Here is a 72089-nt window from a genome sequence, read left to right as displayed (position 1 = left end):
AAATCCATTTTTTATAACTGGTCGGGATTTTCAAATCCAGTTTTTATAACTGGTCGGGATTTTCAAATCCAGTTTTTATAACTGGTCGAGATTTTCAAATCCAGTTTCTATAACTGGTCAGGATTTTCAAATCCAGTTTCTATAACTGGTCGGGATTTTCAAATCCAGTTTTTATAACTGGTCGGGATTTTCAAATCCAGTTTTTATAACTGGTCAGGATTTTCAAATCCAGTTTTTATAACTGGTCAGGATTTTCAAATTCAGTTTTTATAACTGGTCGGGATTTTCAAATCCAGTTTTTATAACTGGTCGGGATTTTCAAATCCAGTTTCTATAACTGGTCGGGATTTTCAAATCCAGTTTTATAACTGGTCGGGATTTTTCAAATCCAGTTTTATAACTGGTCAGGATTTTCAAATCCAGTTTTCATAACTGGTCGGGATTAGCAAAATCCAGTTTCTCATAACTGGTCAGGATTTCCAAAACCTAATGTATTTCATCGGTCTAGTTCTCTAAAGTCTGATTCTTACACCATTTCTTTAAATTACAGCTAAATGTCTCATCAAAATCTATATTGAGTGATAATTTCACAAGAAATTCGTGAAAACTTTGCCAATTTGCTAAAAGCATTAGTTGATTCTAAAAGTCTGACTACACAAAAAGAATTTTCTCAGATTACCTCTAATATTTCTTTCCAAAAGGGTGAAACTTTTTGCAAAAAAAGAGGTAAAATTCAAATCTTTTCATGTTGATCAACCAAAAGGATGTAAGAAATGTCCTCGATATGATCAGTGAAAGAAATATTCAATGATGTTGAAAAGCCAAAAGTGATTTGTTATTGATCATGGCTATGACGCATGTTTTAAAGACGACTTTCTGGCAATCAGGCAGTGGAAATATCTTGAGCTATAAAAAGAATCCACTCAACCCATATCTTTTCATTCATTTTAAAGTTACAATCAAATATCCACAAAAGGGATCTCTCAACTGTCGTCAAGATGAAGACGAATATGCGAGCTAGACCCCCGGGGCCAAAGAAGATTTGGATCACCTCTGAGATAAAGAAGTTTGTGAAGAATCCTTCCAGGAAAAGTTCAGATCAGCGTCGAGATGAAGGCAAGTGTGATGAACCTACCGACAAACCCTAAAAGATATTTGATTTTTGCTATCATCTACAGACCTTTTTAGCCAATATCATATATAATCCCTGAGATAAAGAAGGATCAAAACATCTCCAAGATGAAGGAGTTTGTAACGTACCCTTCCCTGAAAAAGAGAGAAAAGTCAGGAACATCCAAATGAAGGATGATGAGAAAAGGCTTGAGAAAGTGCAATGACTCAAAAAGAGTGCAAGAGGATCATCATGGGAAAACACCCAGATATCAAACTGCCAAAATTGCCAGAAGTCATATCTTCTCATGCAAAATTCCTTTATCAATATCTTTTCACTACTTGTTTTTATGAAATTGAGAATATTTCTTCTCTTCTCATATTAGGGAAATGGATAGCTTCCTTGAAGAAAATCATCAGCGCTAAAATTTTGAATTTGACTCTTAAAACCGAGGAGTTCACCTCATTTGGAGGAAATACTCTAGGTAAAAGAGGGAATATCTTCGCATATACATGCACATTTCCAAGCATTTGAATCAGCTACAATTTTTATCTCATTGACAAAATTTTCTAGCTATTTCAAGAATGAAATAAACATTCAATATCCATTTTCGATGCAACCTAGCGTTGTTTATATCTTTTAGAAGAATTGCCTCATTCAGTTGAAGTATCTCTTCCTGTCCCATCGCGGTTTCTTCAGTCAAGGATTTTGTATGGTGTTCCCACTCAGGTTAAGGGTCAAAAACCTGAATTTTCTGCGAGAGGTCATTGATTTTAAAAAGCTATTTCAGTCTCAGCAAATGAGACACCCAAAATCATTCCTTTTTTCAAGCTTTAGGAAACCCTATCTTCTTCCTTTCGCAAACCCCTTTCGGATTTGTTCATCCAAATTCCAAAGGTCCCATTATGGTTTCTCCATTTGAGAAATCCGTATGGAAGATTTCTTATCCAGGTTAAGAGTTAACCCGGAACCTCGCTTCGTGAGGTATCTTCCTTGCAGGTTTGGGTTAAACCTGAGTCTCGTTCCAATGAGATTCCTTGTTTTGACGAGATGTTTTCTTCTAGTCCCATCATAGTTCTTCCCATCAAAGAATTCATGCTTCATATATCTATCCAGGATAGGATCCTATTTGAGCTTCATTTCACGAGACATCTTCCAAAATGTCCCATCAAGGTCCTCATGTATTCTTTTCCTCATTTCAAATTCATCTTGATATATTTTTTGTCCCATCCAGGTTAAGGGCTAAAACCTGAATCATTCCAGAAAGAGTATCTTGTCTCACCCATGAGACCTGATCGAAAATTCTGATTTTCCACCATTTCGGGATTTTCATTTAAAAGTCCCATCATGATTTCCTCATTTCTATTATTTGATTACATTATCTTCGAGGATTTCGTCTCCCCAAAACCATTCAGGATAAGGTTTTAAGCCTGAGAAGCCATGTTTTTAAAATAATTCTTCCACACCCAGTTCAGATCTGCTCACTGGGGCATTTTCAAAATTTGGAGTGTTATCTTTGCCACTAAGCTCGACTTTCAACCGGCTTAGTAGCAAAGAGGGGCATCTGTGAACACCCCAAATTTTTCAAAGTTTTGTAAAAATGTCCTTTTTACCCCTAGTTCCATCTTCTGAGAAAATCAAAGCGATTTCAAAGCTAAATTTCAGTCTTTTTTTAGATTTTTGGATTGAATTCCACATTGATATATTAAAATTCAACTCTGGGTCGGAACCCAGCATTTCAAACCCAAATCTGAGTCCCGTTGTCCGATTTCCAAATTAAAATTATAAAAATACCAAAAATGGTCCTAAGTGGCTCGGGCAATTCATCTGGCACTCTGTTGGATCCCCAACCCTATGTTTCTTAGTTCAAGGTTGTAAAACCTTGAATATTTCCTAAAAATCCAGACATGAATCCATTTTCTGAAGAAATTTCCTCAAAATTCGCCTTGAGTTCTCAGAAAAAATACTTTTTGTAAATATTTTATAAAAACACAAAAAAATAGTTTTAACCTTTGATTTCTCGTAAAACTTTAGGACTTTATTCTAAAATACAAAAAAATGAAAAATAACATAAAAACAAAAAAAATTGGAAAAAACTACAAGGAAAATGAATAATTTTCAAGCTTTTGAAGCCATTTTTACCAAAAACCTCATCTTAAACAACTTTTCAAAAATCTTTCTAAAAGAGGACCACCTTTTTGAAATAGGGAAAATGCTAACGGATTCTCTCTCGTGCCTCTCTCCTTCTCTCACCATCGTCCATCCTCAAACAACCTTCTTCATTCTCCACCCTCAATCCTCAACGAATTTTCTTCTCGAACTCTCCATTTTCCCTTTAAGAAGGAGCCTCCATCACTTCTGTGGAGGGGAGAGAAAAAAAACCCATCATTATCGGAGCTTCTCGGCAAATCCATAGTCGACAACCATTCTCTCCATTGATCATTGTGAAGCACTCGACCTCTTTCCCCAAGCTCCTTCTCCCATGTTTCTTTTTCATCAATTTGCCGGAAGAGATTGATTCTGGACTTCTTCAGGGTTCTCACGAAATCAGAGATCTATCCGCATCCGCGGCAAGAGGCCTCCAGGATAGAACCAGAGCCTCATTTCCCTCTTTCGCAAATCTCTGCTAAAAAAAAAAGGAAGTAAGTTTCTTCAAATATCCTCTCTATCATTTTCATTTTCATTTCTTCTTAGTCACTTGCCCCGTTTGACGCACCATGGTAGTGTCTGAGTTGCCTCTAGCAACCTTGACATATACCCGTGCAACAGAGAAGGGATAGGATTAATCCCACATCCGTTTACATTTCTGCATTTTTTTTTATGCTTTAGGTTGATTTTGTTGTTCTAACCCTAAGATGCATTGCTTTCCTTTTCCTGATCCATCGATGATCGGTCGGATACTGGTCCACCATCGGATAAAAAAAAAATCAATTTAGATCAGGCAATATTTTGAAAGAATCGGTGGTTCAGATTTGATCAAAAATTTGAATCAGATCCCCCCCATAATCTGTTAATCGGTGTCCATTCTTGTCTGCATTTTTTTTTACTTTATTATCTCCATCAGGTTGATTCGTCACCTAGGTGTTTCATTTTAATATTTTGCAGGTTCGATTATTCAGATCATTGCGTTCACCTTTATTGATTTGTTTAGATTACTGTCGCATTGAATCTCTCATATTACCTGTGTGCAACATCTAGGCAACATATTTTTCCTTCCATTGTTATAATCTGCATTTACATAGTTGTTCACGATTGCAGTGATTCTGAATCTACTACTTTTGTTAAAAGGAACTGGAGATCTGATTCACTGAAGAGTACTTATTTATAAGCATTTCCTCTACATGGTCCTGTTTTGAAATAAACTGCGCACCACTTTATTCATCATGTACAACGCTCAATCTCATCTACAATAACATGTCATATGTTTCATTTTGTTAACCCTTTGATCATTTAGTTTGTAGGTCTCACTTACATTGAGTTAGCTTTACTGTAAATAAATCACGTTTTGTTTGTTTACTTTAAAAGATCACAGCTTGTTTTTCTTTTGCTGCCAATTTACTATGCATCAGCAATACTAACCCATTAATTGCATCTTGGTATCTCATTCTGAGTTGCCATTTTATATTCCCCATTAATTCTACGTCATTGATTCCTTTCCTTGAATTTTTTTTTATTTGGCTGGAGAAATCTCAGATCAGCATCACCAACTACCTGTATATTGTTAGTGGTATTAGCATAGGATTTTGTTACCATTGGTCTTGTGCTTCGATATTGCATTTTCCTCGTCTTGTGTTTATCTTCTCTTTATTTCCCAATAGGTTCATTATATCTTACCATGAAATATATCATTCAACTTACAACATTAGTTCCCATTTCACAATGCTCTGCTTTCCCACAGTTCACCATGTTTTCTGTTATTCTGATGCTTGTGCATAATTTTCTTTTTACACTGCCTAAACCTGGAAAGCCAAGAGTTCATGGCAGTATGGGAAGTCATTTTACTGTTTCCATGAAGGTAATTTTCAGTGATCACTCTTCCTCTGTAACTATATCTAAATTATTCAATGTCTGATAATTCTATGAATATGTCAAATTTTGATAGCAAAAGAAAAGAGGAAACATTCGTGCAAAACCCATTTAGATCATCCCTAATCAGAAGCCCACTGAACCTGTCACGGTTCACCTGAGTTGGATCAATCCCATTACTGGCTCTTATGCCAAGGGGCTTGGTTCCATCACAGAGGAATCTCCACCTTCATCAGAGCATCTCTATAAATCATATCTCTGATTTGAATTCCAAGCCAGGGATGCATCAGTCCAAGTGTGCACTATTTACACTTGCCACAAGAACTTTGTTTTGGATTCTTCCTCTCTTCTCAACTTGTAATGGTTTGGTGGGTTTGTCCCATCGGTTTGCACAAATCTGCTTTTATATGCAAAAAGTCCTGAAAGTCTTCATTGTGTCAGGTAACCACAGTGGTTGTTCGAAAACTAACAAAAAAAAATATTGGTATTTTAACAGGGATAAAAACCTGTAGGGAACTATCAGGCTTCCATGTATCACTATCAAACCAATTTTTTTTTCTCAAATGGGTCATCTTTTCATTGTATTTTATAGCACTCACAACATTTGGTTGATTTTTGACATGCTTTACTGTAGGATTGTCTAAAAGTCTGTAGCGCCAACATTGTCATTGGTGTTATCGTCGCGAAATTTTTCCCATCTTCCCCTTCCTTGCGGAAGAGAAAAAGGGAAACGCTTTCGCGCTTCAAACTTGATCGGATTTTGGAAAATGTTTTGAAATACTCGCCTCTGTTTTGAAAATTGCGGGAAAATCCATGGGATGGGGCTCGACCTGTCGGTACGAGGTTCGACCGTTCCTACCGCCTTTAACAGGGGTAATCGAACCAAGGACCAAAATTGTGCTTGACTTAGTTAAATCATCAAAATCATGTTCTATCCTAAATGCACAGAGAATTCAGGCATGTGCTATGAGACTTGGTAAAATATAAGTTGGAAAACTATGATGTATGCTTGGAAAACTTTGGAGTTGAAAACATTTCTCAGGAAAAAGGTCAATTTCTCAGGAAACTCAGATGAAAAGAATTGAAGTCTTGAGAATATAAAGACTTGGGAAAATCATGGATAGTTGAAAATCCTGGGAAAATATAAGTGATTCTTGAGAAAAGGTGAACATTTGAAAAGGGAAACACTTCTCAGGAAAACTTGGATTTTGAGAATTTTTCTTGGGAAAATGATGGAAAATTGATAGGGAAACTCTTGTGGAAAAGGAAAATTGAAACTTGGGAAGTTGAAAACCTGAGAATCTTAACCTTGAAATACTTGGAAATCGATTTTGATCTTGGATAAAGATTGGAAAACTCTTTTGAAGCTCTTAAGAAAATATCATTTTCCAGGGAAAACTGTGGAAAAACTTATCTTTGGAAAACCGATTTTGGAAAATTCTTAGAGTTTCTTGAGAAATTGATTTCTTTGAGAATGAAATTTTCTTAAGAAAGTCATGAGAAAACCAATGATTTCATGATGCAAATGATATGAGTGAATGAATGCATTTTGAAAGATTTTCTAAGAAATTTGTTGGAAAAATGTGTATTAAGTCAAAATAAATCCTTCACATATTCTGACTGTGGCAATGAATATGGTCAGAGTTTATTTGATTTAATGCACAATGCTTTGAAAACATTGGAAATATGATGTGCATTTTAAGATAGCCTAAGAGTGTAGGCTCAATGTGACTAGTAGGAAGATGATGGATCTGGGTCTCGTCCATATTCCGACTAGGGCCGTAAATATGGATTCCACCGAGTTCATCAACTCCCTAAGAGTTGGTGCACGTGCCATTCGTGAACATCCATAGTGCTTTTGAAATAAAATGCATGAATCATATAAGCAGGATATTGCATAAATTTAAACTATATGATATGCATCCTAGTCTAAGCAGGAAATTAACTCTCTTATTCCAAAATTTACATTATTACATCACTAAATAAAGGAAATAAAAGAAATTTGCAAACTTCAGCTCCTTCTTTTGATTGTTCCTGTCAAACTTGAAATAGGGTTAGCTCGAATATGTGGGTTTTTCCAAGATTTTCCAATAATATTATGAAATTATTGGATTTAAATGGATATAAACCCTATTCTCATGCTTCCTTGATATTTGAAATGATGTAAATGCAGAGAATTCAGTGGAAAACAGTTTGAAATTCGGAATTGGGGTCAAAATGACCAAATATCCTTAAAATTAAAGTTACACCTTTAAAATCAGGGTTTTTTAAGGAAAACTTGGTAAAATTGAGATTTCGAAATTCAAATTGAATCCAATGATGATGAAATGCAGTATGAGGCATGATGACATGCTGCTAAACACATTAGGACTGTAAAATCAGAATTTGATATTTTGCAATTTATCAAAAATAACGAATTTCGCTTGTTTTTCGCTTGGATCTGGGTCCTGCGGGACCCTGTTTTGGTATTATGGCTAATCTGAACCTCAAATGGATTCCAAATTGCACCAAATTCGGTATGAAGCATCTACTAACTCTGATAAACAGCCTAGAATGCTAAAAATCATGACATGATATGATTTAAATGCTAAAATTTAAAGAAAGTTCTAAAATGGTGGATTTTGCCTATGGATCCGAACCAAATGCAATGCTTAATATGATAATGCAATATTTACACCATGAAAACTTCTAATATTTTGCAGACTGTTAAAGGACCCAAAATGGAGCATTTTTGGTTTTTACAGCCTCGGGATTTGATCCATGGTGAATTCAATAACAGAGATTTAGTTCTGACAGAGGTAAAAATCACCCTAATCTGTTGTAAAATGCTAAACAAATATAAAACAGCCATGGAAATTTATGAAATTAATCAAAGCTACTCACGACACCTACCTGGACAACTTTCATGTTCGTGACTTCGGCATTGGATCAACAGAAACGCAGATAAAAATATAACTGTTTCTGCCTAAATCAACAGGACAGACAAATGTGACAAAACAGAGGACTGACAAGAAAAATCCGAAGCAGGTATCAACACTATTCTAAAAATCACAGGCTTTCATATGAAAACATAGGACACCTCCGACATAACTTTCACTTTTTACAGTTTTGGATTTGGAGCGACAGACAAAGAGAACCCATAGACCTAAGTCGATCCAAAATCTTAGAGGCCCGAATCAGGCTCTGACACGTGTCCCAAACTATCGGATTTTTGTCAGACATAAAAAAAAATCATAAAAAATTGGGAAAATCATATTAAAAACGATACATTTTCCCGAGTTCACAAAATTTTTCGGATCGAAAATCGGATCTTCCATGAGGGAGATCTCGATTTTACAAATCGGTAAATGATTTTCAAAACGCATCCCGGGTAACAAAACCCGTCTTGTCATTTTGAATGTTTACCATAGTAAACAAATTCAAATGCTTCCGCATTTTTGGCATGATTTTTAGGACACCTAGGGGCGCATTCCGTGATTTTTTTGGGATTTTTAACAAAAAATAAATACATAAAATGACGTGTAGACTGACTGACAAAAACAGAGAACTACTGAAAATGTGCAGAATTGAAATAAATGCTAAATTAATTCTAATTAATTCATGAAACGTGCTAAATGAATGAAATAAAATACAAATTAAACCTAGCTAAATGCATGAAGGTTAAAAATCATCAAGGAAGCATAATTTAATATTTTTATATATGTCATTTTATGAGAATAGCTTAATCCATCTCTCGGATGAGCTCTTTCTTCAAACGACTCCCGAATCGAATTATGGAATCAAATCAAGGGGAAAAGAAGTGCACCTTGCTTCGTTATGCAGCGTTGAAGCTCTTGATAGGGACGGCTACCACGAGCTTCCTTCGTCCTTCGCTTCGGGCTTCGGATGGTTCACCAAAATCGTCCCACCGTCTTCTTCACTAAGCCACAGGGGGCGTGAATTCCAAAATGCAAATTCGGACCCTCAAGAGGATAGGTCGAATTTTCAAGTTCACAAAATGGTCTTCTCTCCAAAATGAATCCTCCTCTGCTGGGCGTGGAGCCTTGTTTTTATAGATTTTTCTGAAAATTTTGAATTTCAAACAGGCTCAATCTGAGCCCTCCATGTGGCGCCATCTCAGAGGGTGCTATCTGGGGGTTTTAAAATTTGAATTTGGCTTTTGCAGGGAGCCCTCAGGTGGCGCCACCTCATGTGGCTACTTTTATTAAAAATAAAATAAAAATAAAATTTTGAAGCCAAGTGTGACTCTGGATTGGTGCCACCTCAAAAGGAGATTTGAGGTGTAAAGCTGAAAACAATAGGAGCATGCCATGTGGCGCCACCTCTGGAGGCTCTTGACATGTGTCAGAAGGACAGGAGTGGAGGAAGCAGGCTGTGCCACCTCAGAGGAATTCAAATTCTACTTTTCTGCAGGAAAGGAGAGGCTGACATGTGGCATTTCCTTAGAGTGGCTCCTACGATGCCATGTGGCAGGAGAACATGAAGGGAGGAAGCAAAATGCGCCACCTCATAGGGGGGTTTTTCTACTTTTTCTGATGCAGGGAGGTCTGGACATGTGGCGGACAAGTGTCAGCTATCTGGAAAGGCCTTCTCAAATGGCGCCACCTCAGAGGAGAATTTGAATTTCAAATGGAGGTTGGCCCTGGAGGAATGGAGGATGGACATGTGGCGCCACCTCAGGGTGGCTCCTACAATGCCATGTGGCAAGAGGGAGGGAAAGGAACACGTGGCACCATCTCACACAAAATAGAAAAGGTGAAGTTCAAGATTTGCGCCACCTCAGCCTGGAGTTTGAACATTTGAATTCTAGCTTTCTCTGAAGGAGGCAGAAAATGACATGTGTCCTCTACTTTTTCTAAGAAGAGCAGAGAATGACATGTGTCATTTGTTTTTCCTGAGGAAAGGAGAGAGTGACATGTGTCACTTGCAGGAGACATAATTCAAATGGTGCCACCTCAGAGAAGACAAGTTATACTTTTTCTGAACAAGACAACACATGACACGTGGCATCTCATGGTGACCTTGGAATGACACATGGCACAGGATGAAGATGGTAGACATTGACATGTGGCATAAAATGAAGAGGATGACTAATGACATGTGGCGGCATCTTAAGGTGGCCCCACACTGACACGTGTCAAAGGATGGCAGAAGAGAGAAGGTGACATGTGGCGCCAACTCTAGGTGAACCCTATGCTGACACATGGCAGGTAAATGGGAGGAGAGAGAAAGGACAAGTGGCGCCAATCCAAAGGACAAGGCTTCTATTTTTTTGGGTTTTTCAAAATTCAAATTTTCAAAAGAAAAGCCTATGTGACACCACCTCAATGTGGGTCCCACATTGCTTCTTTATTGAAATAAGGACAAAACAACAACCTCTTTTTGGAATTTTCATAAAAATTTGGACTAATTGGCAAAACAGAAATTTTGAAAAGAGTTGGCCCCTGTAGGGCGATTTTGTAAAAGGAAGATATTTGAAATTGTTTGACAAAAGGGCAAAGTCTGAGATGAAATTTATTGAAAATTATCCAGATTGTTTTCCTGAGGAAATATTTTGAAATTCAGAGCCCTGGGGGTAAAATGGGAAGAATTGATAATTTTGAAGACCCAGGGTTTTGAAATCAATTTTAAAAATAGTTGAAATTCTAATCTGGATTGAAAATTTTGAAATCAAGAGTTCTGGACCTCGAAATGACATGTTGTGCAGTGCAGTGATATGAAATGCTCATGCAATGATATGCAATGTCATGTCTTATGCAATAGAATCTTGAACCAAGACTTGGAGATGCCTGTCTCTTGTCAGGAATAAAATTTTGAACATTTGAGCTAAAATAGAGAAATTTTGAGAGTTGCAGATGAAATTTGGACTTTTGCAAGTTCTGAGCTCAGAAAATGACCATTTTGCCCTCCGGCGATTCAAAAGCTGGATGATGATGTTTGGTAAAAATGTCGGGGAGGTGAGTGAAAATTTGGGGTGTTTACAGATGCCCCTCTTTGCTAAGCCGGCTCATGGCCGAGCTTAGTGGCAAAGAAAAACACACCAAATTTGGGCTATACATAAAAAAATGCCCCAGTTAGAAGGATCTGACTGGGTGTGAAGAAATTAGCTTGGGGAAGATGGTAGATATGGAACGAAGAATAAAGAGGAAAGATTTGCTCTATGAGAGCGAAGTTCAGGTTTTTGCCCTTAACCTGGATGGGACAGAAATACCTCGCATGGAACGAAGCTCAGGTTTTGACCCTTGACCTGATTGGGGAATGGAATATCTCATCGAAATGAGACTCAGGTTTGTACCCTTAACCTGATTGGGCAGAAGATGAAATACCTCTTTGATTGAGGCTCAGGTTTATACCCTTATCCTGATCGGGCGGAAAATGAAATACCTCTTTGATTGAGGCTCAGGTTTGTACCCTTATCCTGATCGGGCGGAAAATGAAATACCTCTTTGATTGAGGCTCAGGTTTGTACCCTTATCCTGATCGGGTGGAAAATGGAATACCTCATCAAAGGAGGCTCAGGTTTATACCCTTATCCTCATTGGGCGGAAAATGAAATACCTCTTTGATTGAGGCTCAGGTTTGTACCCTTATCCTGATCGGGCGGAAAATGAAATACCTCTTTGATTGAGGCTCAGGTTTGTACCCTTATCCTGATCGGGCGGAAAATGAAATACCTCTTTGATTGAGGCTCAGGTTTGTACCCTTATCCTGATCGGGTGGAAAATGAAATACCTCTTTGATTGAGGCTCAGGTTTGTACCCTTATCCTGATCGGGTGGAAAATAGAATGGAATCCTCGAAAGAAGAGACCATGATGGAACCTTCAGATTTTGCACAGTAAATCCGACAGGGGTTTTGCAAGAAGAAGGAAAATGGGGTCCCTAAAGCTTAAAAAGGGATTGATTTTGGGCGTCTCATTGCTGAGACTAAAATCAGCTTTTGAAATTGCCTTTTGCGGGAAATGATTGGTGGTTCGACCTCGAACCGAAATGGGACTGTCTATGGTGGGACAGTGGGGACACAGGGAAGTGTGCAATCTGAGAGTTCATGCTCTCAAAGAAGGGAAGGAATCAAGTCCTTAGGAGGGATTTAAAATTGGTGTCAGGATGCATCGAAGACGGATATCGAGCTCTCACTTCACGTCAGGATAGCTAGAAAATATTATCAAAATATTGAGAATTTTGTTGTTGATTCCAAGTTTTTGAAAATGTTGCACATGGCTGCAAAGATATTCTTTCTTTTCTACCCAAAGCATTACCTCCAAACAAGGTTCACTTCGTAGAATCGAAATTGGAAACTCAAATTGTTTGCAATTGGCCTTCTTCAAGGAAGCTATCAATTTCCTTGATATGAACAAGAAAGAGAATTTGATATTATGAAAGCAATTGATGAAAGAATATTGATAATAGAATTTCACAAAGTTAAAGAGGATTCTTGATAAATTTGGCAGTTTGATATCCTGGGAGCTTCTCTCATGATAATCTTTCTGCACTCTTTTGACTCTCTTGAGTTTTTTGCTACATTCTCCTTCATTTTGGAGATGTTCTGACTTTTTCTCTCTTTCTTTTTCCTCTCTTGCTCTCTTTTGGGAAGGGTACGTCACAAGCTCCTTCAACTTGGAGATGTTTCGATCCTTCTTGGACGATGGGTTCATGTTGATGATATTGGCTAATTGGCTGGGGATTCTTTGGATGATAGCTGAAATTAAATACCTTTTAGGGATTGTCGAGAGGTTCATCGCATCTGCCTTCATCTCGACAGTGCTTTAGACTTTCTCTGGAAGGATCCGTCACAAACTCCGTCATCTTGGAAATGTTTTGAATCTTCTTTGGCCCCGGGGGTCTACTCGCCTAATTCGCCTTCATCTTGACGACAGGTGAGAGATCCCTTTTGCGGATACTTAATTGCAGCTTAGGTGATTTTAAGGAGACAGGGCTTGGATGAATTCTCTCTTTTTCCAACGCTCAGGATATTTTCACTGCCTCATTTTACAAGAATAGTCTTTAAAGATGCGCCATTGACTGCGATCAATATCGATCATCTACGAATTTTCAATAACATTGAATCTTCTTTTTTTTTTTTTTGCCATATCGAGGATTTATCCTTCATCCTTTTGGTTAGCCAATAGAAAGAATTTAAAGTTTGAATCTCTTTTTGCAGAAGCTTCACTCTTTTGGAAGTAATGCTGAAGGTAAACTGAAATAAAGATTTGTGCAATAAAGATTCTGAAATCAACAATTGATTGACAAATTGACAAAATTTTCTTGAAATCCTTGATGAAAGAGAGCACATGAGGTCCAGCTTAACGCATCCGTGACGAAAATTCTCCTCTCTTTTCTTCAAAGGAGGTGACTATCAGTTCACTGGGAACAATATCAGTTCAATTAAGAACGACCATCGGTTCACTGGAAACAATATCAGTTCAATTAAGAACGCCCATTGGTTTGTTGGGAACAATATCAGTTCAATTAAGAACAACCATCGGTGGGAATAATATCAGTTCAATTAAGAACGACTATCAGTTCGCTTGGAACACTATCAATTCAATGAAGAACGACTATCAGTTTGCTTGGAATACTATCAGTTCAATGAAGAACGACTATCAGTTCACTTGGAACACTGTCAGTTCGATGAAGAACGACTATCAGTTTACTTGGAACAATATCAGTTCAATGAAGAACGACTATCAGTTCACTTGGAACAATATCAGTTCAATGAAGAACGACTATCAGTTCACTTGGAACACTATCAGTTCAATGAAGAACGACTATCAGTTCACTTGAACACTATCAGTTCAATAAAGAACGACTATCAGTTCACTTGGAACACTATCAGTTTGGTTGGAACACTATCAGTTCGATGAGGAACAACTATAAGTTCACTTGGAACACTATCAGTTCGATGAAGAACGACTATCAGTTCACTTGGAACACTATCAGTTCAATGAAGAACGACTATCAGTTCGTTTGGAACACTATCAGTTCAATGAAGAACGACTATCAGTTTGTTTGGAACGACTATCAGTTCGCTTGGAACGACTATCAGTTCGCTTGGAACACTATCAGTTCAGTGAAGAACGACTATCAGTTCGTTTGGAACACTATCAGTTCGATGAAGAACGACTATCAGTTCACATAGGAACACTATCAGTTCAATGGAGAACAAGGACCATTATAGAGAGTTGGATTGCTTCTATGAATGGTTTCAGGATTATCCCCTTATCCTGAACGGGGAATGAAAATTGGATGACCTGGCGATCGAAATTGAGAATTTTGGTGATTTTAAAATTGGGAATTGGGTGACCCGGAGGTCGAAATTGAAGAATTGGATGATTCGAGGGTCGAAATTGAAGAATTATGGAAAATGATTAAGGTTTATCCCTTAACCTGAAGGGGAAATGGAATTGGGTGCATAGTCAATGCAAATGCAATGCACATGCACATGAAATGCAAATGAAGTGCAAATGAATGCAAATGAGTGCATATATATGCAAAATGAGAGAATGATTTATCCTGCCTGCATACAGGATGTTTTGAGGTAAAGATAAATTTTCCAAAAAAAATGCCCCAGTGTAACTAGGGAGAAAATTTTGAATAAAAGAAGGATAATTGATGAATAAGGCGACAAGCTTCTTGACTGATAGATGTCCTCAAGATATTCTTCACAAGAGAGACATTATGAAAAGGAAGAGGAAGTAAATAAGATGACACCAAGCTATTGAAAAAAATTTGATGACTTTATTGATGCTTTAAAATCAAGGAAAGAGAATGGGATTACATTATTCTTTTGAAAAAGCAAGATGGGAAATGGGAAATTGTTGGCATTGTCATCTTCTTGAATGATTGTAGAAAAAATCTTTGGCAGGATGACTAGTCCTCCTTTTCATCTTCAACGAGGAGCTTCTTGTCAATGCAGTCTTGAACAATGTTTTATGTATCGTGCCCTACTGCTTGATGAAACTTGCAAAATTGTTCTTTGAATCTGCCCATAATTGCTGGAGGATCAGCGGCTTTAGGCAACCGGACAAGGTCTTTCTCAAGCATATACTCGAGGATACTCTCGAGTGTCTGATCCAGAGGGGTGAATTCTCGATCAGTTCTCCAATCCTTGCGCTTTGATTTTTTCTGATCTTTCTTTTGATGCTGAGGGCTGGATTGGAGAGGTTTATCACTGTTGATGTCCTTCCCCTTTTGCTTTTTGATTCCCTCCAAACTGTTGCCATGATCATTCTTGTTGCCTTTGTTATTATTGAAAGATTTAGCCGCAAAAGTGAAGTGAGCCTTCTTCTTTTGTTCACCTTGAGGGTTGTTCTTGGAAAATGTGAAGCCTTCATAGACTCCATTCTCCACGCTCAGCTCGAGCCATTCTGCTCGCTCAATGAGTTCAACAAAAGATTTGGATGGTGAGGTAGAGATTAATCCTCTTAGAGGTTGCGAAAAATTATTGAGGATCAATGATAAAGCATGTCTTTCTGATATAGGATCCCTCATTTTGTTGCAGGTCTCTCTCCATCTGCGAATGAAGTCCCTTGCCTTTTCAATTTCATTCTGCCTTAGGTTGCAGAGATGGCTCAATGTTGGGAGCGCTTTAGTATTGAACAGAAATCGCTCGACAAACAAATTCACGACTTTGTCGAACTCTTTCAGTTCTATAGGATTGATATGTTCCGCGTACCATTTGGCCGCGACTCCTTCCAGGCTGCGGGGAAAGCATAAGAACAATGCTCTGTTGTCTCTCTTGAACCTAGAGCATTCAGCGAAGAACATGGCGAGATGGGCTTTTGGGTTGCCAGAACCATCGAACTTGATGAATTTTCGGGGAAGATTCTCCAGATCATCATCCCCTTCTAAACTGTCGTAGAAGTCCTCGCTGGTGAAGACTTTCTTGCCCTTGTCGCGGGCTTGCAGATCCTTGACCACTCTGGCCATTTCCCTGAATTGTGCTTGCAGGGGCTCTTCTGCGACCTAACTTTTTGATTTGTTACTCCTCCTTTGGCCACATTTCTGAAATGCCGGAGGCACCTCATATTCTTCATCGGTATCATCTTCGTCTGAAGTATCTTGAACATTCTCCTCAGAGGACTTGGTTGACCTCTTGGCCACACAATCTCTAATTCTCTGACTGAATGGATTTTTGTCTGAGCTGGTGCCAGCCTGCTCACTCATCATCCTCTTCATCATCTTCTGAAATATTGCGTACATCTGAGGGTCGATACCGTCATCTTCTGGCTGCTCTTGGTCTTTGTCTGGCCTTGGCGAATTCATCTCTCCTTCTGATGTTGATGAGTAGCTGATACGCTGAATTGGTGCGGTCTTCTTCCCTGACCTTGTCTGAACCATCAAATGTTGCGAAGGCTCTCTGCAGGATAAAGTCTTGATTAGACTCTGAGGAAATTTTTGGATTGGGAAGAAAATTATATGGTGGACAATTGGAAGAATATCCCATTACTAGGGATGGAGTCGTCGTTGGAGTCACGACAATTATGTTGTCATTCTTTGTAAGAGAAATGAACAACGGAAAATGTGCCTTGTTACCTAGGCGAGGTCGTCAACCACGAGAAAAATACCATTTTGAAGGAAAGAGATACCTCTTGGAAAAACAATCCGAAAATAGATTTAAAGTAAGAAGAAGGCAAGTGGGTAGACAATTTCCACCACAATAATCAAGGTATGCATGAGGAAAATAAGATGAAGAATTTTGCAAATAGATAAAAGGATTGAAATCCAATGAGAGAAAACATATGATTTTGGAAAATCGCAGGCAGGATAAAAATGCAGCTGGAAATTCAAGATCCAGTAGAACGAGAGAATGAAAAATCACCTGGAGTTTTGAAAAAAATTGAATATTTGGGAAAAACCATCCAGGGTTTTAGAAAATAAAGGCAAAGATGAGAATATGGATATTTGGAAAGATATTTTTGAAAAAAATATGAGAGAAATAAAAGTAGCATACAAACTCACATCCTGCATAAACATTTATGCACATTCAGCACTCCCTAAGAAGCTGACTCTAGATGCATCATTTTGAAAACAGCTGTAGGACCTTAATCCTAACTCTAAGTTCAGATCATCTTTGTCCAATCCAGTTATGCCGATATACCCGAATCGAAATCCGAGGTACGTGGCATAGAATTTCCACTCTGGTTCTAAGGTAAGGTTTTCCAAAATCCTTGAGCGCCTACCGATATACTTCGGACTGTGGCCCGCGGTACGTAGTAGAGGGGTGTTAACCCAAATAGTTGGCCCAGTTGTGAGGCTCTGTCCCGAACTAAGGTTCTGGAAGAGAGCCCAGCAACGTGAAGACCGGGTAAAGATAGGTAATGGAGGTTTTGAAAAAATGATCACATGCAAGAAATAGAGGGCTCTAAGTCCTAGAGAGATAGATTTTGAAAATCTTTAAAGAAGCATACATTGTTTGCATTCAGATCCTAAATTGAGGAGAGTTGTATTTAGACCAAAATCTATGTGAGCATGAAAATTTCTCCTCAATCTGGTCCTACCAAACCATGCTTAGTCTATATGCAGTCAATGTCAGCTAGGTCAGAATCTAGGCTCCTAGGCTTACATGATATTGAAAGTAAAAGAGCTGACATTTTGTGAACATAATTTTGATAATTGAACTAAGTCAAGCACTACTTTGATCAGACAAGGACAGGTCCCATCACGGTCGCCAAACCTGTTATCGTCGCGAAATTTTTCCCGTCTTCCCCTTCTTTGCTGAAAAGAAAGAGGGAAACGCTTTCGCGCTTCAAACTTGACCGGATTTTGGAAAATGTTTTGAAATACTCGCCTCCGTTTTGAAAATTGCGGGAAAATCCATGGGATGGGGCTCGACCTGTCGGTACGAGGTTCGACCGTTCCTGCCGCCTTTAACAGGGGTAATCGAACCAAGGACCAAAATTGTGCTTGACTTAGTTAAATCATCAAAATCATGTTCTATCCTAAATGCACAGAGAATTCAGGCATGTGCTATGAGACTTGGTAAAATATAAGTTGGAAAACTATGATGTATGCTTGGAAAACTTTGGAGTTGAAAACATTTCTCAGGAAAAAGGTCAATTTCTCAGGAAACTCAGATGAAAAGAATTGAAGTCTTGAGAATATAAAGACTTGGGAAAATCATGGATAGTTGAAAATCCTGGGAAAATATAAGTGATTCTTGAGAAAAGGTGAACATTTGAAAAGGGAAACACTTCTCAGGAAAACTTGGATTTTGAGAATTTTTCTTGGGAAAATGATGGAAAATTGATAGGGAAACTCTTGTGGAAAAGGAAAATTGAAACTTGGGAAGTTGAAAACCTGAGAATCTTAACCTTGAAATACTTGGAAATCGATTTTGATCTTGGATAAAGATTGGAAAACTCTTTTGAAGCTCTTAAGAAAATATCATTTTCCAGGGAAAACTGTGGAAAAACTTATCTTTGGAAAACCGATTTTGGAAAATTCTTAGAGTTTCTTGAGAAATTGATTTCTTTGAGAATGAAATTTTCTTAAGAAAGTCATGAGAAAACCAATGATTTCATGATGCAAATGATATGAGTGAATGAATGCATTTTGAAAGATTTTCTAAGAAATTTGTTGGAAAATTGTGTATTAAGTCAAAATAAATCCTTCACATATTCTGACTGTGGCAATGAATATGGTCAGAGTTTATTTGATTTAATGCACAATGCTTTGAAAACATTGGAAATATGATGTGCATTTTAAGATAGCCTAAGAGTGTAGGCTCAATGTGACTAGTAGGAAGATGATGGATTTGGGTCTCGTCCATATTCCAACTAGGGCCGTAAATATGGATTTCACCGAGTTCATCAACTCCCTAAGAGTTGGTGCACGTGCCATTCGTGAACATCCATAGTGCTTTTGAAATAAAATGCATGAATCATATAAGCAGTATATTGCATAAATTTAAACTATATGATATGCATCCTAGTCTAAGCAGGAAATTAACTCTCTTATTCCAAAATTTACATTATTACATCACTAAATAAAGGAAATAAAAGAAATTTGCAGACTTCAGCTCCTTCTTTTGATTGTTCCTGTCAAACTTGAAATAGGGTTAGCTCGAATATGTGGGTTTTTCCAAGATTTTCCAATAATATTATGAAATTATTGGATTTAAATGGATATAAACCCTATTCTCATGCTTCCTTGATATTTGAAATGATGTAAATGCAGAGAATTCAGTGGAAAACAGTTTGAAATTCGGAATTTGGGTCAAAATGACCAAATATCCTTAAAATTAAAGTTACACCTTTAAAATCAGGGTTTTTTGAAGGAAAACTTGGTAAAATTGAGATTTTGAAATTCAAATTGAATCCAATGATGATGAAATGCAGTATGAGGCATGATTACATGCTGCTAAACACATTAGGACTGTAAAATCAGAATTTGATATTTTGCAATTTATCAAAAATAACGAATTTCGCTTGTTTTTCGCTTGGATCTGGGTCCTGCGGGACCCTGTTTTGGTATTATGGCTAATCCGAACCTCAAATGGATTCCAAATTGCACCAAATTCGGTATGAAGCATCTACTAACTTTGATAAACAGCCTAGAATGCTAAAAATGATGACATGATATGATTTAAATGCTAAAATTTAAAGAAAGTTCTAAAATGGTGGATTTTGCCTATGGATCCGAACCAAATGCAATGCTTAATATGATAATGCAAGATTTACACCATGAAAACTTCTAATATTTTGCAGACTGTTAAAGGACCCAAAATGGAGCATTTTTGGTTTTTACAGCCTCGGGATTTGATCCATGGTGAATTCAATAATAGAGATTTAGTTCTGATAGAGGTAAAAATCACCCTAATCTGATGTAAAATGCTAAAAAAATATAAAACAGCCATGGAAATTTATGAAGTTAATCAGAGCTACTCACGACACCTACCTGGACAACTTTCATGTTCGTGACTTTGGCATTGGATCAACATAAACGCAGATAAAAATATAACGTTTTCTACCTAAATCAACAGGACAGACAAATGTGACAAAACAGAGGACTGACAAGAAAAATACGAAGCAGGTATCAACACTATTTTAAAAATCACAGGCTTTCATATGCAAACATAGGACACCTCGGACATAACTTTCACTTTTTACAGTTTTTGATTTGGAAAGACACACAAAGATAACCCATAGACTAATTCGATCCAAAATCTCAGAGGCCCGAATCAGGCTCTGACACGTGTCCCGAACTCTCGGATTTTTGTCAAACATAAAAAAAATCATAAAACATTGGAAAAATCATATTAAAAACGAGACATTTTCCCGAGCTCACAACATTTTTCGGATCAAAAATTGAATCTCCCATGATGGAGATCTCGATTTTACAAATCGGCAAATGATTTTCAAAACGCATCCCGGGTAACAAAACTCGTCTTGCCATTTTGAATGTTTACCATAGTAAAAAAATTCAAATGCTTCCTAATTTTTGGCATAATTCTAGGGACACCTAAGGGCGCATTCCATGATTTTTTTGGGATTTTTAACAAAACATAAATACATGAAATGACGTGTGGACTGACTGACAAAAACAGAGAACTACTGAAAATGAGCAGAATTGAAATAAATGCTAAATTAATTCTAATTAATTCATGAAACGTGCTAAATGAATTAAATAAAATGCAAATTAAACCTAGCTAAATGCATGAAAGTTAAAAATCATCAACGAAGCATAATTAAATATTTTTATATATGTCATTTTATGAGAATAGCTTAATCAATCTCTCGGATGAGCTCTTTCTTCAAACGACTCCCGAATCGAATTATGGAATCAAATCAAGGGGAAAAGAAGTGCACCTTGCTTCGTTACGCAGCGTTGAAGCTCTTGATAGGGACGGCTACCACAAGCTTCCTTCGTCCTTCACTCCGGGCTTCGGATGGTTCACCAAAATCGTCCCACCGTCTTCTTCACTGAGCCACAGGGGGCGTGAATTCCAAAATGCAAATTCGGACCCTCAAGAGGATAGGTCAAATTTTCAAGTTCACAAAATGGTCTTCTCTCCAAAAAGAATCCTCCTCTGCTGGGCGTGGAGCCTTGTTCTTATAGATTTTTCTGAAAATTTTGAATTTCAAACAGGCTCAATCTGAGCCCTCCATGTGGCGCCATCTCAGAGGGTGCTATCTGGGGGTTTTGAAATTCGAATTTGGCTTTTGCAGGGAGCCCTCAGGTGGCGCCACCTCATGTGGCTACTTTTATTAAAAATAAAATAAAAATAAAATTTTGAAGCCAAGTGTGACTCTGGATTGGTGCCACCTCAAAAGGAGATTTGAGGTGTAAAGCTGAAAACAATAGGAGCATGCCATGTGGCGCCACCTCTGGAGGCTCTTGACATGTGTCAGAAGGACAGGAGTGGAGGAAGCAGGCTGTGCCACCTCAGAGGAATTCAAATTCTACTTTTCTGCAGGAAAGGAGAGGCTGACATGTGGCATTTCCTTAGAGTGGCTCCTACGATGCCATGTGGCAGGAGAACATGAAGGGAGGAAGCAAAATGCGCCACCTCATAGGGGGGGTTTTTCTACTTTTTCTGATGCAGGGAGGTCTGGACATGTGGCGGACAAGTGTCAGCTATCTGGAGAGGCCTTCTCAAATGGCGCCACCTCAGGGGAGAATTTGAATTTCAAATGGAGGTTGGCCCTGGAGGAATGGAGGATGGACATGTGGCGCCACCTCAGGGTGGCTCCTACAATGCCATGTGGCAAGAGGGAGGGAAAGGAACACGTGCCACCATCTCACACAAAATAGAAAAGGTGAAGTTCAAGATTTGCGCCACCTCAGCCTGGAGTTTGAACATTTGAATTCTAGCTTTCTCTGAAGGAGGCAGAAAATGACATGTGTCCTCTACTTTTTCTAAGAAGAGCAGAGAATGACATGTGTCATTTGTTTTTCCTGAGGAAAGGAGAGAGTGACATGTGTCACTTGCAGGAGACATAATTCAAATGGTGCCACCTCAGGGGAGACAAGTTCTACTTTTTCTGAACAGGACAACACATGACACGTGGCATCTCATGGTGACCTTGGAATGACACATGGCACAGGATGAAGATGGTAGACATTGACATGTGGCATAAAATGAAGATGATGACTAATGACATGTGGCGGCATCTTAAGGTGGCCCCACACTGACACGTGTCAAAGGATGGCAGAAGAGAGAAGGTGACATGTGGCGCCAACTCTAGGTGAACCCTATGCTGACACATGGCAGGTAAATGGGAGGAGAGAGAAAGGACAAGTGGCGCCAATCCAAAGGACAAGGCTCCTATTTTTTTGGGTTTTTCAAAATTCAAATTTTCAAAAGAAAAGCCTATGTGACACCACCTCAATGTGGGTCCCACATTGCTTCTTTATTGAAATAAGGACAAAACAACAACCTCTTTTTGGAATTTTCATAAAAATTTGGACTAATTGGCAAAACAGAAATTTTGAAAAGAGTTGGCCCTTGTAGGGCGATTTTGTAAAAGGAAGATATTTGAAATTGTTTGACAAAAGGGCAAAGTCTGAGATGAAATTTATTGAAAATTATCCAGATTGTTTTCCTGAGGAAATATTTTGAAATTCAAAGCCCTGGGGGTAAAATGGGAAGAATTGATAATTTTGAAGATCTAGGGTTTTGAAATCAATTTTAAAAATAGTTGAAATTCTAATCTGAATTGAAAATTTTGAAATCAAGAGTTCTGGACCTCGAAATGACATGCTGTGCAGTGCAGTGATATGAAATGCTCATGCAATGATATGCAATGTCATGTCTTATGCAATAGAATCTTGAACCAAGACTTGGAGATGCCTGTCTCTTGTCAGGAATAAAATTTTGAACATTTGAGCTAAAATAGAGAAATTTTGAGAGTTGTAGATGAAATTTGGACTTTTGCAAGTTCTGAGCTCAGAAAATGACCATTTTGCCCTCCGGCGATTCAAAAGCTGGATGATGATGTTTGGTGAAAATGTCAGGGAGGTGAGTGAAAATTTGGGGTGTTTACAATTGGTGCATGTAATGTTGCTTTGTGGCCCTACAAATTTGTAGTAAATTCATCTGGGTTAGGTGCTTTTGTCCAAAATTACAACACATGAATCACAATATTTTCGGTTTGCTGTAATGTGTTTACTCTGTTCTTATGCTGCATGTTTATACCTGTGCCTAGTGTATTAGCGATGTAAGTTTGTGCAAACTTTCAATGCTGAATTCTTTTACTTGCTTTTCTGACTGCAAGTCACCACCACTGTCATCCAGCTCCACTACTTGCAAATCCACTAACTCGTCTCTTTTACCCTGTATATCCATATATATATATATAGATACATATATATGCATATATATATATATATATATATATATATATATATATAACATATACATGTATGTATATATATATGAATAAACATATATATCATTTCCTCTATCTTTTCATCATTCATATGAACATTTTGTAAACATCCACATGATATATGCCATTTTTTTTCTTTTCTTTTTTCTTCCATTTTCATACTTATCCAGTTGTTTTGCAGGAAATATGTGGATAAAATTATTATTTGAAGCTGTAAATTTGATTTTATGAGTTGTAATAGCTAGATCTAAATGAGAATTTACATTTCCTGTTTTAGGTAGAATGAACAAGCATTGTAAACATCATGAATTGCTCATTTTCATGCATTCTTTTCCTTTATTTCTCAAATTCTCACAAATGGCAACACGAATGGCACATGCACCATTTCGCAAGAGGTAAATTAAATCCTAAGTTGATGATTTACATCAACGACCATAGTCGGGATGTAAACAAGACTTAGTATTTTTATCTTTTATGAAATAACACTGGTTCCACACTGGATCTTTTTTCAAAATCATCATATTTTCTCTAAAAAAAATTCTCTTTTATCAGAATTTAATCTAAAATTAACTCAATATATATACCAATGGCCATAGTCAAGGTATATTGAGAGTTAATTTCATTTTAAATTCTATAAAAGCACAAAAAAATGTGTTTTATTCTTCACTTGAATTTAAATGTGGTTATTCTACAATATATTTAATGACCATAGTCAGGGATATATTATATCTTCAACCTCATTCTTAATTCATTTAAAGAATGGAATAGCTTTTCAAAATCCAAATTCAAAATTATTCAAATCCATTCATCATTTAGGGTAGAATTACATCATGTTTTCAAAATTCCTTTTTCAAAACTCCAAGTGAATGTTAATATCTTCTTCAATCAATCTTCAATTATTGTAAAATCCTATTCATCTCTTCATTTTTATTTTCAATCTCAAAGTCCAATTTGACTTTGAGACTTCAAAAATTCATTTTATATTTAAAAATTCCAATCAGATTTCAAAGTTCAATTTATACTTTGAAATTCCAAGTTCATTTTATATTCAAAAACTCTAATCAAATTCAAAATTCAATTTAACTTTGAAATTCTTGATTCATTTTCTAAAAATCAAAATTCAAGTTTTGAATTCAAAGTCTCATTTGACTTTGAAATTCATCCTCAAATCAATTTGGAAATTCCAAGATCCATAGTTAGATCCTAATCTCAACTTGGATCCAAATTTCCAAGTACGAATCCAACTTCACCTTGGATCTCAGACTTCAGATCCAAAATCCATTCTAGGATCCAGATCCCCATTCTACATTGGATCTCAGATTACAGATCCAAATTCCACTTAGGATCTAGATCCCAATTCTACATTGGGTCTCAGATTATAGATCCAAATTCCATTCTAGGATCCAGATCCCCATTCTACATTGGATCTCAGATTACAAATCCAAATTCCACTTAGGATCTAGATCCCAATTCTACATTGGATCTCAGATTACAGATCTAAATTCCATTCTAGGATCCAGATCCCCATTCTACATTGGATCTAAGATTATAGATCCAAATTCCACTTAGAATCTAGATCCCAATCCTACATTGGATCTCAGATTACAGATCCAAATTCCGTTCTAGGATCCAGAATCCAATTCTACTTTGGATCTCAGACTTCAGATCCAATTCCATTTCAGGATCCAGAATCCAATTCTACTTTGGATCTCAGACTTCAGCTCCAATTCCATTTTAGGATCCAGAACCCAATTCTATCTTGGATCTTAGACTTCAGATCCAATTCCATTCTAGGATCCAGAACCCAATTCCTCTTTGGATCTTAGATCTTAGATCCAATTCAATTTAAAAATCAGAATCCAATTTCATTTTGGATCTCAGAATTCAGATCCAATTCTCACCTCGGATTCTGAATCCAGAATTCGATTTTAAATCTCAACTCTATTTAGAATCCAAACTTTGGATTCAAATTCCATCTTAAAATTCCAGATATTAAAATCAACTTCTATTTCCAATTCCCAAATCCAATTCCATTTTCATCTCAGATTTCAAAATCCAATTCCTATTTCCGGGTTCTAAATCCAAAATTCAACTTTGAACTCTATTTAGAATCCAGATCTTGGATTCAGATTTCATCTTGAAATTCCAACTTTCAAATCTATCCTATTTCTCAAATCTATTTTTCCCACATTTCATTCTGATTTCAAACTTCAAAAGTTAGAATTCAATTCCATTTCATCTATATTCTGATTCAAAGTCCATTTACGACTTTGAAGTTTCCTTTTTCCTCCTTTTATCTCAATTTCAAGATCCTTCCTTTCAAAAGTCTAGATTATTTTCCCCAAAACTCTGATTATTCCAAAAACTTAGAACTTTAAAATCTTAAGTTATGAGTTAAAAACCATTTTCTTCACTCTATCATCAGATTCATCTCAGAAACACTTGGAAAATTTCAAAATCTTTTTCAAAAAGAGCATACATCCTTGCATTTGCACAAACATGATTCTTTGTGCATTTAGACTTAGAATAAATTCTTAGATAATTTCCTAGCAAAGCAAAAGGCATAAATTCGACCCTTGGTTTGATTACCCCTGGTAAAGGCGCCAAGAATGGTCGAACCTCGTACCGACGAGCGGATCCCGTCTCCCAGTTTTCCCGCAAATATTTCAAAACGGAGGTGAGTTATTTCAAATATTTTTCAAATTAAGGTCAAGTGAGACCCCACAAAAGAGTTCCTCTTCTCTCTATTCTCTTCTTTTCTCTTCTCTCTTCTTTTCTTTCTTCTATTTCCTCCCTTCAAAAAGGGGGAAATAGAGGTTGGAAAGGGAAAAGACAAGGAAGAGAGAGAATATTACGAGAGGGAAAATTTTGCGATAATCAACTCAGCAAGTGCAGATGATCAGGGAATGTCTGCGTACCGCGCAGAGTCGGCAGAAGTGTTACACCGATCGTCGACGTAGAGAGCTCACGTTCTCAATAGGAGATATGGTTTTTGTTAAGGTATCTCCTACAAAGAGCATTTTTTGTTTTGGGAAGAATGGAAAGCTGAGTCCCTGGTTCGTCGGACCTTTTGAGATCCTGGGTCGGATCAGTGAGGCGGATTACCGTGTTGCGCTGCCTCCTCAGTACGCTCAGATCTACGACGTCTTCCACGTATCTATGCTGAGAAGATACGTTCACGACCCATCACACATCATTCATTCTGATGATGTGGATATCCAAAAAGACTTGACGTTCGAGGAAAGACCAGTGACAATCGTTGATCGTTGAGACCAAGTGCTCAGATCGAAGACGATTTCTCTTGTAAAAGTATGTTGGCAACACCATGAGATAAATGAATGTGCATGGGAGCCTGAGTCTGATATCAGGGAAAACTACTCTGACTTGTATTTTGACCAATCTATGCAATAGAAATTTCGTGGACGAAATTATTTTTGTAGGAGGGTAGGATGTAAAACGCTGAAAAAAAATTTGTTTTGATTCGGGCCGGATCCGGACCCGACCCGAACCAATGCCTCTCGCTGTCATTAAAGACAGTGAGGCAGGTGGTAGGGGGGTTACGAAACCCCCCTCACCGCCTCTCACCCTCTCGTCTCTTCCTGACTCTCTCTCTCGCTCATCCACTGTCGCTGACGCAGGTGACCTGCGGCCATCGGCGGCACGCGTACTTCAACGGGTTTCTCTCTGGCAGCCTCCCCAGGTACGTTCTTCTTCTTCTTCTCCTCTTTATGTCTCTCTCTCTCATTCCTTCCCCCTCGTTTCTCTGTTACGCAGGGAGGGGAGGGCTGAGTCACCTCCCTGCGACCCCCTTTTTTTGCGAGGGAGGGGGGTGAGCCTCCTCCCTTCTTCTGTACGGCAGGAGAGGGGCGGAGCCCCCTCCCTGCTTCCGTATGGCAGAGGAGGGGCCGAGCCCCTCCTCCCTGTTCTCTGCTACGGCAGGGGAGGGGTCGAGCCCCTCCTCCCTGCCCCTTTTTGCCTGCCAGCAAGGGGCATCGGCCCCTGCCTTTTTTGGGGTGTTCTGGCAGGGGCCATCGACCCCTGCCCCTTTTAGTTGTGCCAGCAGGGGCCATCGGCCCCTGCCTTTTTGTTTGCCAGCAGGGGTCGAGTTTTTGTCTTGCTTTTGTCTGGGTTTGCATGTTAATATCGCATATTTGCAGCTACGATGGATCACACTCGCGCTCCGCGACCCGAGTCGTCAATCGTGTACGTTCGCAGACGCCAGCAAGCTCGTAACTCTCTAAGGTAGGGGAAGATTGCACGAAAGACTTGGATAATTGAATTAAGTTCAATTAAACTAAAAACGACCATTAAATGAATATATATATATATATATATATATATATATATATATATATATATATATATATATATATATATATATATATATATATATATATATATATATATATATATATATATATATATATACCTTCTATCAGTTTTTACTTGCCGTCACGCATCGCGTCGAGGTTTAGCGTTGCACTTCTGCTTACCGCCTTTACCTTATGTCGCGCTCTGCGCCTAGGCTCTTGCTTTTGAATATGTGTTGGTATTGCCTTGCTATTGCAGATGACGTGCAGGTTTTTGCTCTTTCCGTATCCCTTAAGGGCATCCTCGTGGAGGATGCAAGGGGCATTTACCAATTTCTCTCTTGCGATGAGAGTTGAGTTGGGAGCTAGCGTTACATCATCGTCTAAGGAGATGGATACCTTGCAAGGATCCTGACTCTTCGAGTATGCAGTCCTGCAGACGAGTTGGGGTTCGAGTGAGCTACTTAGCAGGGGTCCTGTTGAGAAACCTGTATCCCGTCTATTGAGATGGGTATCGAGTCATGCGAGGCATGTAGATACCCCGATAGCGGATGATGTTCTAGAAAATCGCATGCATAATGTTGGCACAAGGTACTGTTGTTTCAAAGGATAAAGTAAAGTTGATAAACTTTACATCTTTGTGAGACACTCCTGTTGAGGCTTCTATTGAGGAGCTATACCCCCCTTCATCCTAGAGTACTTGTAGTCGTGCACGACACGTCTAGTACTGCGATGATCGGATGAGACAGTCGTGCGACCTAGAATATTGCTAAATGCACAATGTTGTTCACTTAAATTATGACTGATTTGCCTCCACAGGCAAGATGCTCGAGTGGTTTAAAGACCACATCATAGAATGGGTAGTTAGTTAAGCAACCCTTAACGCACCCATTCACTTCTTGTTGTCTGTCAAGGGAGAGGACATAGTGGTACAAAACTCCAATGGACAGGTTGTTAACAACCACCTCACGAGCAATGATTCAGCCTCCCTAGTCATTGGAGTTAGGGGAATGGGGCTACATTAGTTAGCTCAACACTTCTGCAGAAGTTGGATGCATCTGTGGCACTGCTTTTCAGCCTTTGGGGAATCCTCTCTCGGCTAAAGTCGTCCCTTTAGGAGCGAACTCAACTAGCTATTCGGGTTATTCAAAATACATAGAATAACAGACGCCCGAACTAGTCTCAGTTGTTTCTACGTTTTGCCTGCGCATACCCGCAGGCCAGTAATATTGAAGCATAAAGTCTGTTCACACTGGTTGTTCAGTAGTGAGATTCGCTTGCTTGCACTACTGATTTGCTTGCACTACTTACTCGCTTGTACTACTTTCGCGCTTGCACTATTTTACCTCGTGCATTGCTTACCTGTTTGACTGCATATTTGCTTTAAATTGTGTAACCTACTGAATTAAATGTGCATAATTCTGTTTCCTGTAGTCTTTCTTGTGCACCTACTAGTTTTTCGCGAAACTAACCCATTCTATGGGTACAGGTGATGATTAGGTACACCACATGCGATGGCGCGATGACAAGATGGTTCCAAGACGTTCTTCTTCCTGCTCTTAGCTCGCGTCCTGTTGTTTGGGGTTTTGTAACGGATTTTCCTTGGGATATCCTCATTTTGTACTATTTGGAAAACTTTTTAAATGAAAGTGGCTTTTCCAAGTGTTTACAAGTAGCATGGGTTGTGCGTTTTGGTTCTTTTAGCTAACGTGCCCAAAGTTGTCAGCTTGCCTTTCTGAAATTAACAAAAGTATAGTCTTCCGCTGATTTCGTAAACCAACTCTGAGATGAAGAGATTTCTTGTTAGTCTCTTGTCTATTTTTCTGAAAGGTTTGCAAGTTTGAAATTTTGGGGCGTTACAAGATAACCAGGTTAAAATTAAAAGGAAAAGAAATATGGAAACAAAATATAATGTTTGAATCACATGATTCTTTGTTGTTGTAGCACTTGGTAGATCGGTACTGCGATAAACAGACCGATCCCACTGTAGGTGCATTAGAAACAGAAAGAAAGAAAAAGAAGTGAAGAGTAATAAAATCAAAATAGAATGACCATATAAGGAAATGCTTACAGGAGAGGGAAGAGAATTTCTTACCTGGTATGTCGATCTTCAATTCAGAATGGAGCTACGATGTCCTATATGCCATTATAGTATGATGCTTCTTTTGGGTTTTGCAAGAATTCAGATGGATTTATATTAATTGAAGCAGGAGAGACGCCTCCCGTATTCTTGCTTTCTTGGATTCACGGAAGTTGAAGCCGAAGGAGTGAATCTTCTATACGCGTTGTTGGAGAGTCGTTCCTTTAGCTACAAGGAGAGATCAATCTCCTTTGGATTGCTTGAAGCTTCAGAATGGAGTTTGCTTTCAGGAAAAGTGAAGAGGGTGAAGGCTCAGAAGAAGGAAAAAAATATGCGTAGAAGGATGGAGGGGTGAAGAGCAGTAAAGGAATGGAGTCCCCTGCGTGCCCTTTTAAGGAGGGGGGAAGAAGGTTCGGGAAGAGGGGGGTCGTTGGAGATGAACGGAGGAGAAAGGGGGAAGGCACCACGCCCTTCGCCTCTGCGGTTTCTCCTTCGCAATGGGAGGCCATTAGGCCTTTTGCAGATTGGGTCCAGAAATTTTATATAATTTCTGAAGAAGTGGCTCTTTTATAAAAAAATTCAAAAAGAGGGGAAAAGGCTATTTTTCTAAAAAGATATTTTTGAGGGAAAATGAAAGAGGAATGCAAGAGAAAATCCAAGGTTTTTAGAAGATGGGATCCAGACGAGGTCTTTTTGAAAATACTTAATTTGAAATCTTGATGTTTTTACAAAATGAGGCTTTTGGAATAACATAATTGTTTTAAAATGGATCTGGAAACAGAGTTTTTGATAAAGCTTTAGAATTCCGGATTTTGGATTGGGTTTGAACCCTGAATTTGGGAAAAGCCTCGAGAAAATAGGAAGAAATTGATTTTTTTTTATCTTTTTGAGAAAGAAGAGATTCAGGATCAGAATCAGATCTGATTTGGATCAGAAATTGGGTCAGAAGTGAAAATTTGAGTCTGGATTCCAGTGAATCTGAGAAATGAAAGAATTTTTTGATCAAAAGTTGACCCACTTTATTCAGAGAATGTGAGTTAGGGTCAAAAAGGGAATTTTTGGAAAATTTTGGGTGTTCACACTTAGGAATGTTAATTTCAATTTCAAATTCAATTTAAAGGTTATAATAGCTAGATATTAATGAGAACTTTACTTTTTAGTATTAGAATAAAATGTATGAGCATATAAATCTCATAAATTTCCTGTTTCATCTCATTTTACTTTTATTTCAAAAATTAATGAATGATGAAACACGAATGACACATGCACCATTCTAATAAAAGGTAATTAATCTTAAGCAAATGATTCACATTGATGGCCATAGTCAAAATGTGAACAATGCTTATGATTTTTATCTTTTATGGAATAACATTGGATCCACACTGAATCCTTTTAAAAAATCATCATATTTTCTGAATTTTCTTCCTTTATTAGAGTTTGACTTATAAATTAACTTAAAATATATATCAATGGCCATAGTCAGGATATATTGAAAGTTAATTTCATTTTCAAACTCTATAAAGGCACCAAAATGTATTTTATTCTTTATCTGAATTTAAATATAGATTAACTTTATAATACATCTATGACCATAGTCAGGAATGTATTATATCTTCAATCTTATTTTAATTCTCCTAAAGAATGAAATATGCATTTCAATATCCAATTTTCAAATTCTTTTAATTCATTCATCATTTAGGATAAAATTACATCATTTTTCAAACTATTTTCAAGTTATTTTAAAAAATCCAAATGATTCTGAGATAATTTTTCTCAAAATCAATCTTCAATTCTTATTCATAAATTCAAATTCATCTTCCTATTCTCAATTCTATTTTATTTCAAAATTCAAAATTCAATATTCTAATTCCAAAGTTCAATTTAACTTTGAAATTTCAAATTCATCTCTGAATTCAAAAATTCAATTTCCAACTCAAATCAAATTTCAGAGTTCAATTCAACTTTGAAATTCCAAATTCATTTTCAGGATCAAGATTCAATTTCAAATTCAATTCAATATTCAAAATCAAATTTCAAAGTTTAATTCAACTTTGAAATGTCCATATTCATCTCCTAATTTCAAAATTCAAGTTTAAAATCAAGTTTATTCTCTATTCTTCACTTCAAATTTCTAAAATCTCCAAGTTCTTTCTGAAATCTTCTGAGTTTCAATTTTCAAAATCCAAATTCACTTTGAAATTAAGAATTAAAGTTCTGATATTAGTTCTGAAGTCAATTTTCTCTAAATTCAAAGTTCAATCTCAAATTCATTTTTTAAGTCAAAATTAGGATTTCTAAATCCAACTCCAAAGTCCCATCTAGATTTCCGAAAACCAATTCTATTCGAATTTCTCAAATCAAATTCCATTTTCAAATCCAAATTCCACCTTGGATTCCATATTTTCAAATCCAATTCCATCTTGGATTCCAGATTTCAAATCCAATTTCATTTTCCAATTTGACTTCCAATTCCAAACTCAATTCTATCTCATATGAATTCCAAGATCCCAATTGTATCTCCAAAACCATTTTCAAGTCTATTTTTTCCAAAGTCTAAATTCAATTTCTAATTTAAAATTCATGTTTCGGGTTCTGAATTCAAAACTCAAGATCAAAAATCCATTTTTCAAAATCGATTTTTGAGAATAAAAAATTCAAATTCAAAGTTCATTTTAACTTTGAAATCTCATTTTTTCTTCAAATTCTATCTCAGTTTCAATTCTCTTTTTCTCTTCATTCTTTAATACAAGATCTATCTCAATCTTTGATTATTTCAAAACTCAAAGTCTCTTCTTCAAGATCTATTTCAAGTCTTAAGTTAGATTCAAAATCTAACTTTTTCAAGTCAATCTTCAACTTTTAAAAACCATTTCTTCACAATTTCAAAATCACTTGGATAAATCCCAAAAGTTCTAAAATTCTTATTCTTAAAAGCACACATCTCTGCATCTGCATTGCATAAGCATGATTCTTGGTGCATTCTAGACTTAGAATAAATTTTTAGACAATATTTAGGTAAAGCAAAAGTCATAAGTTTGATCCTTGGTTCGATTACCCCTGGTAAAGGCACCAGGAACGGTCAAACCTCGTACCGACGAGCGAATCCTATCTCTCCATTTTCCCACAAATATTTCAAAAATGGAGGCGAGTAATTTCAAAATATTTTTCAAAATTAAGGTCAAGTGAGACCTTTGCAAAAGAGCTCCTCTCTCTTCTTTCTTTTATTTTCTCTTTTCTTTTCTATCTTTTATTTTTCCTTCAAAAAAAGAATAGAGGCTAGAAAGGGAAAGAGAAGGAAAAGAGAGAACAAATAGGGAAAATTTTGCAATGATCACACATTCTAACAGTTTTGAGCTTAAGAATGAGTTTGACCGACTCTGACTGACAGGAGTCTAGGATGACTTAGGGGTAAAATGATAATTTTCCTACTGAAGGGGGGTAAAATGACACTTAAATTGAGACAAACTTGGGGTTGGACTCCTACACTGATCTACCAGGGTTGGCATCTGCATTTAGGGATGTCTGAGAATGGATGAGGAAAATTTGGGGTGTTTACAGATACCCCTCTTTACTACTAAGCCGGTTTAGGGCCGAGCTTAGTAGCAAAGAAAAATACACCAAATTTGGGCTATATATATATATATAATGCCTCAATTAGAAGGATTTGACTGGTTATAAAGAAATTAGCCGTGATGAAAATGGTAGGTATGAAATGAAGAATGACGAAGAAGGATTCACTTCATAGAAGTGAGGTTCAGGTTTTGCCCTTAACCTAGATGGGACGAAAAATACATCGTGTAGAAACAAGGGGTCACAAAGAAGACAATAAAAATGTTTTTTCCTAAAAGATTTAGAAAAATGAGTGATTTGGGCGTTCCATGATTGAGATTGAATAACTTTTGAAAAATGGCCTTTTGCGAAGAATGGTTCAGATTTAACCCTTATCTTGAAAGGGAGAAAATGAAATACCTCATCAGGCTGAGGTCTCAGGTTTAACCCTTAACCTGATCGGGAAGAAAATGATAAATATCATTTGTAGGAGGTAAATTGGAAGGTAAATAAGACAACTTTCTTGAAGAGGAATATGGCAATGAAAATGGGATTGTAAGAGGCAATCTTAGAAGATGGTTAAGGCAATTCTCTTTGGAGAAGTATCAGATGAATTTTCTATTAATGTGAAATATGAATAAGGTAATCTTTTTGGAAAAAGAGTAAAACAACTCCTTTCGACAACGCGAAAGACAAATGAGATAATCTTTTCAACAAAAAGTAAGGCAACTCTTTCGACAACACGAAAGATGAATGAGGTAATCTTTTTAACGAGAAGTAAGGCAACTCTTTCGACAATGCAAAAGATGAACGAGGTAATCTTTTCAAAGAGAAGTAAGGCAACTCTTTCGACAACGCGAAAGATGAACAAGGTAATCTTTTCAAAGAGAAGTAAGGCAAGTCTTTCGACAACGCAAAAGACGAACAAGGTAATCCTTTCAAAGTGAAGTAAGGCAATTCTTTCGACAACGCAAAATATGAACAAGGCAATCTTTTTGAAGCGAAGTAAGGCAATGCTTTCGACAACGCGAAAGATGAACAAGGCAAATCCTTTCAAGAAGAAGTAAGGCAACTCTTTTGACAATGCGAAAGACAAATAAGACGATCTTTTGACGAAGAATAAGGCAACTCTTTTGACAACGCAAAGGACGAACAAGGTAATCCTTTCAAAGTGAAGTAAGGCAACTCTTTCGACAATGCGAAAGATGATAAAGGTTATCCTTTCGGAGAGGAGTGATGCAATGCTTTTAACAACGCGAAAGATGACTAAGGCTATCATTTCGAAGAGGAGAGATGCAATTCTTTCGATAATGCAAAAGACGAATAAGGCTATCCTTTCAGAGAGGAGAGATGCAATTCTTTTGACAACACAAAAGACAAATAAGGCTATCCTTTCGAAGAAAAGTGAGGCGAATCTTTCAACAACGCAAAAGACAATGAAGGTTATTCTTTCAGAGAAAAGTGAGGCGAATCTTTCAACAATGTGAAAGACGATAAAGGCTATTCTTTCAGAGAAAAGTAAGGTGAATCTTTCAACAACGCGAAAAACAACAAAGACTATCCTTTCAGAGAAAAGTGAGGCAAATCTTTCAACGTAAAAGATGACAAAGACTATCCTTTCGGAGAAAAGTGAGGCAAATCTTTCAACAACGCGAAAGATGACAAAGACTACTCTCTCAAGGAGGCAAAAGGTGATACCAGAATGTGTCAAGATGGACATCGATCTCTTCACTTCATGTCGGGATAGTTAAAAAATATTGCCAAAATGATAAAAATTTATTGTTGATTCAAAATAATTGAAAATGATGCACATTGGTGCAAAAATATTCCCTTTTTTCTACCTGAAGTATTACCTACAATTGGGCTTAACTTTGTAGAATCAAGATTCAAATTCAAATTGCTTGTAATTGGCTTTCTTCGAGGAAGCTATCAATTTCCCTGATATGAACAGAAAAAAAAGTATTCTTGATATTGTGAAAGCAATTGGTGAAAGAATATTGATAATAGAATTTCACAAAATTAAATAAGATTCTTGGCAGATTTGGCAGTTTGACATCCTGAGGCTTTCTCATGATGATTTTTTTGCACTCTTTTTGAGACAAAATTTGAGCCCTTTTGGGGTTTGGCGAGAATTTTATCGCATCAACCTTCATCTTGGAGATGATTTGATTTTCCCTAGAAGGGCACATCACAAACTCCTTCAACTTGGAGATGATCTGAGTCTTCATTGGTCCCAAGGATTATATTGATAATATTGTCTCTTTGATTGAAATCTCTTTTTGATGATAGCCTTGATCAAACATCTTTTAGGGATTGGCAGGAGGTTCATCGCATCAGTCTTCAACTTGATGATGATCTGAACTTTCCCTGGAAGGATACGTCACATACTCCTCCAACTTGGAGATGTTCTGAATTTTCTTTGCCCTCGGGGATCTGACTCGTCCACCGTATTCAACTTGATGATATTTGAGAGATCCCGTTTATAGATGCATAGTAGCAGCTTGATATTTATTGAAGCGAGTTTTTCTTTATCACCCAGGATATTTCTACTGTCTTATTTTCACAAGAATGATCTTTAAAAATGTATCATTGACTGCGATCAATATCAATCACTTATGGCTTTGTGACAACATTGAATTTTCTTTGTTGGCCGTATCGAGGATTTATTCTTCATCCTTTTGGTTAGCCAAAGGAAAAGAATGTGTATTTTTTAATCTCTCTTCGCAAAAGCTTTGCTCTTTCGAAAAGAATGCTGAAGGTATTCTAAGGTAATTCTTTTGTGCAATAAAGGTTTTGAAATCAACAAATATTTAATGACAAATTGGCAAAATGTTCTTGAAATCCTGTGTGAAGGCGAGCACTTGAAGTATGGCTCAATGCATTCGTGGCTAAATTGAGTCCTGAAAAGACTCAGTAAAAGATCAACTCAAAAGTTGAATTTTGGAAAGATCAGCATAGGACTGGATTTAGTGAGAGGACCAACACAAAACTGGATATGGTAAAAGAATCAATGCGAGGTTGGATTTGATTGAAGGACTAGTGCTAAATTGGTTTAGTTAAGGACCAATGCTAAACTGGATTTGTAAGGACCAACTCGAAAATTGGATTTTATGGAAGGACCGATGCAAAACCGGATTTGAAAAGACCAATACTAAACTGAATTTTGGTAAAGGACCAGTACTAAGCTGGGTTTTGGAAGAACCACCTCAATGGATTTTGGTAAAGGACCAGTGCTAAACTGGGTTTTAGAAGGACCAACTCAATGGATTTTGGTAAAGGACCAATGCTAAACTGGGTTTGGAAGGACAACCTCAATAGATTGTGGTAAAGGACCAGTGCTAACTGGGTTTTGGAAGGACCAGTGCTAAACTGGGTTTTGAAAAGACCAACACAATAGATTTTGGTAAAGGACCAGTGCTAAACTGGGTTTTGGAAGGACCACCTCAATGGATTTTGGTAAAAGACCAATGCTAAACTGGGTTTGGAAGGAAGGTTCAAGTCAGAACTCGAATCTTTAAAGGAAAACTAGACCAATTCAAATTTACAGGAAAGGAAATTTGAGTCGGATCTGAAATCCCAAAACAAAAACAAAACCAATTCAAAAGGAAAGAAAATTCGAGTCGGAACTTGAACCCTAAAAGAAAAACTTATCCAATTCGGATTTAAAGAAAAGGAAATTTAAGTCAGAACTCGAACCCTAAAGAAAAAATAGACCAATTAGGATTTAAAGAAAAGAAAATTCGTGTCGAAACTCGAATCTTGAAGGAAAACTAGACCCATTCAGATTTGAAGGAAAGAAAATTCGAGTCGAAACTCGAATCCCAAAGGAAACTGGAAAATTTGAGTCAGAACTCGAATCTTTGAAGAAAAACTATACCAGTGTGGACCGGGTTTGGAAATTGTTATCATTGCAAAAATTTACTTTTGCAAGTCAAACTGACCTTTGAAAAAAGATTTTGAAAATAACTCACCTCCGTTTTAAAATGTGGGATAATTCCGAAGAATGGGACTCGCCAGTCGGTACGAGGTTCAACCGTTCCTGGCGCCTTTACCAGGGGTAAGTGAACCAAGGATCAAAAGTGTGCTTAGCTTTGCTCAACTTGTCTAAACCAATGTTCTATTTCCTAAATGCACAAAGAATCAGGCATGTGCTATGAATTTCCGAAAATGCAGATTTGAAAACATGGTGTTTGCTTTAGAGATTTGAAATACTTGGAAGATATAACACTTCAAAAATCATGAATCATGATTGGGATAGAGCTTCTAAAGAAAAGAAAATCGATTTCTGAATAAATACAAGTGTTTTGTGAAAATCGATTTCTGAGGAATTTCAAATAACTTTGGGAAAAAATGATTTCTCTGAATTCAAACTTTGAAATTGAAGATATTATGATTTGAAAAATCGTGATTTGAACTTGAGGAATATTTAAAATACCACTTGAAAACTCAGAGTTTTGAGAAAATCAATTTCTGAATGAGGCTTAGAAAATTTTGAGAAAATCGATTTCTCTGAATGAGAATTAGAATTTGCAAATTGAATGAAATGATGAAATATGGATTTGAAAGACATTGTTTTAAAGAATTGAGAAAATCTTTTTGTATTTTTGATAAATATAATGCATTTTAAAGTTAGCCTAAGAGTGTAGGTTGAATGTGGCCAATATGAAGATCACAAATCTGAGTTTCATTCGTATTCTGACTATGGCCATGAATACGAATTCTACCAAGTTTGTCAACTCCCTAAGAGCTTGTGCATGTGTCATTCGTGTAAACCATGGTGGATTTGAAAAGAATATGCATGAATTATACATTCATCAGATATTGAAATTTGCAGAATTAAACTATATGCAATGCAGTCCTATTCTAAGCAGGAAATATAAATCTTATTCCAAATATTACATTTGATATTTTCATTGAATCGAATAAAAGAGAAATAAAATGAAAAGTCTTCTTCTTGAATGTTTCTGCAAAACTAAAAAATATGTTAGCACAAAAATGTAGGTTTATCTGGATTTATCCAAAAATATTAGAAAATTATTGGATATTATTCAAATATAAACCCAATTCATACTTCCCTGATATAAACATAAATGATGAAATTGAATTGAAAATATTAAAATAAGCTTTGAAAATTCAAAATTGGGGTCCAAATAACCAAAATGCCCTTGATAGCAAGACTATGGTCTTGAAATCAAGGTTTTCAGGAAGATATTTTTTAAAATGCAAATTTTGAAATTCAAATGATAATAAATCAAACACAAGATGATATGATATGATATGAATGAAAATAAAAAAATCTAAGTTAGGGATTTCGAAATTGAAGTCAAATGACCAAAATGCCCCTGATAGCAAGACTATGGCCTTAAAACCAGGATTTTAAGAAAATATTTTGGTAAAAACTTTGGATTTAGGGTTTAAAAAGATCAAATAGAAGTCAAATCGAACATGAGGTATCCTAGCATGATTCTAAACATGAACAAACCCTAAAAACATAAAATTATATCCAAAAATCAGAAATATCATGAAAATCATGATTTTGTCAATGTTTCGGGATCCTACGGGTACCCTGTTTTGCAATTTAACTCATCCAAGCATCAAATGATATCCAAAATTGATAAAAATAGACATGTGAACCTCTTATAACCCTAAAATTAAATTGGAGTCATGAAAACCTATTTTTGACATAAATTAGATACAAAAATTGGATAAAAACCCTAAAATATGTTATTTTTACCCACGGACACATACCAGTTTTAGTGTCAGACCCAAATCAGGGGTCAATACACCGTGGAAATTCATAAAATTTTACAGAGCCATAATAGACATAAAAACATATATTTTCTCATTTACAGATCAGAAAAATCATCTTCGGTTAAGGAGATATCATTCCATTAATCTGTACTTGAATATAACGAATACAAAATCTATTAAAATAGACACTTACGATTGCCAATACAATAAAAAATAGCAGACTTCATCAAACAATTCTGAAATTTTGGCAATGAATAGCAGATAGACAAAAAAACATTTTTTTCTTTTACGGATTGTTGATCGGATCTTCGGTTAGGGAGATACGATCAACACAAGTTGAATTAGAGTTTTAACAAGACATAACGAGTTTCAAAAAGTTGATCTGACTCTCTGACAGAGGAAAAATATAAAACACTAACATAAAATTATGAAAATTTTATAGTAAATAATAAACTCTAAAAGCTACTACAATTTACGGATCCTGAATTGGATCTCGGATGACAAAAATAACGCAACTACACATTGTACTTGAATATGAACAACGATTTTAACCAACAGAAATCATGATTCAACTTTATATTTTTCTAATAGGGTTCTTGAATCCCAAAACCTCTAATTTTTTTACAAGAGTTCACTGAAACATCTTTGAACTGCATATAAAAAAATCAAAAAATTCTATCAAATATTTAAATACGAAATAGCATGATTTCTATGGATCTAAAATCAAAACACATGAAAATCTAAGAAAACCCCAAAAAACATGATTTAACAATTAAAAACAATAAAAAAATACCTAAACAGCAAAATGAAATTTAATTTAATGTTGAAACACATGAAATAATCATTAATATGACAAAAAATAAAAAAAATATAGGGAATCTATGATGGAAATTGATTTTACCTTTGAAATGATGGATTTAGCCCTCTTAACGGGTAAATCACATCTTTCGTCGGTTAAGCACATAGAAGACGTACCTCTCATCAATTCAAATGGATTAAAATCTTGGAAATTACCCTCAAACTGAGATAAATCATCTTCTTGGGTCGATTTTGAGGTTCTTGGATGGATTCCATGGTTAAATCCATGAAACAAGAGACTCCCATGATGAAATCTATTGAAAAATCATAAAAAACTAATAAAAAAACACAAAGTAAAGTATAAAAAATTACCTTGGGGGTTGCAGCTGCAATAGAGAAAGGAGGAGGTGCTGGAGAGGAGAGAGAGACCACAAAATTGGGAGATAAAAAGATCCCCCAAAAGCCTCTTGAAGTCCCCCTTTTATAGGTACTCAAAAAGTCACTTAATTAGGGTTAATTAAGAGGTTTCCTTTTTTTTAGAACTCTTTCTAATAAATCCACTAAGGGGCAACGATTTTCCTAGAGGCTTCTAACCTAAATGAACTCTAACTAAACCCTAATTAACACCTAATTAAACCCTAGAAAATTCAAATGTGGCACAACCTAGTGTGGGCCCCATTTAGTTTTTAAAACTTGAATTTAAAACCTTTAAAAACCAATGGTTAAAAACCAAAGTAAAGATGGATTTTTTTGAAATCAACTTTGACTCTTCTAAACCCTTAATCTAACTAGGACATTGATTAACCCTAGTCTAACCCTGACTTTGTCAAATGTAGCGCCACCTCGAGTGGGCCCCATTTGGTTTTTCAAAAAGCGATTTTAAAACTTGAAAATAAGAGGTTTTCTCAAAAGATATTCAAAGTAAACTTGAAATTGAAAGTTTTGCAATGGCACAGAGTTCTGACTGGCTCAGAACTCCTCCAGATATGGTGCCAACTGAGTGGGCCCCATATCGAAGTTTTGAAAATTTTGAAATAAAGATTGAAAATGGCTTTGAAAATGGGTTAAAATCAATAGGTGAAATTCAAAGGTTTTGAAAACAGAGTTCTAAACGAACTGGAACTCTGGATCAGAGTCCTGAACCAATCAGAACTCTGAGATTTTAGAATTTTGAAAGTCAAATGAAGAATTTTTTTGAAGGATTTCATCAAAACTGGTAAAATAAGTCAAAAAATACAATAGGGTTAGAGTCCTAATTCAACTGAAACTCTGAAATAGAGTCCTGAATTAACTGGAATTTAAAAATGACCTAATTTTTGAAAAACAAATGAAAATGAATGAAAGTGAAAATAAACTTTAGAATAGACTCCTAACTGGATTAGGACTATGGGATAGAGTCCTGATCGGACTAAAACTCTAGATTTTTTTGGCATTTTCTGAAAAATAGATAAAAGAACTTGCAAAAATAGTGAAAATAATGATAAACAATGAAATCAAAGTAGAGTTTTGATCCAACTGGGACTCTGAAGACAGAATCCTAATTGAACTAGGACTCTCAGAATTTTGGATTTTCTGAGAAAACAAATGAAGGGATTTTGAAAACAGGTGAGAATAAGATAAAATTGAAGTCCGGTTCAAAGTCCTGATCCGAGTAGAACTCTGAGGAAGAGTCCTAATCCGACTAGAACTCTGAGAATTTTAGATTTCCTAAAAGCAAATGAAGAGATTTTAAAAAGAACTTTTGAAAACCAATGAAAATGAAGTGAGAAAATAAATTTGATAGAGTCCTAATTCGATCAAGACTCTGGGTTAAAATCCCAGAATTTTGAAATTCTATGATAAAGGTGTAATAATTTTGAAATTTGAAAAGATAAATAAAGAGATTTTGGAAGGATTCTCTCAAAATCGAAATCAGGGTCAAAGTCTTAATCCAACTGGGACTCTTCAAACAGAGTCCTGGTTCAACTAAAACTCTGAGTTTTTTACTTCTCTTTGAAAGATTTTGAAAGATTTGGTTAAAAACAAGTAGAATAACGATAAAAGATAGAGTCCTAATCCGACTGAAACTCTAGAAAAAGAGTCCTGATCTGGTTAGAACTCTAGAATTTTGGCTAAAATGAAAGATTTTGAAACAGATAAGAAGGTTTTGAAAACAAGTGAAGAACAGAAGTAAAAGGTGAAATCGGGATAGAGTCCTGATTTGATTAGGACTCTGAGAAAGAATCCTAATTCGACTGGGACTCTAGAATTTTGGCCAAAACAAAGAATTTTAAAAGGTTTTCTCAAAAACAGGTAAAAAGGGTAGTAAAAGGTAGAGTTCTGATCCGACTAGGACTCTAGAAAAAGAGTCCTGATCCAACTAAGACTCTAAAATTTTGACAAAAATGACAGAAATGTGCAAGGATATGACCACAACTGGTTTAAAATCAGAATGAAGTTTTGAAAAGATTCAAGAAGATAAAAAGATAGAGTCCTGATCCAACTAGAACTCTAAAATTTTTGAGATTTTTGATAAAAAAAAGAATCCAGAAGTGACACCACCTAAATGGGTCTCATATGAGAATTGAAATTGAGTTTCAAATGAATCCAGATTGTTTTCTAAGGAAAACATTTTGAAACATAAGATTATGGGGGTTGGCAAATGGCAAAAATGTCGATTTAAAACCCAGATTTTGAAATTGATTTCGAAAGAAAGGTTTTTAAAACTTGAATCTAGATTTAATATTTTGAAAACGGGAGTTTTGGATCTCGATAATGAGATGAAATGACATGCAATGCTATAAAATGCAATGAAATGATATGTTGAATGCATGCAATGATATGCAGTGACATATAAAATGTAAACACTCGATGAGGGTGAAAATTTGGGGTGTTTACAGATGCCCCTGTTTGCTACTAAGCCGGTATAGGGCCGAGCTTAGTGGCAAAGAAAACACACCAAATTTGGGCTATATACAAAAAAATGCTCCAGTTAGAAGAATCTAACTGGGTATGAAAGAATTTGCTCTAATGAAAATGGTAGATATGGAATGGAGAATGAAAAAGAAAGATTCATTTTGTAGAAATGAAGTTCAGGTTTTGCCCTTAACCTAGATGGGATGAGAAATACCTCATATAGAAACAAGGCTCAGGCTTGACCCTTAACCTGATTGAGAAATAAAATACCTCATCCGAATGAGGCTCAGGTTTATCCCTTAACCTGATCGGGAAATGAGAATGGTAAGTTGGTTGGCAAATAAGACAACTTTTTTGAAGAAGAATAAGGCAACTCTTTCGACAACGCGAAAGACGAACAAGACGATCCAAAGGAACAAGGCGATTCTTTCAACGACACGAAAGATGAATAAGGCGATCCAAAAGAGCAGAGGGATTCTTTCGACAATGCGAAAGATGAACAAAGTGATCCAAAGGAGCAGGGCGATTCTTTCGACAACGCGAATGATGAATTCTTTCGACAACGCGAAAGATGACAAAGGCGATCCAAAGGAGCAGGGCAATTCTTTCGACAACGCAAAAGATGAATTCTTTTGACAACGCAAAAGATGACAAAGGTGATCCAAAGGAGAAGTGTGATTCTTTCGACAATGCGAAAGATGACAAAGGCGATCCAAAGGAACAAGGCGATTCTTTCGATAACACAAAAGATGAATTCTTTTGATAACGTGAAAGATGACAAAGGCGATCCAAAGGAGCAGGGCGATTCTTTCGACAACGCAAAAGATGAATAAAGCGATCTAAAGGAACAGGGCGATTCTTTTGAGAATGCGAAAGATGAATTCTTTTGACAACGCAAAAGATGACAAAGGCGATCCAAAGGAACAAGGTGATTCTTTCGACAACGCGAAAGATGACAAAGGCTATCCTTTCAGAGAGAAGGCTAATCTTTCAATAACGTGAAAGACGGCAAAGGCTATCCTTTCAGAGAGGAGAGATCTAATCTTTCAACAACGCGAATGATGACAAAGGTTATCCTTTTGAAGAGGAGAGGGCTAATCTTTCAACAATGCAAAAGATGACAAAGGTGATCCAAAGGAACAAGGTGATTCTTTCGACAACGCGAAAGATGAACAAGGCGATCCAAAGGAGCAGGGCGATTCTTTTGACAACGCGAAAGATGAACAAGGCTATCTTTTTGGAGAGAGGGCTAATCTTGCAACAACGCGAAAGATGACAAAGGTTATCCTTTCAGAGAGGAGAGGGCTATGTGATCATCGCAAAATTTTTCCTTTTGTATCCTTCTCTCTTTTCCTCCTCTTTTTCCTTTCTAGCCTTTATTTCTCTTTTTTAAAGGGGAAATAAAGGACAAAAAAGAAGAGAGAAGAGAAAAGAAAAGGAAGAAGAGAGAAACCAAGAGGAAAAATTTTGCGATGATCATAGTTTTGGCGACCGAGATGGGACTGGGAGAAATGACTTACCACCGTAGGATTAGGCATATCAGCTTGTTCTTATTAGAATATATTGAAGAGAACCTCAATCACAATGAGATAAAATATCTTGGGGTTGTTGGATATCATTATGCTGAAAGCATGATTAAAACTCAATCCAAGCACAAAATCGTTGAATCGAATATAGGGAGAGATGTTGGCTGAAGGATCTGATGGTGATTTTGCCCAAGATTCAGCATAGATGCTAGATTTTGTAACCACCTGTTCTGAGTCTGCAGTATTCCACTAGCTCCAAGAGTGTTGAATGAAGCTATCGTTGATGCAGTCATATGGAAATAAGCATCAATTATCAATGTTACACGATGTTATCATTTAATGCCCCAAATGATAGATGTTGACGAAGAAAAGGGGGGTTGAGCATATGGAGATGCAATGGATGCATCTGGTCACACTCGATCAAAGTGAAACACATATGAATCTAAAGGCCATATGGTAACGATCAGTTTGAATTAAAAAAAGTACAGAGCAAGGTAAGGGTTTAGAGATAGCATTTTTAACATTGCATAATATAAAAAATATCAAAATGGAAGATATCGCTCAACCAGAAGTTGGAGAATAGTAATCTTAGGAAGATAGGCAACTCGTAACAATGAGTTAGCGATTTCAGATTACCATTTGCAAAAGGGCACTCTTAGAAAATGCACACTTGTGATCATCACAAAATTTTACCTCTTGTAATATTCTCTCTCTTCCTTCTCTTTTCCTTTTCGACCTCTATTTCCTCCTTTTTTGAAGGGAGAAAATAAAAGACAAAAAAGAAGAGAGAAGAGAAAAGAAAGAAAGAGAAGAGAGAGGAATTCTTTTTGTGGGGTCTCACTTGACCTTGATTTGAAAATATTTAGCAAATAACTCACCTCCGTTTTGAAATATATTGCGGGAAAATGGAGAGACGGGATTCGCTCGTCGATACGAGGTTCGACCGTTCCTGGCGCCTTTACCAGGGGTAATCGAACCAAGGATCAAATCTGTCTCTTGCTTTGCCTAAAATATTATCTAAGAATTTATCCTAAGTCTAAAATGCACAAAGAATCATGCTTGTGCAATGCAAGGATGTATGCTCTTTTGGGAAAATGTTTTAAAAATCTCCAAGTTTTTCTGAGATAAACTTGATAATGGAGTGAAGAAATGGTTTTTGAATGATAAAATCCAACTTAGAACTTGAGATAGATCAGAGAAGTTCTAAATCTTTGAAATAATTAGAGTTGGGAAAATAAATCTTTTGAATTTGAAAAGAATGATTTGAAGATGAAGGGAAAAAGAAGGAAGTTTTTAAAGTCAGAAATAGACTTTTGAATGTGAATTTTAAACTTGAATTTAGAAGAGGAAGTGAATATTTGAAGTGGAATTTGAATTCTAGATTTAATATTGGAAATCAGGATGGAATTTGAGAAATCCAAATGATATTTAAAAATAGAAATGAATTTAAGAAATCCAGATGTGATCTGAAAAAATGGAATTTAGATTTGAAATCTGGAAATGAAATGGAATTGGATTTGAAAGTTGGAATTGAAAATAGAATTTGATTTGAAATCTGGATTTCAAGATGGAATTTCGAATCCAAAGTCTGGATCCTAAGATGTGATTTGAATCTGAAATCTGCATTGGATCTGAAATTTGAAATGGATTTTGGATCTTGAAGTCTGAGATTCAAGATGGAATTGAATTCTGGATCCTAAAATGGAGTGGATCTGAAGTCTGAGATCCAAGATGAAATTGGATTCTAGATCCTAAAATAGATTTGGATCTGAAGTCTGAGATCCAATGTAGAGTTTGAACTCTGGACCCCTAAAAAGGATTTGGATCTGAAGTCTGAGATCCAAAGTAGAATTGAGTTCTGAATCCTAGAATAGATTTTGGATTTTGAAAGTCCAAATGGGACTTGTGAAAATGGATCTGGGTTTTGAAAATCCAGATTGAATTTAAAAGTTAGGAAGGGTCAAGTTTTGAGATTCAGGATCAATCTCAAATTTTGATTTTGAATTTTGAAAAAGATAAACTTGATTTTGAATTTGAAGATGAATCAGAAATTTCAAAGTTAATTTGAACTTTGAAATTGAATTTTGAATGGAGTTTGTAAATTTGAGGTTTGAATATAAAATGATTTTGGAGTTTCAATGTCAAATCGGACTTTGAAATTGAGATAGAATTGGAATTTTTGAAATACAGGATGATTTTGAAGTTTTAAAGTCAAATTGGACTTTGAAATTGAAATTTTGAATCTTGAGAAATAGAATTGAATTTTGAATTTATAAATAGGATTTGATCTGAGAAATGAAGAAAAGAATCACTTGGAATTTTAAAAAGAAAATTTTGAAAATATGATGCAATTCTATCCTAAATGATGAATGAAAAAGATTTGAAATTGAATTTTGAAAAGCTATTTCATTCTTTAAATGAATTAAAATAAGATTGAAGATATAATACATCCCTGACTGTGGTCATTGAATGTATTATATAATAATCAATATTTATATTCAAAAGAAGAATAAAATACATTTTTTGGTGCTTTTATAGAATTTAAAATGAAATTAACTCTCAATATACCCTGACTATGGCCATTGGTATATATATTGAATTAATTTTAAATTAAATTCTGATAAAAGAGAAAAATATTTAAGGAAAATATGATGAATTTTGAAAAGGATCCGGTGTAGATCGAGTATTTTTTTATAAAAGATAAAAATCCTAAGTTTTGTTTACATCCTGACTATGGACATTGATGTAAATCATCAACTTAGGATTAATTACCTCTTATGAAATGATGCACGTGTCATTCGTGTTCCCATTCGTGAGATTTTTTAAAATAAGGGAGAAAATATGAGAATAAGTAATTCATGATATTTATAATGCTCATTCTATCTAAAAGTTGGAAAGGTAAATTCTCATTAAGACCTAACTTATTACAACTTTGAATTGCAAATGTCATGAAATTTTAATCCAAGCAAGAAATTCAAGCTTTTTATATCTTCCTGCAAAAGTGAGTTGGCACAGGATATTGAATATTTAATAGACGGATGTTGTATTAAGAATTGACATATATCTATGTAGGCAATGTACATATATGAAAAATACATATATACATACATATAGGTATATACATATATATATACATACACACACACACACATATATATATACATATATATATATATATATACATATATATATATATATATATATATATGTATATATATATACATATATATATATATAGAGAGAGAGAGAGAGACGTACATATATATATGTATCCAAACATGATACTTATATATATATATATATACTCACATTCGATATGTGTGATATAAATGAATGACATTCACCATGCTGAACATGAAGGGACTGTGTAGGTGCAGTTTGCAGGTGGAAGATGACAGTGAGTGAGTGATGTGAGAGTGGCAAAGGATACAAGTGATGTGCATATGTATAAATGCAACAACGTGTGGGAGATGAAGGTGCTGCAGATGAAGATGTAATATGTGATAATGCAGGGCACGTAAGACCATGTGCAAGGGATGGATGATGGACAGAACATCACTCCTTAGATAAATATACAGAGGTATGTCTTGAGTGAAGATATGATGATTCGTAAAATACTGATAAAGCAATAGGTAATTCCCCAGAAAGAAAACATGTACATATATTAGATCGCAAAAAGAAGAGTAAAACCAGGCATATCCAGACTCAATCCTCAAGCTCACGAAATGTTGTGAAACCAATTAAAAGAAGAACCTATAATGATGCCTATGTTCCCATTCATTGTAGAGCCAATCAGCTTTGTCATTGATAAATGTTTAGTCATTGACCAGACTTATTGCAGTAATAATGGAATTGAAAGAGAAAAGGTACCCCAAACACCATTCATCAGAACTTGATATATGACAGCCATGGATCCACTTCTAGCATATATCTGTATGAGAGAGAGCATGGCCATAGTGCCAGTTCTCATCAAAAGATCTTAAAACAACCTGCAAATTGCTGGGGCAGTCAAATTAGACTGGCAGAGGCAATGGTCACATCGTCTCTTGTGAAATCAACATTTCATCAATAAGATTTTTTTTTATGAGATATCCGATGTCAGTGAGATGACATAACAGGTTATTGCCTCTAATTCTATCATTCTAACTACAGGAATTCTCACAAGTGAGGCAAAACTAATTCTATCATTCTACTTTAAGACCCAAGAATCGGTAAAGAAAATGATAAATCAAAAAGGAAAAGCAGAAATATATTCCATACTAGGGCCTTATGATGAAACTATCTGAACCTCTCGATGCGTTGGGTAGGATCGCTATTCCAGGTAGATCTGAAACCATAAGAGGATACACACACTCAACTGATTTGACTTTAAATTTGTCGAAAGTTGAACTTACCTGTAGATTGAGTATTGTTAAACATGATAAACCGGTCTTGAATACTTAATGCACAGTAAGTCATTTTCCCACAGTCAGCTTGGAATAACAAGAAGAAAAAAAATCTGGAAGAATTAGTGAATCAAGACAGCAGCAATAATCTCAACAAAACAGAGGGGTCCCGATGTGATTTCATCTTGGATCGCCCAGATTCATCTTCAATTCAACTATCAGCAGGTACAGAGATTTAACCCTATTAGTGATGGAAAGCTTCATCAGGTTGGGGTCTTCAAAAAAAAAATGTGACTAACAACTGCAGCTGCCGTATCATTAAGTATAGGAACCGCCAAATGCTGATGTATGAAGAACATAGCCAATGATCAATATGCAAGACAAGGAGCCATCAGAAGAATGGGATGGGATTAACTTAACTATACAGGATGGCTGAGCTTGACAGCACAAGCCCAAAACCAACGTGAAACCATAGATTTAACAAAAATAAGTGGGGCATCCAACTGTTAGAACATGACCCTTCTTATCATAATAGCTAGCAGACATTCCCAGCAGATAAAATTTTATTAGTAGATGAAACAAAAACCTGCAACAATTGACACAGAAACTTAGAATGAATCAATCGCGCATATTGATCCTTCAGATTTAACATGTCAATTAAGTAACAGATTGACCTTCAATATCGGATCATCCCAGCTTATAATCAGTGGACCAATTCCCGCTGTTTAGATACTCAGGGAATCGAGTGGTGTGGACTCAATTTGAATAGCTCTATCCAATTTTCATCAAAGATTAGAGTACAGATGGCAGGTTTCAATGTGCACCTTCAACAACTCCCGATTGATTAACATGCTATGGAAATCTTAGATGAAATACCAATCTCACATAGATGAAGACATACATTACCAGCAATAGCCATACGAGATACACCATCGGAACATCTACCAAGAGCATCCTCCTCCATTCAGTCCAAACCTCTTCAAGGTCTAAGCGTGAATGCCGGCTTCAGCACTAAGTTGACAGAGCAACATCTTATGGCGTTCCCTTGCCTTAATAAATCAAAGAAAAGATCATGGCACCTTGAGCACAAAAATCATTAAAATTTTATATTGGGACTGGAACCATCACAGGTGTAGAAAGGGGAATCATCAGTACTTTGATTCATCTAGAGCAAACAATGCCTCTGAGAAATCGTAATGGTTCACTTATTTACCATGAGCCGAAGCTCATTGGATAGAGGCAAACATCAAATGAGGATCACAAGGGTGATTGGAGATAGTGAATCTCACGATAGACTGTGAATTTCACGGTGGTGTTGCAGATGTGCAAAGGTAGAAATGAACCAATGGACGCAGACAACGTCCCTGAGTACATATCACCCGATAGAGCATTCTCTGTGAATAATAAAAAAAAATCAATAGATCACGTATATACAGGGGAACGAGTGTCATGACTAAAAAACAAAAAATGGTATGGTTGCAGTGCCATTAGTCAAAACGAGATATATGGACAAAAGATAAAGAAAAAGTGCAGGCATTAAAGAAAAGAAAGCATAGGAAGCCATGATAATCCCAACTTTATGAACTGACTTATCTCAACATAATATTTTGCTTAGTTACCCTCAATAGCAGCAATCAGATTGGCTTGTTCAGGCTCAAGTAAGTATACAAGAAGCCATTCCCCACATTCGCTACTGTCACAAACAACAGAAGATACTTCACATTCAGACCCTCCAACATCACGATTCGGCAAAAACCTTTTGCCATTGTCAATCATCCTTTTACCTTAATTAACAGTAACATCTCTTCATAGTAAGACATATACTATCCATTCAGCAAGAATCTTTCTGAAGCCCTGATTTCGGTAGAATGAGCTAACTAGGATCGTTCAGATTGTGGCATTAAGAGCAAGATGAGGAGTAAACAGTATCTTCTGAGAAAACTCGGTTAGGATCGAGACTTCCAGTAACGCGTGATTAGAAACCTCATAATACTCAGATTTGGTTCTACAGAGAGCTGCTTCCAGAGGCAAATGGATAAACCAGAGTGTCATTTAACTGGACATGTTGCTCGTAAAACAGACAGACTTCTCTATCGGCTAGCAAAACGTCTCTTATGGCAAATTCTTAGCCATTAGAGCATTATATAAATCAACTTTAATTTCCTGATGACATTTTTTTTTTTTAGAAAGATGGCTCGTCCACCCCAAGAAACTGAATTCTCTTCCTCAGATGAGGAAAATCTGACAATATCATTGTATATTAACACCTAAATCCCAGGAAATCATCGGTGAGATGACCGATTTTTGGTGGGTAACAAGAAACCATCCGATCAGGACATTTAAAACAAGGCGCATGCTTATGAATTAAAAATGGGTATTAAAGTTGTATAACTGAAAATCACTTGGATTAAGAGATGATAAAAAAAAATTGGGAACAAATAGATGCATACGGAGGTGAACCTCCGACTGAATTAAAACCCAGAACAAGACTCAATGTCAATAATATGAAATATGGAATTTAAATGTGGAAATTGCACATAATGGCAAAGATACCAAAAAAAAATGTCGGAATCAACTCGTTCTACTAATGTTGCATTGGGTCAGATTGGTTTGCTATAGGCAAACTAACACTACCACGGATGCTTCAAATGGGGAAGGGACGAGAAATAGGAAAATTGAGGGAAAATCAGCAATCAAGAGGGAGAAGAGAGGAGAGTTCTTTACCTCGTTTACAGAAGATTCTAATCTCCTTTTGACAACTGCAGATAAGGCATCGCGATTCATAGAGTTCGTGAAGGGAGGTGGGCTTCCTTTGGTCACTGGCATTGAAGAAGATCTATGCGGTTTGCTTATGCCGAGACTGGAGGAAAGGAAGACTTTCTCGTCGATCAGAAGGAAACAGATTGCAAGAGTTCTGATGGGGCTTCCCTTCTACTCTCCTCTTAAGTTTCTTCTCTGATAACGAAAAAAAAGGGGAAGAAAATCCGAAGGAAGGCTGTTGCATGATGATGGAGGAGAAACGAGGGGCGATTCCAGAATAGTTCATGTCCCATCCTTTTGCTGCTGCTCATTTTATACAGAGTCTGAGGAAGCTTCGAGCAGGGAAGAGTTTGTTGAGGATCGACGACCAGCGATGGAGAAAAAGGGGGGGTTAAGCCAGCGATAGAGGGTTGAGAGTCAAGGTTGAAGCCGTTGGTGATGGACGAAGGAAGGAGGCCGTAGAGGATCAGATGATGGAGGGGGAAGCCAGGGGAAGGTTTTGGAGTTGGCGGTTTTGCAAAAGAGAGCGAGAGGGAGCCGGCGGGAAAGAGGGTCTCCGAACCCTAAAAAAAAAAATCGTTAAAAGGGTTTTTACCAAAAGGCGGTTCCCTGTGAAAAAGTTTTCAAAACAGTGATCTTTTCAAAAGTTTTTCACAAAAGAATGGTTTTAGTTAAAAGATTGTTTACAAAAAGAGTTTTTCAAAATCCGATCTTTGTTTCTTTTCTATATTTTCATTTTTTTGTTTTTTTCTTCATTTTCTACATTTTTTTTTTGATATTTTTGGAACAAAATCCTAGAATTTATGGAAAAACAAGGATTTAAACTAATTTTTTGTATTTTTTTGAAATATTTATAAAAGAAGGTTTTCAAGGCTATTTCGGGGAAATTTCTTCAAAAGAATGGGTTTGGACCCAAGTTTTGAAAAAATATTCGAGTTTTAAACCTCGAATTGAGGAACATGATGCGATAGATCCAAACGGATATCGGATGAACTGTCTGAGCCTGTTAAAAGGTTACTTTGGTAATTTTGAGAATTTGATTCAAAAATTGGACAACGAAGCTCAGATTTGGATCTTTGATCTAGATCCGGATCCGGAATTGAGTCAGATATATAAAATGGACTTAATTTCAATAAAACTTTGAGAAACAAACTGGTATTTAGATTTGAAACTGACTCAATTACTCAGAAAATGGGGTCAAGGGCAAAAAGGGAATATTTACAAGATTTTGAAAAAATTGGGGTGTTCACATATTCCCCTCTTTGCTACTAAGTCGGTTGAAAGCCGAGCTTAGTGGCAAAGATAACACTCTAAATTTTGAAAAATGCCCCAGTCAGCAGACCTGAACTGGGTGCGGAAAAAATTGTTTTGAAAGCATGGCTTTTCAGGCTTAAAACCTTATCCTGAATGGTTCTAGGGGAGAAAAAATCCTCGACAATGATATGACTGAATAATAGAAATGAGAAAATCGCGATGGGACTTTGGGTGAAGGTCACATGATGATGAAAGATAAGAATTTTGATCAAGTCTCATGGGTGAGACAAGATCAACCCTTTGGAATGAGTCAGGTTTAGCCCTTAACCTGGATGGGACGAAGATATCTCAAGATAACGTGAATGGGGAAAGGAATATATGAGGACCTTGATGGGACATTTTTGAGAGAAATGCCTCATGAGATAAAATTTCAAGCATGATCCTTTCCAGGATGGATGTACAGAGCATGGATTCCTTTGTGGGAAAAAACCATGATGGGACTGGAAGGATTACCTCGTCAAGACGAAGTTCAGGTTTAACCCAAACCTGAACGGAAAGTACCTCGTAGAACGAGATTCAGGCTTTACCCTTATTCTGAAAGGGACGACCATACAGAATCTTTGAGTGAAGAAACCGTGATGGGACAACAAATGCATCACCGAAGCGAGATTCAGGTTTAACCCTTGACCTGAGTGGGGGGAAATCGCACGAAGTCCTCAAATGAAGAAATCGTGGTGGGACTAGAAAGGATATCTAGTCGAACGAGATTCAGGTTTAACCCTAACCTGAACGGAAGATACCTCGCAGAGCGAGGCTCAGGCTTATCCCTTAACCTGAAAGGGCGACCATACGGAATCCTCGGGTGAAGAAACCATGATGGGACCTTCGGATTTTGGACGAACCAATCCGAAAGGGGTTTGTGAGAAGAGGAAAACAAGGGATTTCCTAAAGCTTGAAAAGGGGATGATCTGGGGCGTCTCATTGCTGAGACTAAATCAGCTTTCTAAAGACAGATGACCTCTCGCAGAAGGTTTGGGAGATACCTCGAGGAGCGAGGTAACAGGTCTAATCCTTAGCCTGAATGGATACAGAATCCTCGAGGAGCGAGGAAACTGTGATGGGGCCTCTAGACTTTGCACAACAAGTCCGAGAGGGGTTTGCAAAAGGATGAAAATGGGGGTCCCTAAAGCTTAAAAAGGGGTTGTTCTTGGGAGCCTCATTGCTGAGACTGAAAATAGCTTTTGACAATAACAAACCTTTTGCAAAATGTTCAGGTTTAACCCTTATCCTGAGCGGGAACTGTCTATGGCGGGACAGTGGGGAACGCAGGGAAGTGTGCAAATCTGAGAATGCTCAAATCAGACGGAAGGAAAGGACTTTTCAGTCCTAAGGACGTATGACGTCAGGATACGTCAAAACGAATATCAAGTTCACACTTCATTTTGGGATAACGAGAAAGTAGTGCCAATAAGATGCCAAAAATTGTAGTTGATCTAAAATAATTGAATTTTGCATATATGTGAAAATATCACCTCTTTCTACCTAGAGTATTAGCTCCAATTGGGCTAACTCTGTAGAATCAAGAGTCAAACTCAAATTTGTTGTTGTTGAGTTTCTTTACGGAAGACATCAATTTCCTTGATATGAAAAGAGAGGAAATATCCTTAGCTTCATGAAAGCGATTGAGTGAAAAGATATTGATAAAAGAATTTCACATAAATAAAGATGATTCCTGACAGTTTTGGGCAGTTTGATATCTTGGGCATTTTCCCATGATGATCTTTTTGCACTCTTTTGAACCATGAAACTTTTTCGGGCTTTTACATCATCCTTCATTTGGAGATGTCCTGACTCTTCTCTCTTTTTTTAGGGAAAGGTACGTCACAAACTCCTTCATCTTGGAGATGTTCCCATCCTTCTTTTTCTTTCTCAGGAATTAGGCTTGATGATATAGGTTTATTGGTAAAAATCTCTAGATAGCAGAAATCAAATATTTTTTAGGGTTTGTCGGTAGGTCCATCACACTTGCCTTCATCTCGACGGTGATCTGAACTTTCCCTGGAAAGATCCTTCACAAACTCCTTCATCTCGGAGATGATCCAAATCTTCTTTGGCCCCAGAGATCTAGCTCGCATAATTCGTCTTCATCTTGACGACAATTGAGAGATCTTTTTTGCGGATATTTGATTGCAACTTTGAAGGACTGAGGATATCTGGATTGGGTAGGTTCTTTTTTACTGCCCAGGATATTTCCACTGTCCTACTGCCAAAAGAACGACCTTTAAGAATGTGCCATAGCTATGATCAATATCAATTCACTTATGGCTTTTCAACATCATTGAATTTTTTTCTTTGTCGGTCATATCGAAGATTTTTCTTCATCCTCTTGGTTGACCAACAGAAAAAACTTGAATTCAGTTCTTATTTTGTAAAAGTCTTGCTCTTTCGGAAATAATACTAAAGGTAGTTTGAGGTAATTCTTTTATGTGATGAAAACTTTTAGATCAACAATGACTTTTGATAGCAAATTGGCAAAATATTTTGGAAATCCTCGATGAGAGTAATTGCTCGATATCGAATCGACACGTCCGTGACAAAATTCTCCTCTCTTTTTCCCCAAAAAGAGAGACTCAGGCTTAGCCCTTACCTGAATGGGAAGTTGGAAATACTCCTCTCTTCCCCAAAGAGGAGGTGTTTGCAAAACGGAACTTTCGAAGAGAAATTAAGTTTTCGTCAAAACTCCCTATCTCTAGACTTCTCTTATGGAAAGGCAACCGAAAAACAAAGTTGAGAAAGTATCACAGAGGAACGAGTCCATCACACTCTCCCTAGAAGAGGGTCCTCCGTGAAGGGGTTGGCCAAAGATGAGAAAAACAGGGGCCACAAAAGAAACGAGCTTCTGTCGAAGCTCTCCCTGAAAAAGGGGTTCTTTCGTGTAAAGTTGGTTGTTGTTTTGCAAATTGTTCGCGAAGAAAACGAGTCCCTTCAAACTCTCCCTGGAAGAGGGTTCTTGCGAACGAAAGATGGTTGCATGCAAAAGGAACAAGCTCCCTCGAACTCTCCCTGAAGAGGGTCCTTCGCAAGAGAAAAATGATTGATTTTTTGATAAAATGATGACCCGAAGGTCGAAATCGAGAATTTAGAGCTTGAATTTATGATGATTGGTTAGTACAAAGACTGAACCTGAAGGGCTAACTTATCAGTCAGCCAGACACTAGCACGAGCGCTAGATGTACCAACACGAGCACTGGATTTGGAAATGTACCAGCACGAGCGCTGGGTTTTGAAAAATACACCAGTGCGAGCGCTGAATTTCGAAAAATGCCCAAGTACGAGCGCTGGGTTTTCAAAAATGCACACCATCACGAGCACTGGGTTTTCGAAATGCACACTAGCACGAGCACTGGGTTTTCGAAGGTGCATATCAGTGCGAGCACGGGTTTTCGAAAATGCATACCAGTACGAGCACTGGTTTTTGAATGGAGAGTTGAAAATGAGACCGACATTCGAAGATACTTGAGAATTTAAGCGAGAATGATTGTCGGTGTTTCAGGATTATCCTTTATCCTGAAGAGGAAGTTCAGGTTTGTCCCTTAACCTGAAAGGGAACGATGAGAATATTGGTCCAATACGAGCATTTGGATCAACAGGGGAAATTCGAGTCGGGACTCGAGAATCCAAAAGATAAGAATATACAAAAAGCGAAAATCTGAGTCGGAACCCGGTCTTTCAAAATAAAAGAAATGAAATGAGAATCGAGTTTGACAACTCGAATTCTTGATGCCGCAATCGGTTCAATGCGAGCATCAGGACCAAAAGGAAGTCTGAGTCAAAACCCGCAACTCCGGAAATACGAATATATATATATATATATATATATATATATATATATATATATATATATATATATATATATATATATATAAAAGAAAACTTGAGTCGGAACCCAGTTTTTCAAAATAGAAGAATGAATGAGAATCGAGTTTGAGAACTCGAATTCTCGACGGAACGATCGGTTCCAACACGAGTGTTGAATCCGATAGGAAGTCCGAGTCGGAACTCGAAGCTTCAGATGCCATATAAAAAGGAAAAACCCGAGTCGGAACCCGAATCTTTAAAATAATAGTAATAAAAAAAAGGAAAACCCGAGTTTGAAAACTTGAATCTTCAACGGAACGATCGGTTTCAACATGAATGTCAAATCCGATAGGAAGTTCGAGTCGGAACTCGAAACTTCAGATGCCATATAAAAGGGAAAAACCCGAGTCGGAACCCAGATCTTTAAAATAATAAAAAAAGGAAAACCCGAGTTTGAAAACTCAAATCTTCAACGGAACGATCGGTTCCAACACGAACATTGAATCCGATAGGAAGTCCGAATCGGAACTCAAAACTTCAGATGCCATATAAAAAGGAAAAACCCAAGTCGGAACCCGGATCTTGAAAACAAAAATGAAAACAAAAACTTGAGTCGGAACTCAGACGGGAAGGAAATAATTTCTACCCAAGAATCGGATTTTAGAAAGGTTGACAAAATGTATGAATAGATTCCGACAATGAAGAGGATGGGAGATTTATTCGAGACCCTTGACCCAAGATGGCCTAAGATCCGAATCTATTTATGACAGCTTCAGGATTTTCCCTTATCCTGAAGGAGTATAGAATAAAATTTGATGTGAATTGAGGAATTTATGAGAAATAATTCAGGTTTATCCCTTAACCTAAGAGGGAAAAGAATGAAATTTATAAACATGGGGAAGAATTTAAAGAAATTTATTGAAAATTTATTTTAAAAAGAATTCTCACGGGTAGCACCGGTGCTCCTATGAGGGGTATCAGGATTATCCCTTATCCTGAATGGGAACAACAGAATAAAATTTAAATAGAAATTGATATAAATTTAGAAAAAAAAGATTGATAAAATTGGTATTTGTAAAAGAATTCTCATAGGTAGCATTATTGCTCCTACGAGGGGTTTCAGGATTGTCCCTTGTCCTGAATGGGAACACCTCGGACAACGAGGGTCAGGTTTATCCCTTAACCTGAGAGGGTAATGAATAGAATAAAATTTGGGGAAAATAAAGAGAAACAAAATCAAGAAAAATTAAAAAATTGTCTTTACAAAAGAATTCTCATAGGCAGCATTATTGCTCCTACGAGGGGTTTCAGGATTATCCCTTATCCTGAATGGAGAAAAAAATAGAATTTAAGAAAATTTAATGAAGAGAAATTGATATAAATCTAGAAAATCAATAAAGATTGATAAAACTTGTATTTACAAAAGAATCCTCATAGGTAGCGTTATTGCTCCTACGAGGGGTTTCAGGATTATCCCTTATCCTGAATGGGAACACCTCGGACAACGAGGGTCAGGTTTATCCCTTAACCTGAGAGGGTACACCTCGGACAACGCGGGTCAGGTTTATCCCTTAACCTGAAAGGGTAAAGAATAAAAGAATTTTTGGGGAAAAATTAAAAGAGAAATTGATAGAAATTTACAAAAATACAAAGAGATTGAAAAAAAAAATTGTTTTGCACAAAGAATTCTCACAGGTAGCAATATCGCTCCTATGAGGGGTTTCAGAATTATCCCTTATCCTGAATGGGAACACCTCGGACAACGAGGGTCAAGTTTTATCCCTTAACCTGAAAGGGTAAAGAATAAAAGAATACCTCATTGAAAAGAGGCATCAAGTTTATCCTTTAACCTGAAAGGGTAAAAGAATAAAAGAATACCTCATTAAAAAGAGGCATCAGGTTTATCCCTTAGCCTGAAAGTGGTAAAGAATAAAAGAATACCTCATTGAAAAGAGGCATCAGGTTTATCCCTTAACCTGAAAGGGGTAAAGAATAAAAGAATACCTCATTGAAAAGAGGCATCAGGTTTATCCCTTAACCTGAAAGGGGTTAATGAAGATTGATAAAAATTGATAAAACTTGACAAAAATTGATAAAATTGACAAAAAATTGATTAAATTAAAAAATGAAATGAATGCAATTTAATAAAAATAACAAGATTAACTGAAAAGTTGATAAGATTTTTAGAAAAAGAGTTTGTTTGATCCTGCCTGCACGTGGGATCTTTAAAGGAAAATGTTTATTTAAAAGATAAGTGAAAAATCATTTTTGGGAAGAAAATCCACCGCAAGAAGAATGATCAGTGCGAGGACTGATCCTTCAAATCAAACATGAGAGATCATCATGAGGGTCAATTTTTGAAGGCAATGGTTTGAAATCTAATTTTTTGAAAAAGAAGATCAACAATAGATATGATTTCTGAAAATAACAGTTCAAAACTGATAATAAGATCAACACAAGGGTTGATCTTTTGAATATAATGTTTTGAAACCAATTTTAGAAGATAAGACCAACACAAGGGTTGATCTTTGAATATAATGATTTGAAACCAAATCTTGGAAGACAAAATCAACACGGGAAAAATAAGGTCAACACGAGGGTTGATGATGGTTCGAAAACCTATTTTTGGAAAACATGATCAACACGAGGGTTGATAATGGTTCAAAACCCATTTTTTGAAAACATGATCAATACGAGGGTTGATAATGGTTCGCAACCCATTTTTGGAAAATTTAATCAACACGAGGGTTGATAAGGGTTTGAAAACCCATTTTTGGAAATATGATCAACACGAGGGTTGATGATGGTTCAAAAACCTATTTTTGGAAATATGATCAACACGAGGGTTGATAAGGGTTTGAAAACCCATTTTTGGAAATATGATCAACATGAGGGTTGATGATGGTTCGAAAACCTATTTTTGGAAATATGATCAACACGAGGGTTGATAAGGGTTTGAAAACCCATTTTTGGAAATATGATCAACACGAGGGTTGATAATGGTTCTCAACCCATCAACACAAGGTTTGATTTTTGAAGAAGGTTGGACCAAAGAATATTTGAACTCTTTGGTTATGAAGATTTTCAAAATTTCATGATTTTTGAAAAACCCTCATAGGTAATATCATTTCTCTCATGAATGGTGTCAGGATTGTCCCGCATTCTGAAAAGTACAGGAATTTAAATGCCCCAGTATGGCGAATGAAGAAGAAGTATTGGATATAAAAGATATAAAGGAAATTGACATTTCATTGATAAGCAAAGGTTCAAAAACTGAATATTTACAAGAACTTTGAAAGGAAAAAATTCATAGAAGACTGGGCTGACTTGCCTCTACAAGACGACTAACAAAAAGAGACGAAAGCAAAAAACTTTGACTTTATCAATTCTTCGAGTGGTCCGGAAGAGTCTAGGTCAGAACTGCAGGCTGCTCCTCTCCTTCCTCTGGTACTAAAATTTCTTTGTCGATGAAATCCTGTATGATATTTTTGAGGACGAAGCAATGCTCTGTATCGTGCCCCCTTACTCGATGGAATTTGCAGAAAGACTCTTTCCATTCTCCCATGGTGACCGAAGGGTCAACTCTCCTTGAAAGTTTGATCATATCTTTCGTGAGCAGGTATCCGAGAACCTCTTCGACTGGCTGACCTAGAGGGGAAAACTCACGATCATAACTCCAACCATCATGCTTTAACTCCTTTGGCTTGCCTGATTTTTGTCGAGAGCTGTCCCTTTTCTGAGAGCTAGACTGAGCATGCTTGGTTAGGGGGATTGGGCACTTTTCTTCTTCATCTTCAACAAAAAGATTCTTGTCAATGCAGTCTTGAATAATGTTTTTGAAGACAAAGCAATGATCAGTGTCATGTTCTGTCGTCTGGTGGAACCCGCAGAATTGGTTCTTGTATTTTTCCAAGATAGTGGAAGGACTCGTGGCTTTTGGGAGCCTGACTAATCTCTTGGTTAACATGTATTCAAGGACTTTGTCAAGTGGCTCATCCAAGGGGGTGAAATCTCGGTTACTGCTCCAATCTTTACGCTTTAGTTTTTCCTGACCCTTGCCCTTGTGCTGAGGAGTGGATGGAAGCGGTTTGTCCTGGGTTTTGCTGAACTTTCCATTCTGGACTCTAGATTGTTCCAAATTGTTGTTTTGATTGCCCGGGTCGCCTTTGTTGCTGCCCCTGCTGGTTTTAGAACTTCCTGTACTGCTGTCGTTGTGCTTGCTCATTGGGAAGGTGACAGATGCCTCTTCCTTGGTGGGAGCTTTTTCGAAACTGGCTTCAGCTTGCTCGGATAATATCTCAACCATCATCTTTTTGAACAATCGATATATGGTGGGGTCGATCTCATTCTTGTTGTCCTGACCTTCTTCTCTGGCAAACCTCTGAGAATCCATTTCTCAATTCCTGCTTCTAACTGGTGTTAGAGTGATGTGGTCTTTGATCTCTGTCTGAACCACCCAAAATACCAAATTCTCTCTGCTGGACAGAATGGGGCCTTTTTAGAAAAAGATTTCGGAGGAAACTTTGATAAAGGAAGAGATCAAATTGACAAAGAGATATCCCACTACTAGGGATTGAGTCTGCACGAGAGGCATGACAATCATATTATTTTCTCGTGAGAAGAAAACAATTTAGAATATGATCAAAAGGACATCTCTTGATGGAAGATATTTTTTGTTATAAAAAGGTGAGAAATAGATTTAGAATATATGTAGAAGAACACTTTAGAATAATAGATGGTAAATTTTGAAAAATTGGAATAATTGCAGGCAGGATCAGAAAAGATTTAAAGAAATCAGAAAAGGACAAGAAAAATACACCTGGGGTTTCTGAAAATAAGGAGAAATTTTGAGTAATATACCCATGGTTTTGAAAAGGTTTGATATATATATACATATATAAGAAAACACGAGAGATATTGCATAACCAAAGCTACACAAACAAGGATGCGCACACAACACTCCCTAAAGGCTGACTCTAAATATAATATTTTGAAATAGCTTGTAGGACCTTAATCCTAACTCTATGGTTCAGATCATCTGATTTCAATCAAAGTATGCCGATATACTTAAGCCGAAGCTCGAAGTACGTGGCATAAAATATATTTCTCTGATTCTAAGGTAATGGCTTCCCAACATCCTTGAGCACCTATCGATATACCTCAGATTATGGCCCTTAGGTACGTGGTAGGGGGGCGTGAACCCAAATAAGTGGTCCAGTTGTGAGGCTCTCTCCCGAACTATGGTTTAGTGAGACAGCCCAGCAACGTGAAGACCGGGACAATATAGGTAGGGATGTTTTCAAAAACATGATCAATATGCAGATAAAACCAGAAAGTTCTAATGTAAGTCCTAAAGAGATAGAATTAAATGAAAAGAAGCATACACTTGCATACATTGTTTACATTCAATCCCTAAAATTGAGGAGAGTTGTATTTCAAACCTAATTCTAATGTGAACATGGAATAATCTCCTCAATATGGTCCTACCAAACCATACTTAGATCATATATGCAATGATGTCAGCTTAGGACAGAGTCTTAGGCTCCTAAGGTTTGCATGGAAATGAAGCTGACATAGAAGAATAAAGACTTAGAAAATATTAAAGCAAAGCAAAGGCATAGATTCAACCGGACGAAGACGGGTCCCATCACGGTCGCCAAAACTGTGATCATCGCAAAATTTTACCTCTCGTAATATTCTCTCTCTTCCTTCTCTTTCCTTTCTGACCTCTATTTTCTCCTTTTTTGAAGGGAGAAAATAAAAGACAAAAAAGAAGAGAGAAGTGAAAAGAAAGAAAGAGAAGAGAGAGGAATTCTTTTTGCGGGGTCTCACTTGACCTTGATTTGAAAATATTTAGCAAATAACTCGCCTCCGTTTTGAAATATATTGCAGGAAAATGGAAAGACGGGATTCGCTCATCGGTACGAGGTTCGACCGTTCCTGGCGCCTTTACTAGGGGTAATCGAACCAAGGATCAAATCTATGTCTTTTGCTTTGCCTAAAATATTATCTAAGAATTTATCCTAAGTCTAAAATGCACAAAGAATCATGCTTGTGCAATGCAAGGATGTATGCTCTTTTGGAAAAATGTTTTGAAAATCTCCAAGTTTTTCTGAGATAAACTTGATAATGGAGTGAAGAAATGGTTTTTGAATGATAAAATCCAACTTAGAACTTGAGATAGATCAGAGAAGTTCTAAATCTTTGAAATAATCAGAGTTGGGAAAATAAATCTTTTGAATTTGAAAAGAATGATTTGAAGATGAAGGGAAAGGGAAGGAAGTTTTCAAAGTCAGAAATAGACTTTTGAATGTGAATTTTAAACTTGAATTTAGAAGAGGAAGTGAATATTTGAAGTGGAATTTGAATTCTAGATTTAATATTGGAAATCAAGATGGAATTTGAGAAATCCAAATGATATTTAAAGATAGAAATGGATTTAAGAAATCTAGATATGATCTGCAAAAATGGAATTTAGATTTGAAATCTGGAAATGAAATGAAATTGGATTTGAAAGTTGGAATTGAAAATAGAATTGGATTTGAAATCTGGATTTCAAGATGGAATTTCAAATCCAAAGTCTGGACCCTAAGATGTGATTTGAATATGAAATCTGCATTGGATCTGAAATTTGAAATGGATTTTGGATCTTGAAGTCTGAGATTCAAGATGGAATTGAATTCTGGATCCTAAAATGGACCGGATCTGAAGTCCGAGATCCAAGATAAAATTGGATTCTAGATCCTAAAATAGATTTGGATCTGAAGTCTGAGATCCAATGTAGAGTTTGAACTCTGGACCCCTAAAATGGATTTGGATCTGAAGTCTGAGAACCAAAGTAGAATTGGGTTCTGAATCCTAGAATGGATTTTGGATTTTGAAAGTCCAAATGGGACTTGTGAAAATGGATCTGGGTTTTGAAAATCCAGATTGAATTTAAAAGTTAGGAAAGGTCAAGTTTTGAGATTCAGGATCAATCTCAAATTTTGATTTTGAATTTTGAAAAAGATAAACTTGATTTTGAATTTGAAGATGAATCAGAAATTTCAAAGTTAATTTGAACTTTGAAATTGAATTTTGAATGGAGTTTGTAAATTTGAAGTTTGAATATAAAATGATTTTGGAGTTTCAAAGTCAAATCGGACTTTGAAATTGAGATAGAATTGGAATTTTTGAAATATAAGATGATTTTGAAGTTTTAAAGTCAATTTGGACTTTGAAATTGAAATTTTGAATCTTGAGAAATAGAATTGAATTTTGAATTTATAAATAGGATTTGATCTGAGAAATGAAGAAAAGAATCACTTGGAATTTTAAAAAGGAAATTTTGAAAATATGATGCAATTCTATCCTAAATGATGAATGAAAAAGATTTGAAATTGGATTTTGAAAAGCTATTCCATTCTTTAAATGAATTAAAATAAGATTGAAGATATAATACATCACTGACTATGGTCATTGAATGTATTATATAATAATCGATATTTAAATTCAAAAGAAGAATAAAATACATTTTTGGTGCTTTTATAGAATTTAAAATAAAATTAACTCTCAATATACCCTGACTTTATGAACTAACTTATCTCAACATAATATTTTGCTTAGTTACCCTCAATAGCAACAATCAGATTGGCTTGTTCAAACTCAAGTAAGTAAACAAGAAGCCATTCCCCACATTTGCTACTGTCACAAACAACAGAAGGTACTTCACATTCAGACCCTCCAACATCACGATTCGGCAAAAACCTTTTGCCATTGTCAATCATCCTTTTACCTTAATTAACAGTAACATCTCTTCATAGTAAGACATATACTATCCATTCAGCAAGAATCTTTCTGAAGCCCTGATTCCGGTAGAATGAGCTAACTAGGACCGTTTAGATTGTGGCATTAAGAGCAAGATGAGGAGTAAACAGTATCTTCTGAGAAAACTCGGTTAGGATCGAGACTTCCAGTAACGCGTGATTAGAAACCTCATAATACTCAGATTTGGTTCTACAGAGAGCTGCTTCCAGAGGCAAATGGATAAACCAGAGTGTCATTTAACTGGAGATGTTGCTCGTAAGACAGACAACCTCCTCTATCGGCTAGCAAAACGTCTCTTATGGCAAATTCTTAGCCATTAGAGCATTATATAAATCAACTTTAATTTCCTGATGAACACATTTTTTTTTTTAGAAAGATGGCTCGTCCACCCCAAGAAACTGAATTCTCTTCCTCAGATGAGGAAAATCTGGCAATTTCATTGTACATTAACACCTAAATCCCAGGAAATCATAGGTGAGATGACTGATTCCTGGTGGGTAACAAGAAACCATCCGATCGGGACATTTAAAACGAGGTGCATGCTTATGAATTAAAAATGGGTATTAAAGTTGTATAACTGAAAATCACTTGGATTAAGAGATGATAAAAAAAAATTGGGAACAGATAGATGCATACGGAGGTGAACCTCCGACTGAATTAAAACCCAGAACAGGACTCAATGTCAACAATATGAAATATGGAATTTAAATGTGGAAATCGCACATAATGGCAAAGATACCAAAAAAAAAATGTCGGAATCAACTCGTTCTGTTAATGTTGCATTGGGGCAGATTGGTTTGCTATAGGCAAACTAACACTACCACGGATGCTTCAAATGGGGCAGGGACGAGAAATAGGAAAATTGAGGGAAAATCAGCAATCAAGAGGGAGAAGAGGGGAGAGTTCTTTACCTCGTTTACAGAAGATTTTAATCTCCTTTTGACAACTGCAGATGAGGCACCGTGATTCACAGAGTTCGTGAAGGGAGGTGGGCTTTCTTCAGTCACTGGCATTGAAGAAGATCTCTGCGGTTTGCTTATGTCGAGACTGGAGGAAAGGAAGACTTTCCCGTCGATCGAAAGGAAACGGATTGCAAGAGTTCTGATGGGGATTCCCTTCTACTCTCCTCTTAAGTTTCTTCTCTGATAACAAAAAAAAAGGGGAAGAAAATCCAAAGGAAGGCTGCTGCGTGATGATGGAGGAGAAACGAGGGGCGATTCCAGAACAGTTCGTGTCCCATCCTTTTGTTGCTGCCCAGTTTATATAGAGTCTGAGGAAGCTTCGAGCAGGGAAGAGTTTGTTGAGGATCGACGGCCAGCGATGGAGAAAAAGGGGGGGTCAGGCCAGCGATAGAGGGTTGAGAGTCAGGGTTGAAGCCGTTGGTGATGGACGAAGGAAGGAGGCCGTAGAGGATCAGATGATGGAGGGGGAAGCCAGGGGAAGGTTCTGGAGTTGGCAGTTTTGCAAAAAAGAGCGAGAGGGAGCCTGCAAGAAAGAGGGTCTCCAAACCCAAAAAAAAAAAACGTTAAAAGGGTTTTTACCAAAAGGCGGTTCCCTGTGAAAAAGTTTTCAAAACAGTGATCTTTTCAAAAGTTTTTCACAAAAGAATGGTTTTAGTTAAAAGATTGTTTTCAAAAAGAGTTTTTCAAAATCCGATCTTTGTTTCTTTTCTATATTTTCATTTTTTTGTTTTTTTCTTCATTTTCTACATTTTTTTTTTGATATTTTTGGAACAAAATCCTAGAATTTATGGAAAAACAAGGATTTAAACTAATTTTTTGTATTTTTGAGAAATATTTACAAAAGAAGGTTTTCAAGGCTATTTCGGGGAAATTTCTTCAAAAGAATGGGTTTGGACCCAAGTTTTGAAAAAATATTCGAGTTTTAAACCTCGAATTGAGGAACATGATGCGATAGATCCAAACGGATATCGGATGAACTGTCTGAGCCTGTTAAAAGGTTACTTTGGTAATTTTGAGAATTTGATTCAAAAATTGGACAACGAAGCTCAGATTTGGATCTTTGATCTAGATCCGGATCCAGAATTGAGTCAGATATATAAAATGGACTTAATTTCAATAAAACTTTGAGAAACAAACTGGTATTTTGATTTAAAACTGACTCAATTACTCAGAAAATGGGGTCAAGGGCAAAAAGGGAATATTTACAATATTTTGAAAAAATTGGGGTGTTCACAACACTGCCACGATGAATCAACACTTCCAGATCTCCCATTATAGAAATGTGAAAAGGCATAATCGAGAGCGATATGTTGGAATGTAAAAAAAAAAGAAAAGAAAAAAAAGAAGTGGTTGGGCTCGTGAATCGGGTGATCATATGGTTCCCCGTGTTGAGAAGAAGTGACATTCTAGAACTTAGAACCTATTATCAAAAGGGATGTGCCCAAAGGAAATCAAGGAACATAAGGGACCAAGATACCATGAAATGATAAACATTGCTTGGGGAGAACAGAGGAGGATGAAAATGTGAATATGCATGCGATAGTCCATCTTTGGTATCTCCTGATTGCATCAATGAATCCCATACTCTATGATGTAGGATGTATTGTTTCAAAAGTAACATAGATCAATGGCATACAAGATGTATTTGACCCCAAAAGCTAAACATTATCTCAAGATCTTTATCTATTACAAAGTGGTGTTTCCATGAGCACAACTATACCGGCAGCTATTTCTTCTGCTCATGAGATTTGCCATTTTTTAGGCTTGTTATTTTGAGCTACAACAAGATGACCCTTGTGGGTTATATTCTAGTCATGATCTATGTATCTAGTAAGTATGATTAGTATATCAATATCATTTGTTAAACTAAACTACATACTTTTCAGGACCATAAAGAGAGGATAAACCACTGGTTATTACTATCTTGTTCATTATTGGCCCTTGCCTCATTTCTTGTCCTTATAGGAATTCCTTTGAACAAATCTTTGTGTATAACTAGTTACATGCTGCTTACATCTGGTTCTGTTGGGCTGGTGTTTGTTGCTATTTACTTAATTCTCCTTGATGGCTATTGTGACAAGCATTATTGGGCTTCAGTTTGCTCACACTCTCCTGCTACTTGAGGTCTGAATCCTGCTTCTTCACGACATATGAATAATTGTTGATTGCATGTGAAATTAGCTCTTTATATTTTCTCAACATCTGATCCCAACTCTTTATGGAAACACATGTTCTGTATCCTTTTATCTTGTCAAATAGATTCATATCACTATTTTAAGAGCTGAAGCTAGAGCAGATGGCGAACATGGTCTATGTTGTTGTAAAGAAAATTTTCTAGTTTGAGCAATGCAATGCTGATTATTTCCCCTTCACACTTGTTATACCTGCATGCCCATCACTACACTATAGTCTGATTGTACTAGTCCACATAGATATAGCAGCACCCATGTAGTTACCATTATCCACTTTCACTATCCACAACTACCTTTTGCATTGTTCATCCAGCACCCCACTTTACACAACCCTTTTACCATAGAATTCCATTTATACCTCACAGCATCACAACACCCACTGTGCCATCTATTGTAGAGTCATACTACCAACCACCTGCATCTTTTTGCAAACTCACCCTCAACACCTTTACTGTCCAGCCACCACCTTCCATTCACATCCCTTGCACTTACATGTCTTCCAGCTATTTCACCACCTCAAACTTCTGCAGCAACACCACTGTATTTACAGTGGTACGTATGAGGTCATTTTCTCATGACATCTTCACTCCTAATCCACTCAAACCTTCAACCTAACCCAACACCTTCAACCTTATTCATAAAACATTCATTCCATTCCTCTGCTATTGCACATTTCCCCTTCACTTTCCTAGTATAGCACCATACCTCACTGTAGTCACCTAAATAGCTTGCGATACTCTTCCCATCTTCACTATTACACAACCTTCAATTGCCCTACACTACACCCTACATCTTCACACCATCAACCCCTCACGTCCAGCTGTCCATTCCCTGTGTAATCCATCACATTCTAGTTGTTTTCCACTCTTAACATTCTTGTACCCTCTTGTTATCATTATGCCGTGGTATCTGTGATCATCGCAAAATTTTTTCTCTCTTGGTGTTTCTCTCTCTTCCTTTTCAACCTCTATTTCCTCCTTTTTGAAGGGAGAAAATAAAAGAAAGAAAAGAAGAGAGAAGAGAAAAGAAAAGAAGAGAGAAGAGAAACTCTTTTGCGGGGTCTCACTTGACCTTGATTTTAAAGTATTTAGAAAATTACTCACCTCCTGTGAACACCCCAAATTTTTCAAAATCTTTTAAATATTCCCCTTTTGCCCCTAAATTCATTTTTTGAGTAAATGAGTCATTTTAAATCTAAATTCCAGTTCATTTCTCAAGTTTTATTGAAATTAAATTCATTTCATATGTTTAAATTGATTTTGGATCTGGATCCATTGCCCAGATCCAAAATCTGAATCTTCTCGTTCAAATTTTAAATTAAAATTATAGAAAATACCAAAAATAGCCTTTAAATAACTCGGATAGTCCATTCGACATTCGTTTGGATCCATCACATTGTATTTCTCGATTTGAGTGTCAAAACTCTAACATTTTCTCAAAACCTGGGTCCAAACCCACTCTTCTGAAGAAATTTCCCTGAAATGGTCGGAAATTCTCAGAAAAATACTTTTGTAAATATTTCTTACAAAAATACAAAAAATTAGTGTTTAAAACTTAGTTTTCTTTTAAAATCTTAGTTTTCTACTACAAAAATACAAAAAAATGGAAAAGCAATATGAAAATCAAAAAAAATTGAGGAAGGCAAATGGTTTTAAAACTTGAAAAATTGAATTTTTGCCAAAAACCTCTTTTTGAACCATTTTTTTTACAAAAAATTCTTTCAAGGAGGCCTTCTTTTGGAAATTTGGAAAATCTCCAACAAACATCTCCCGCGCATCCTCTCTCTCGATTCTCCATCGTCGATTTCAAAACAACCTCTTCCTTCTTCACCTTCCATCTTCAACTGAAATCCCCTCTCGAAGGCTCTTCTTCAGCCTTAAAAGGAGATCACGGAGGGAGAGCAAGGGATCGCTCTTCACCCCCGCATATTCCCTTCTTCAGCTTCTTCCAGGAAGTCGACTACAAGATTCCCATCGCGCCTTCTTCTTCTTCATTTTCCTTGAAGGGAGTCCCACAACCGAGCTCCTCTCTTTCAGAACTCCAGCAGTCACAGGTAAGTAAGGGCTTCTTTCCTTTTTCTCTTTCTGTAAAATTCTTCTTTCTCTATTACGTTTTCCTTTATTTTTCAGGGTTTATCTCTTGGTTTTATTTTGTTTTCTCTCTCCTTTATGATCTCCCGTCTTCTTTCTTTTCTTTTCTTTTTTATATATATTTATGTGCATCTTCTTTTGGGTCTTCTTACGCACCATGGGCAAGGTCGAGTTGCTTGTGCAACCTCGATCCACCCTGTGCAACATCAATCGAAATGACATCCATTCCAACATATTTTCCTCCATTTATATTTTATTTCTTTACTGTATAGTTGCTTCCATTGCCATTTTTTTTTTATCCCCTGTTCGCATCACATTTTCATTTTAATTTTAATAATTGATTGATATTTTCTAATTTCTAATCCCCATTTTCGTTTCAACTTTGAATTTTCGTTTTATTTCCCTTCTTGTTTTTCCTGTTTATATCTGATTTTTTGTATTAATCACCCCTTTGCTCACGATGTTTCATGGATGCTCACGGTAGACACTGTCAATGTCTGTAATTTCTCTGTAAGTTCCCTATTCACGATAAACCATCGGGTTGTCTTAAGATCTAATGTCTGTTCATGAAGTTTCGATATATGCTCAGTACCAAAAGAAAAGAAAAAGTGAGGTTCGTATTTGGTTCACTAGGAAATGGACAAATTCTGATTTATTCCTCTAAAACAAGATCTTAAAACATTAGCATATTCTCCCCATTTCCTTCATATCTCCTTTAATGGCTTGCCCTATCGATTAAGAGAGTTTCACTTCCAAAGCATCAGCCACGAATAAGATATAACCTCGACCTCCAGAAAAAACATCAATATTCGATTGAATAAATTATTGTTCTCCAACGGCTGGATCAGTTAAATATGGCAACGTCCTGCCATGAATATGCTTGTTGGAAATCTGCAAACAATCTAGAGTTGGTGATGGGCCTTCTCAATTGCCATGTTTGAGGACATTCATGCGTGAAGCATCAACAGACGACAATGAAAAGCATCCAGTTACAAGTTTTTTTTTGTGGCGATAGAGGACAAAAAGTTGTTATAGCTAGCTGAAGCCTTGCTTAAAAGAGGCCTACTACAGTGCACTTCTTAAGAGGCAGCAACAGCAAATAGTGCCATTGTATCAAGCAGTGCGAGTACTATTTCTGAACCACTATCTCATCGGCAAGTTGGAATGAAGGCAAAAAGAGAATATGATGGGGGCGATGATATCGAATGGTAAGAGTCTCAATCCGCAGGTATGATTTGATGGTTTCTGTGTTGTTAGAAGGCATAGTTTGGATTAGCAAATTCTCATTTTCATTAGTTTGCTTCTTAATTTTGTCCTCCCCACAAGTTTGAAGTAAAGTTTTGCTCCTACACTTTCTTTCAGTTAGGCAAGTTTGGATAGTTTTATCGGACCCTGCCTTTGGTGGCATGACAGGGATATGTAAATAACATTTAGTGCATGTTCGATGTAGGACAATTTTTTTTTTTCTGTAACTTATTATTGGCTTTGTTTGCTCTTGGATGATCTTTGTCATCACACATTTCTTATGTCCATGTCTGTGTCTTGGTGATGTAGCTAACAGTGTTTAACACATTTTTTTTGTTGTTCTAAATAGAGGTTACAGTAGTTTAGATTTATGAAGAGGTTGATAAAAATGAGCTTATGTGGTTTAAAATGCAGGTTACATTTATTTCTGGATGGTTTGCAGTATTATTTGAAAGGGAATTGAAGGCTTAAGCAAGTTTAATGATTGTGTTAGCTTCCTGGGTGTGTGTGTCCATGTGCATGTATCAGTGTTTTCTTAAGATGCTAAAAAGAGGTTACTGTTGTCTAGATTTATTAGAAGCATGATAAATAGGGCCCCCATAAGAATATAGTTGTGTGAAAAAGCAAGGCCGAGATGTGTCAATGGATGGTTGTTGCGTAATCTACCTATTTTCATTAAGTGAATTTAAGGCTAAAACTACTACAGAATTTGTCTGTCAATGCAAAATGGCATAAGATGCCCTTACTTGGCAAGCCTTGAAATAGCAAGATGAAGGCAGCTATATCAAAAGACTGATGATAGAAATTAAATGGAGAATATCTTGGAGTAATTTTTATAAGTTTCATTGTCCTTCTTTACATCTGATTTTGTCATGAATCTTAGTTGCATCCTATTTTTTTTATTATTATTTACCTGTTTCAAATGGGACCCATCCATTTTATCTTGATCAATCAGACTCAATAAACTTTTTTTTTTTTATGCTTAATCTGACGATTTGAAATGCTTGGATTCTCTGTTGAACTCGATCTAATATAGTGTTACTTGACTTTACAGAATGGGACTGCAACAGGAAAGTGGCAAATGCCTCTGTATTCTCATTAAAATGATTACGGATATCAGTGACTCTATATTTGTTGGTTGTTTCCTGTTACAGGCTATTT

This window comes from Nuphar pumila, chromosome 8 (genome assembly GCF_984573655.1).
Source record: "Nuphar pumila chromosome 8, dmNupPumi1.hap1.1, whole genome shotgun sequence".
In the NCBI taxonomy this organism is placed as follows: Eukaryota; Viridiplantae; Streptophyta; class Magnoliopsida; order Nymphaeales; family Nymphaeaceae; genus Nuphar; species Nuphar pumila.
The sequence above is the reverse complement of the archived record's forward strand: the minus strand, read 5'-3'. Positions refer to the sequence as shown.